General features: G+C 41.4%; 2 protein-coding genes across 2 annotated transcripts; both read right to left on the bottom strand.

Moving 5' to 3' along the window:
- Nucleotides 1-10,736: 10,736 nt before the first annotated feature.
- On the bottom strand, nucleotides 10,737-15,239 carry bloc1s5 (biogenesis of lysosomal organelles complex-1, subunit 5, muted). Its single transcript, XM_039790892.1, has 5 exons — nucleotides 14,915-15,239; nucleotides 14,392-14,474; nucleotides 12,805-12,925; nucleotides 12,001-12,059; nucleotides 10,737-11,763 (listed from the first exon to the last, which is right to left on the bottom strand). Exons 1-5 carry the CDS (start codon nucleotides 14,931-14,933, stop codon nucleotides 11,590-11,592), a joined length of 456 nt encoding a protein of 151 aa, XP_039646826.1. The 5' UTR covers nucleotides 14,934-15,239; the 3' UTR covers nucleotides 10,737-11,589.
- Nucleotides 15,240-32,991: 17,752 nt separating this feature from the next.
- On the bottom strand, nucleotides 32,992-41,859 carry eef1e1 (eukaryotic translation elongation factor 1 epsilon 1). The gene is made up of 4 exons (XM_039790535.1): nucleotides 41,723-41,859; nucleotides 40,730-40,927; nucleotides 37,527-37,622; nucleotides 32,992-34,933 (listed from the first exon to the last, which is right to left on the bottom strand). The coding sequence occupies exons 1-4, from the start codon at nucleotides 41,804-41,806 to the stop codon at nucleotides 34,790-34,792; spliced, it is 522 nt and encodes a 173-aa protein (XP_039646469.1). The 5' UTR covers nucleotides 41,807-41,859; the 3' UTR covers nucleotides 32,992-34,789.
- Between the last annotated feature and the right edge of the window lie 30,230 nt (nucleotides 41,860-72,089).

Here is a 72,089-nt window from a genome sequence, read left to right on the forward strand (position 1 = left end):
GGGAACCAATGTCATTTGCAGACAGCTTACGAGAGCCGCTGTAGCAGGCACCTGCGCTGGGAAAAGAGGGCTCTCCCACATGATTGGAACAATCCCAGAAATAAACCTTAAGGGATAGAAATCGGAAAGCCCCTTGTCTTTTCATCCGGATGGCTAATAGAGAGAAAGAAGGAAGAAAGAGAGAAGAAAAAGAGAAATAACGAGAATCTGGGAAAGAAAATGCCAAATAGTAATAGTAATAGTTATAGGGGTGGGACTGAGAGAGAAATTGGATAAATGAAGGAAGAGGGATATAAGAAATGATTATGGTGGTTGTGGATTACCATGACAACTCCTGATGTATCCCAAGTGTTTTTATGTTCTACATGCTCTCTGCTGGATCCAGGCGGATGACTAAAGCTGTGCCAAGTCTCCTTAGGTATCAACAGAATTGGAATGACCATCATTTTCCACAAGGCTTGTACTTTCAGGGTCAGCTGCCTTCCCACTGCTTGAAACTCAACCGCTGTAAACAGGTTGGATATTGACAGGTGCGACTGAAAAAAAAAAACATGCTCCGGCTTCAAACATCATGAAATTGAATCTTGACTATTGGCAAAGGCGCAGAATTTCATACAGGAGGTATTTATCTGAAAACAGCAGCAACGCCAGAGCCTGCAAGTGGCGTTCAATGGTTATGTTATATAGGATATAGCATACTAACTAAACTTACAATATTTGCTCGATATTGTGAGCATGTTAGCATGCTGACATTAAGGAATGATAAAAAAAGAATGGGATGGGTGCTGAATCAAAACAATAGCATAAAAATAATAATTAGGCCTGCACACCAACGCTCTTCCTTAGACTTCTGCATGCTGATGTCAGCATTTAGCTTTGCCTAAATACAACCTCACAGACTTAAGCCGTGGTAATTTCCTTAGGTTTTCTGGCAGAGAATGATCCTTCTGCAGGCTCACCAGAAAACTTCGTACAACTTTTACTTCCTCTATATCATCAGCTTGGATCGTCTGCTCGGTGCAAAGTGTGAATGAACATTTTTGGCAAAAAGAGTGTGATTGAAGAAGTTCCTTTTCTTCAATGTGCGGTAGAGTTTCATTTCCTGTGTAAAATGCAAACATATTGACATTCTGATCTTGTTTACATACCTCTTATGGTGATCACCATGGAGTTGTAAGCAGCGCTGCCATGAGACTCAGGCTATCACTTGCCATTTATTGTCTTCTCTATCTTTTCAAGTGTAAAATTAATTGCACAGCACTGCAATTTGGGGAACATTGAGGTGAGACACAACAGGTGGTGATAGGGCCCACCTGGACTTGGACTCTGCCTCTCACAGATTCTTCTTGGTCCAGAGCCTTCTCTGTAAAAGCCCCATTTCCTGCTGGTAAAGCCATCATACTGGCCAGATTGTGAGGGGGTTGAGGTGGGACAGAGAGAGGGAGAAGACAGTAGAGAACAAGAGTATAAGAGTATGAGAGAAGAGGAGAAAATGGGCCCAGACTCATAGACATCCTGGTGTTTCCAGATTGCAGGCCAGCCACTTCTGACTATCACCATGTCCACTGGTGCCTCAGTGGGAGTGGGAAGTTTTAAGCTCAGCTGAATATAGTACAGCTTGCAAATGAGTCATTGTATACAGTAGAGCCTTTGAAAACTATACGTTATATTTTTGATATCTTTAATGTTCTAATTAACCATTATTCAAAGAAACAATGGATGGATGTTAAGCGTGTTTGAGATGTTTTAAAAGGGTCTATTGATCTATCGCCCTTAGCATTATCAAACGCAATATGCTGCACTGATTTATATCGTGGTAAAAATAATAACAGAGACCTACTTGAAGCCCACACATTGGAGAGCATTCACTCTGCTAAAGTGCCCTTGAGCAACCATTGAAATGCTACCAGCTCCATGGGAGCTGCTTTGGGAGCCGGGCCCAGCCTCTGAAATAGAAAACAGAATTGCCTTACAAAGATCAGTAGAGGATGACATACTGTGTTTTGGTCCAAGAAATGAATATGCTAGGTTGCTCTTACATGTGCGGTGCATCCATATCATTTTCCGACCTACAAATCAAGCGGCTGCCATGAAGGCTTGAAGCTACAAGGAAAGTAGTGCTCTAAAGTGATATTTCAGCAGACAGTATTTCATATGAGGCGAGCCGGAAATGTCATCAATAACCAATGAGGCTTCACTTTGCCTGAGCAAAAGCCGTATATAAAGACTGTCCATGGTTTATTCTTTCGGTAAATACTACAAGACACGTTAAGAGTGCCCCAGTACCTGCCTTCATTACGTCAAGGTTTGTTTTTATTTTCCCCTGCTTTTTGAAGAAAAAAAAAGAAATTACAGATGCTGTCACCCACTTACTGGTACTGCCGCTCGCTCTCATGGAAAATGTAAAAGGGGCCCAACCTCATTGAGGTCAGGCTGACATTGCCAGTGAGAGGTGGCCAAGTCACAAAACAGATGTTTACTGTTTTCCTAAGGATGATTTGTTCTCTGCTTCATATTGACTCGGGTCCAACCACAACCCAGGTCCCTTTAACAGAGCGCTGCATTCGAGTGGGCAGACAGGGGCACAATGCTTGAACCAGGTGTTTATGTTTTACTGTAAAAGTCTTTTATTGTACGCATGCTTCATCAGTCCTTAGGTACTTTAGGTGAGGTTATGATTCCAACAGGTGTCTGGATTTATCCACTCTCAAGCAGATGTGCAATAAAATGATCGGCTGGATCACACATAGGAAAGTTGTGGCTGTGTGTGTGTGTACTCTCCTGGATGTGTCTCCCTGTGTAGGCAGTGAGTAAGAACCAATTTTAGGAAGCCTCTGAGTGTTTCTGTGTGTGTGTGTGTGTGTGTGTCAGAGCAGCCTGCACCTCTGAGCGTCCACAGAGGAAGTCATGGACCCGGTAAAGGTCTCTCCACAGAAGCCATTAAGCAGTGCGTCTGCTGGAATAATGTGTTTGACTTGGCTGTGGGGCAGCAGCAGGTGCTGGGAGGACCGCCTGGAGCTGCTGCTCACTGCCTGCTTTGAACTGCAGGCCAGGGACCAGTCTTCCCTTCTCTGTGTCTTTCTCTCCTATCCCATCTTTCACTTTCTTCTTCCTTATCTTTGTTCCTCTCTTTCCTCTTATCTCTCGGTTTTTCTTTTACTGTTGTCATTACTTATTTGCTTTATCTGTTGCGCCTTTACCTGGACTTTTTTTCTTCTCCCCATATCATAGCTGTCAAAAAAAGCTTAGTTGTACTCCAGCACGTCTGCTAGACTCCAATGACACTACAGAGCAACGAGTACAAGTTTAAATTTATGCATTCAATGGATCATTAAAAGAGAGGTAGTAAAGGCTTGGAAAGTGTATAGTAGGTGCAAATCTTGTCTTTCCTCACCTCTAAAAGGGATTTTATGACATTTTGGGAAATTGCTTATTGGCTTTCTTGCTGACAGTTAGATGAGAAGATCAATACTACTCTCATGTCTGTGTGTTAAATATGAAGCTAAAGCCAGCAGCCATTTAGCTTAGCTTAGCATAAAGACTGGAAGCAGGGGGACACAGCTAGCCTGGCCCTGTCTGGAAGTAACAAAATCCACCTACCAGCACCTCTAAAGCTCACTAACTGCTAAGCTAACCTGCTGCTGGCAGTAGCTTCATATTTAGAGTAGAGACATGAGAGTGGTATCAACTTTCTCATCTCTTTTTTTGTTGTTGCAAGAAACAAGTGTATTTCCCAAAATTCAAACTATAAATGTCTGTTCTGTAAAAGGGGCACACTTGTTTTACAGGACCTTCCTTCACCTGTTTCTCCTGGTTTCTTTCTACCTAAGTTGGTGCAAAACCCAGGCTGTTTTAAAAGATCTGGTTAAATACATGATTCTGCTGAATGACACACACAACCATGTTAAAATCTAACAAGATGTATTGACACCCTGTGCTTAACATGGGCATGCAGTAGGTGAGTCATAATTTAAGCTCTGGACTCCCTTCCTCTGTTTCTTTCTCCCTCAGCCTCAAGGTAAAGCCATTATGCTTGAAACGAAGCAGCAGCAGTAGCAAAAGCAGCAGCCCACTTGGGTTCAGAGAGACAGGGGAGGGAAACGATGAAAAGTAAAGCCCAGGGCCGTCCCAGGGCCCTGAAAGAGAGTTGCCTTTATTATAGGAGCCCACTCCTATGCATTCCTCTGCCAAGAGCCCGGGCCTCCCTGAAGAAGGCGGGGATCAGAGGCAGACTCACATTCAGATGGGGGTTCATGGGCTATTGCCGCTAGAAACACACACAGAAACAAAAACCACATCTACACAGAGGCACAAACAAGTGTGCACCTTGTTCCTCCATCTCCCGTCTGCCTCATTGTTTTATCAGTCAGGATGGGTTTTTAGCTATGATCCACAGCAGGGAATCTCTATTTCCTGAATGGGTAACACACACAGACAATGATTGATTTATTGGGTTTAAGGGGCTGAGGTAGGTGGATATGAGATGCTCCTTGGAGAGCTCATCATGAGATCATTCATTGAGAGCAAAGGGCTCACTCTGAGAACAACTAGAGAAATACCTCTGTCTTGGGTCCAACTGACGAATGGTACACGGGACAAAAGTATTTATTTAAGGAGTGTTATGCTTAGTTAGCTATGTGAAATGTTCCCTACTTTGGGAGCTTGTCTTTTTCTTCTATTACACTTTAGCCTCCCAAAAATGTTCAGGGATAATCCTGTTTTTTTAAGATGCCTATCATTTATCATGAGCTGGGAGGCATCCAAAAAGCCTCCGTCTTTACTGAAAGAAAGAAGAATCCTACAGTCACTGTTATTTACAGCCGATTCACTTGTTTCTTTTGTGTATTTTATATGAACAATCATTTTACAATCTATGATGTGTGTAATTAGTTCTTAAAAATCTCGAAATGATGAAAGGGACACATTTTGTATTGGGAAATGTATTAGATAGATTATTTCTTGGCATTGACCTTTCTATTTTTCTATAGGTTAAAGTGACAGAGAGTAAATTAGGGCTGATCAGTAAGAAATTGTGGCTGCAAACATCTGGACCGAATCTGGAAACCACCTGTTCACTGAGAATGGTGTCCGATTTCATTGACTATTTGAACTTTTCCAGCTATATCACTTTTATTTTATAGTATTCCTAATGTTGAAGAAACTGAAAAAAATAATCCTTTGGAAAAGCCCTGTGGGTATGGCTGACGTTCTCACAAAGTCACATTCAGGGGCGTACGCTGAACACTGAACTCATGAACAACATACTTGCATAGTTTCATTTTAAATTTTCAAAGATTTTCACTTTACATAACAACATAACATCTCTGTTACTTATTTTACCAACCTTTATATTTCTTACCTTTCTCCTCTCTGTTTCATGACTTATAGGTCAATACTCAAACAATGAGTATAAATAAAGCAAATTGTTTTCTCATGAACAGTAGATTTGAAATCATACCTCTTATTTCACAACAGGAACATTTAAATGGAGGAATATGTAAATATAGAGTCCAATGAGCTGGCAGGAAGTTCAGTAAAGTAAGTAAATTGACTAAAGTGAAATCTCTTGAGCTTGTACTGGCTGGATATCCAGTGAGCTAATTTTTTAAAGCGGCTATAATAAAGACGCTTGTGTGTGGAAGGCGTCACTCTTAGTGACAAATTTACAAATGTAGTTCTCATAGTGACATTTCCAGCCACAACCTATAGCCTACCATGTTCCAATAAAGGAAGCTGCAGTTTCAGGACCGCAGCATGCAAGCCTCAACACATCTGTTAGCAGCTTACGAAAATTCCGCCGGATTTAACTGATTTAGGCCGGATATCTATTGCGTTGGGTTAGCCTTTGTGTTGGCATTTAAACTCTGGTCAATTTATGAGGACTACGGTTAACCTTTTCTCAGATCTCTGCAGGGTAAATCCAGACAGCTAGCTAGACTATCTGTCCAATCTGAGTTTCCTGTTGCACGACTAAAAACAACTTTTGAACGTACATGTTCCACCAAAACAAGTTCCTCCCTGAGGCTATTTTGCAGCGGCACCGCTGCTTTTCCCGGTGCGTAGCACCACCCAAGACGATTGTGATTGGTTTAAAGAAATGCCATAAGACTAGAGCACGTTTTTCTCCCATCTTGGAATGCTGTGTGAACTAGCCAGACCCTCCTCCGCGGCGCCTCGTGGAGGAAGGGTTAGGTTGAAAGACAGAGTTTGGGATATGGTTATGGTAACTACATTTAAGCATCCATCCAAAGAAACAGGGTCCTATGAATGCGGTCATGAAACTGTAGCTTCCTCTATTGCAGGAAGATGCTACTCGCCATTACAGGCAGCCATTTTCAAGGAAAAAAGCTCTAAAAAGCCCACTGCATGCTTCCTGCACAGCACCAAAGTTAGCGGCTAGCTTGTGAACATACAGTAGTTCATAGCTGCTAAAGAGCCACATATATCCCTAAGGAGTTGGTGGAGACCAAAAACAGAGAGAGTTAATATTGACTCCAAACGAATGTTAACATTATGTCATATCTGCTGGATGAGTTAATAGTAAACTATGTTTCCTAACAAGTTCGCTATCAACTGAAAAATGTGATATATGTCAGTATTGAGTTTACAGCTTGTTTCTGCTGCCCACAAGTGGCAAAAAAAAAAAATCAGTTCCTGCTGGTTTAATACAGTTTGGGCAAGTTCAACTTTTTTCATATGAGCAAACTTTCTTACTACTATTTGGATGCTGTAAGAATTTCTGTTCAATAGTTTTAGGGTAACATTGAAATGGCAACAGTCAAAGAGAGATAGCATCAGGAAAATACCTGCCTGGTACAGAAAACAGGGAAAATCAAAGCAGTTGAGAAGGTATGTGGTTGGCAGAGAAGCTAGACATTCCTCTACGGTTCAGGAATCTAGACGACAACAAGCTTTGTTGCAGCTGGTGGCCACTGGCCGATGACGGGCCGTTTTCCGCGTCCTCTCTGGCCATTGTTTGCCCTGTGATTGACTGAGGAAGGTGTTTGTTGTTGCTGGACTCTTATCTGTGTTTCTTGGAGCTGGCAGGAGCACTGAGCTGTTGTATTAGCGAGGCTGTCTGATGAAACTGAACAGACGCAAAACATCACAAAAAGTTCAGCTAATTAGACCTTTGGCTCTTTATTGCACAGAAGACGGCAACGGAGTGTGTGTCTTTCAAAGAGAGATAATCTGATCAAGAAATCTGGTTAAGATGCCATGCTTCTGCTCGCTGTACAGAATAAAAACTGACATGTCACAGTGTCAGCTGTCACCAGAGAGCATATCAGTGCTTGTTAAGCTGGCATTTATAGTGAAAGGTGGGACGTTTAATTTTCATTCCTTTTCTTTCCAGTGATTGCTTTTATGTGCCACCCAGTGCTCATTTTCTAAGATGCCAGAGTCTGAGACTATCCAGCTTGCCTTGCAACGTTCCCTCAGAGAAATATCAATTTCTTAATTTGTTTTACTGCAGCTTTGAGAGCTCTCCCTCTCTTATTTAGAGATCCACTGGGTGAACGTTTGCTATTGCCAAAGAATTCATATTGCCACCTGCATTGCCATTCGCCCAGGACCCATCACCGACTCCCTGGGGTGGTTTTATGCCGGGTTATTAACTTGGAAGCGCGGTGCTTTTGTTCATTGGCATTTTCATTTTGGACCCCTTAGTAATTGAGTAACAGGGGCCCATCATGTAGCACAAAAGAAAGAGTGAGCATGCAGAGAGGCTGAAAATTCTCATAAGCAGGGGTGATGAATACCTACTCCCTTTCTATTGTTCCAACACAAAACAGTGAAATTGTGTTTCTGTTAGACCTGCTTTTTCTCATCAGTCGACTGAAATGAAAAGGCGAACACGCCAAAAAGAAAATGTTTAGTAACGCCAGGTTTGCTGTCAGCTTCATAGCAAACTGTAGCACTCCTCTGAGATCATGTGTATTTTATTTGTTTCTTCAAGGAAATTTAACCTCCACTGGTATTTTATTAGTTTTCAAACAGTCCAGCAGTAGAGCGAATAAATAGTTACATATCAAGCCATAACACGAGCTGCGTTTGACCAAAGCTCATAAAAGTGTACATTTTAACCTGATAAAGAAGCCAGAGACAAGAATCCACACATTTGCAAATTTGATAACCCAAATGGCCTTTGTCAGGATGTATACAAGACTGTGAACAAAGCTCACACTATAGAAACATGGACACATTATCATCACACAGTACAGTGTCCTGCAATCACAATTAGCTGTATGTTACATGCGCTACAGAACAACCAGACACAAGAACAGCTTCTTCCCACAGGCTGTCACTATGATGAACCCTTAGGTGTTTGGTGTTTTAAGCCCCCAACATCGTCTTCCAGGCAGTGCTGCCTGGTGATTAGTGTCAAGTGTAGTTTTATTGACATGTTGAGATTTGGTCACAGTTACAAGCAGATGTTGGGAACATTTAGTGCTGAGTAGCGCTGTAGGCTGATTAAACTGAATTTGTTCTGTCATTCGAGCCAAGCTTCAACAGTTCTGTCGGCTCCAAATTCAGCATTGACTAAAATCAGATCCTGGGGTCTTCATTATATTATCATCCTTGTGATACATTTCATTCCTTTCCAGTGAATGTGGAAAGCTCTTTTCAGACAGAGCATCAGATTGCATTAACCAACACACCCCTTATCTCTGTCCGTTGCCCAAAAGAGCTCCAGCTGGGTGCTGCTGTTTCCTTCACCATTTGTGTTGGCACGGGGAACGGCAGCTCCATGGCCCGAGAGCACTGCTCTCCCTTCAAAACAGGAAGAGCACGCTGCTCTCTGATGCACACTGGAGACAAAAAACAAACCAACAAGGGTCCAGAGACATGAGGCAGCAGGCTGAGGAGGATGATAAGGGGAGATTTTAGACCCGTGCCCAACCCTTTTCTGCACACGGAGTCGCCTTACTGGTCGGTGTAGAGGAAAGGTTTCTGTGCCAGCAGCCTGAGTACATGGGACGCGTAACAGTTTCCTATTAACGTTTGACGAATATCTATCCAGATAAACCAGATGCTCTCTAAAGATCTCAGATAGCTCTAATGTTAATAAATCTAATGTCAATCTACAGTTTGAATTTTCCTGTTTTATACCACTAATTAGGGCACTCTTTGAGCAATTTTGTTGATCAACACCAGTCACTCAACAATGACTTGACCATGTGCTAAGATTTCTGGCTTTATTTTACTTTTCAGCCTGCACTTTAACTTAGAACCCAAATTCCTATGAATGTCGAAACCTGTTGTTATTGCAATCCCTCAGCCTCAAACAGATGTTGATCTAAATCCCAGATTGCTTAATGTCAATTTAGTTTGGCAAAGCACGTTATTATTATTATTGACAGCAATGGTCTTAGTGCTTTGGAGATTGACCTGGGAGCTCTCCCACACTGCCTGGTAATTAGGGAGGTCTTTTCTGGTTTGGAACCAGCAAAGAGCAGGCCTGGCATTAACCAGAGATATGGTCAAACTAATGTCCAGATCTACAAGCGCACCTGTTGTTGAGTGTTTAATCCTAGAAGAACCACTTTTGTGTATTCCCTGAACTAAAATCAGTTCACAAAGTTATCCAAACTGTGGCTGATTTCTTTTCTAATCTGACATTACACAGCAATGCCAAAAGTCATTCTAACACATGAATCCTGTACTTATCAGACCCCAACAAGTACTTGGTTTAAGCTTATGACTCTACTCATGAAAAGCTAACACTCATATGACTTTAACGGTGACCTTTCGTGTACTCTGACTGTTTTTCTTTCTTTCCAACGAAACCAAAAAATAAACAAGGGCAGATGAAAAGGCGCCTTGCTGGCAGAGGTGGGCCACGTTTCCGTATTGTCGCTCCTCGTTAGCTGATGATGGGCTGTCTCCAGATTGGACAGCTGCAGTCACCGAGGCGGAGGAAAGGCATGCACACACATGCAGACGTACATCTGCTGGCATGTCAGTGCCCTCTCTGATCTCTGACGCCAGCCATCGCTGACTCTGTCTCACACACACACACACACACACACACACACACACACACACACACACACACACACACACACACACACACACACACACACACACACACACACACACAGCAACTGGAGGGTGGTTGTGCATGAGAGCGGGGGGGCAGGTCATAGCTAGCCAAATGGAAAAAAAGCTGCAGCTTCCGTGAAAGGGGATACATACAGTAACTGAGTTCAGCTGTGTTGTCACAGTGGAAGGGCTCCACTGCTGGCTTGTTTTTTTTTATTCTTATTTTTCTTACAGAAACTCTGTTTTACTTTGGCTGATGGATGAGGTGAAGTCTAAACTTGCTTCTTTAGATGAGACATTTGACAGCTGAGGTGTCTGGGCAGTTTAAAGGAGTGTGTGGCAGGGATGTGAAGGGGGGGTATCTAAAATATTTGTTCTATTACATTGTCTGAGATGAACTCTGTTCTCAGCCATGCCAGGAATGTGCCCAGCGTGCCCACCCATCCATTAACCTGTCCGACAGTCTACCATTGTCTGGAGCAAAAACAAAACCCTTCATTAAAAGTGCTGCGTGTCTAACATCAACCTCCGCTTCAGGGTCAAGACCCACACAGACTTTTATATATTACAACTTTTATATATTATTGTGTTTGCTGTATAACTGGGATAGAACCGTATAAGGTGAGTATTTCCACTGTTGTAAATGCCTTAGTGTGCAATTAATATGATAAATACAAAATAGAAATGAACACTTTGCGTTTATCTTTTTTTATGTACATATGACCAGACAGAAATTCAAACCAGAAAAACAAAATGTGATTCATGTTTTTTTCTGTTTAAACAGCAATGAAAATATTGGATTTGTAACTCATTTAAATCAGATTTGAGGTGGCAAAGCAAACAAAAAACAGCTGCTGCTGATCATTCCAATTGGTTTCAGCAAAGGCCTTTTATAATGAAAGTTACTTCACAGACAGTTGGTTTACACAAAGTTAATGTCAGAGGTCAAATGTTCCAAACACTGGATAGCTGATGAGGGATGATTTGTTCTGGAAACTGTTTAGTTTGAGCTTGTTTCTGCAACACTTGAGCTGTGCTTTAAACACACCTGCTCAGAAGGGCTCCTTTAACATTTAATGATCTGGCTTTCAGGGCTTAGAATATCTCGCCTTGGTGCTAAACTCCAGGTTCCTTTCAACTTGAGGCAGATGCAAATTTATCATCAGCACCCTTCAGGCAGGCATCCATTAAAAATCTTGAAATGTTGAAAACTTCACGGCCAAGGAACAATCACATGATTGCTTGTTTAGAAATGACATGTTCCAGACCTTTTAGGTGCCGTGAAAATTCCATTCGCTAAAGACAGAAACTTTGTGAGTTTGATGGCCCGTGAAATGCCTCGTTGTTAATCGTACTTTTAGATTCACGATTTGGAAAATGTTGAGTATTGTGCAGGCGCAAAACCTCTACGTTTTATGCCAACGGCCGAGTTCATCAATCAAAGGCGATAGCTTCGTGCAGCAGAACTGACGTCTATGTCCATAACAAACACAAGCATGTATTAAGAGAGGTTTGTTCACTCCCACCCTCGCAAACATCAACTGATTAGAGGAGTGAAAACCTGGTCAAGTCCTTCTTCTTTTCACTGTACTTGGTGCTGAGTTTTCCTACAGCCTTGGCGTGCTCTTCATTCACTTCCTCCTTTAATCTCTGCTGTTCTTTTAGAAACTCTGCCCAATCATCTTTCAAACGCTCCATGTTCACCTGCAGCTGCATGCTCTGGAAGGACACAAGAAGATGAGAAATTATGACGTTTGTCTCAATTCTATTTCTTGTACTACTTCTACCTTTTGCATTTATACACAACACTATAGATGCTTATCATGAATCATGTGGTGTCTGGACACTGGCATTCAGACTACAGGTGCTGTATATACACTGAGTAGACACAATATCTTTTTTTAGGCTATGATAATGTGTCCACCTGCTAGAAGTCCTTTGCCTTGTAGTTTTTACCTGCTGTGCCTCTAGCTCCCTCTGCTGGACTCTCTCTGCCATGTGATTAGCAGCCTCCACTGTGGGAGACAAAACATATTCTTAATATTAATATTCAAAACACAACATTAATATAAAACAACTTTCTTGTGTCATCAGACCATCAAAGGAATTCAAAATATAGTACAGTTATTTAACCCTTGTGTGGGGTTCATATTTGTGTTACATAGCCAATGTTCCCAGGTCTGGTGGACCCACCACATTATTAGGCTTTTAAATCAATACAGCCATAACAGTTTATGTAAAACTACTTAACATATGTTTACTTTAGCTCAATTACCAATGATATATACATCATGTATGGTTCATATTTGCCATTTACCACTGTGAGATCACATTTATGATCATTTTCATTTTTTCATCACATGTACCATGTGTAGTCATTGAAAATAAGTTATTTTTAGGTTCTTCACAGAAAATGAGTTTGAGTTAGAAGAAATAATAGCATAATTTTTTCTTTCTTGTTGAATGTCTTTTATGTTCGTTTATATATATATATATATATATATATACTGTGTATATATATATAAATATACATCTGCATTACCAATAGACATGACAATCAACACATTGTTTTCATAATGGCAGACTTATGAGACAAAACTGTAAACTGACCAACAAAATAAAATATTGCATTATATTACTTTATTTCTAAAGACATGGCAACAAATCCTAGTCTAATTAGATGTCAGGTGAAGCATGTAATGACACAATCTTGGCACAATTTACAAAGTCTCAAGTGTGAATCTGAAAGAGGAGACTTACACCGTTTAACAACATCAGACAGCATGCCCTCTAAATCTGTTGGCAGGATTTGCTCATTTGTTTCCGAAACCATTTTATTGAGGTTCTCCAGCAGTCTGCTCTCCCTGTGTCCACGTTTTTCCTAAACAGCAGCAGAGGAAAGCTCAGTGTTGTCACACATACAACATAGTACACTGAAAACATAAGGTTCTTAAAGTGCTCATATTATACTAATTTTCAGGTTCATAGTTGTATTTACTGTAGAGGTTATACAATAATAAGTTTATGTGGTTTAATCTAAAAAAACAAAACATTTTTGTTGTACTACACATTGCTGCAGCTCCTCTTTTCACCTTGTGTGTTGAGCTCTCTGTTTTAACTACCGCGTGAGGCATCTGACTTCTGTTCCTTCTTTGTTGGGAGTCGCACAAGCTAGGTAAGGACTACTAGCCAGTCAGAAGCAGAGTATGAGGGAGCGTGCCACACTAGCAGCTAGGCGAGCATTATAACGTGTGTTACAAAGTGATGCGCGTTTGTCACAGAAGTAAAGGCTGGACTACAATAGAGCTGTTTGCAGCAGTTTGTGAACAGTGTTTTCTGTTGGAGATGGTAAGTCCCTTTGGGGTGGACTTTGGGCTTTTTCACTTTGTAAACATGCACAAAAAGATATAACACAATAAAGGAAAGGGGAAAAGCTAAAAAGCATAATATGAGCACTTTAAGTCATTCAGTCTTGAACTGGGTCTTAACATATATCTTTCATTAAAATGAGTGAGACAAATTACACTCACAGCATAAACTTTTTAATAACAGAAAAATCCTGTATCTTTAAATATGTTATATGGCTAATAAATATTTCTGAACAAGCCAATCTGCACTAAAAACCTTCTTCGTAATTGAGGTTTATTGGCGGTTGGCAAACAACGATTTGGTGCATTACCTTCACCAACTAGTATGGAGTGTAGATCAGGATATCTAATATGTACAATATGCATAAAATTCAAAATAAATAAACAACAATAATACAAATAACCACTAAAAACATCAGACAGATTTTCTCACTTATGAGAAAAACAAAATTCAGTGCTTAATGAAACTGATCATAGTAAAAATAATAATAACACACTGTATTGAAATTTGCAGTTCATTTATTGAGGTACATGGTTAAAAAATAATGACAAATTACACTAATGTGTCATATTGATGTGTGCACATCTACTGTGTTCCGTGCCCACCTGCAATTTGTCTCTTTTTTTTTTTAAATAAATAAAAATGTAATAAAATGTTTCTGTATGTATTCATAGCAGGCGTTCTGATGCGGGTCTTACAGTATTTAATGTTCATAGTTCTTCTAATACTGGCAAGAGTGATAGCACATCAATTGGTGTGGCCTGCGACTGAAGTACAGTTTAGTCAGTGACAGGAGTGTTGAAGGACAAACAAATGTAAATAAAAAGGTAAAAAGTCCAAATAGCTTTCATCAGTGGCACTGAACCCACAAGACAAACACCAAGGCACCGTGTTACGTCATCATGACAACTGTAAGTAATTCGGGAATTTTAAAAATGGTCTTTAGTCTAATAAATAACACATTTGTCATGCGGGTACCTCAAACTCTCTCACGAAGTAGCGGACCTCTGCATTGATGACTGGTCTGTGGTCTAACAGTCGGGACTGGATATCACCCACATCTGCAGCACCAAACAGCTCAAATTAAATTCAGTTAAAACAATGAGAACACGCAGGATACATTTGAACAACATTATGAAAGTTAGTATTATGTTTTAAAACCATTATCCAAGCACACCTTAATAATCTGTGCATGCCTTTAATGTTGTGTTAGATAGCCTGTATGCTATAAAAGGTAGGCTATCATTGTATCATTATTAACCTAATTACAACCTTATTCCTTCTTTTGAAAGCTTGAGAAACTATAGTGTTTTAAAGAAAATCAAAAGAAACATTACGTCTATCACACTGTTGCTGACACTAAATGATACTTTGAATAGCCTCTTATCTATCTGTAGGCCTACCTTATAAGCTAATTAGATAATAAAAGGTAAACAGCGAGGAAAACACGCTAACATGCCGACAATGAGAAGGATTTTTTTCTGCTGTGGATTTCACTCACCTTTAGCAATTTTGTCCATTCTTACAAACTCTGCTGGCACCTTAATTTTAGTAGTTAAATCAAAGTTGTCTCCTTTGGAGCAGCTAGCTCAACCAGCTAGCTAGTTACTAACTAAGTGCTAGCTAATCACTTGCTAAATGTTCCAAATGCTTAGCTAACTGGCAACTAATTGTGAAAGCGAAAGCGCTACCTAGCTGACCTAAACTATCAGTCATTAACATAGCCTATATTTTAATGACATAGTAATAAAGACCACCTACAATATGCCAAAAACTGCAATGGTATTTTGCTAATTGCAGTCATGTGAATGGAAGTCAGCTGACTGCAATGTAAATATTTACTACTACTTCCGGGTACGAGGCCATGGACTGAACCAAACGGCTGAGAGAGGGGTGTCACATTCACTTTAGTAAGATGTCCTCTCGTGGTTTGAGCTTCTTCTTTTTTTACCAGTCCACTTAAAATACTTCCTCATGCAGTCTTTATTTAAGGTAAGCTACAGTGACGAGCTTTTAATTCTGGAAGTTTTAAATGCCTGCAAGCTTGTGTGTGTGTGTGTGTGTGTGTGTGTGTGTGTGTGTGTGTGTGTGTGTGTGTGTGTGTGTGTGTGTGTGTGTGTGCGTGTGTGTGCGTGTGTGTGTGCGTGTGTGTGTGTGTGTGTGTGTGTGTTTGTGTGTGTGTGTGTGTTTGTGTGTGTGTGTGTGTTTGTGTGTGAGAGAGACACCAAATGAGAGACAGTAGTGTAGACTGAGGTTTTGCCTGACTGAGGACAGCAGATGTCAGTCTTGCTCTGTGGTGGAGCAGAGTGACATCAAAACCTAGTTTTAAAAGCAATTTCCACATAAAAATTCTCTACACAAAATGCACTGAATTGACCAATAATATAGGAATTTTTCTTTTTTAAATACAGACTCAACATTTTTCCTGACTTTGTGACTTAAAAATAAATCCTGTTCCACAGTCTGCTTGCACTCTTTCCCCTGGTTCATTTAAATCATAGTAGACTACCACTTTGTAATAAATAAATACATTGCAACCAATGGCTTTATTTATGAGAACTCATTCCTACTTCTGCATTATACTTCAATAATAATCCATTAATAAGAATAACTTAGAGGTTGCCATTATGTAAAAGCAAGTGTCCTGCTGGTGGAGGAGGATACACCAGCTTCTACAATAATTCCTTTATTATTCCCAAACGGACTAATAGCTGTGATGGATTTGTAGTATTCTACACTATTATAATAGGATTATAGTATCTAATATTCATACAGCGTCCACAGTTGGTTACTCATTGTTGCGTATTTAGTATTTAATATTGAGTATATGAGATGTGCAGTGCACACAGGAGACAATAATATAATCCTATTATAATAGTGTAGAATACTATGAATCCATCACAGCTATTAGTTCCTTTGGAATAACAAAGGAAATGTTGTATGTAGTGATACTAACTACAGTATAATAAATATAACATAAATTATTATCATTCACCATGGTGAATGATAATAATTTATAATATAATCCTACCTAAGACATTAGCAAACACATATTTGTATGCGTATGGAGAAGGCCCCATTTGCTGAGTATCTATGTTGGGATGGATACATTAATTTGTATTTTTTTAGGTATACAACATTTGCATTAATAAAGATGTCACTATGGTGAAATTTGCTAGAATAAGATATAAGACGTAAGTACATTTACAGAAGGCACGTTTCTTTGAAAACACCAGAGTCACCACAAGATGGCACCAAATGTCTCACATTAGTTTTGACAATCCAGGGCTGGCAAAGCCCCAATGACAGAATTATCTTGGATTAGCAAATGCTTTTATTACACTTCATGCAATGCAAATATATTGGCATAAATGTATTAATAAACACAGCACTTGTGGCAAGAGCAGAGTGCATGCAGATATTCAGTCAGAGTGAGAAGAGGCATTGTTTGGGGCACACGTTGCATATTAGTTGTCAAAAGTTTGTTTGCGAGCCCTAAATTCATTAGGACTGTCATGCTCAGTTTAGAGAAAATCATTAAGGCACCACTTAATTCCCCCACTGTCCACATTGTTTAGTTAAACACTTATTACATGCACCATTAGTTTTGATTTGGGCCTATTAAGGAGATTAAATGATTGATCAACAGCCGAGGGATAAAAACAAGCCCCTCACTGCAGCCTCATTTTTGTCATGTGCTTTGTTTATTCATGATTCTGCAGGGTGAAATCAAAAACATTTAGATCAACCCTGAATGGTAGAGAGGCTGGTTAAATGCAGCGTTCTTTACCATATTTAGATGGATTATAATAGAGTTACATACATCTATTGTGTGGTTTACACTAATAAACAATATGAAGAGATATTAAAGATATACTTACTGGATATATTATATTTTGTAGATTAATAAAAAGGTGTGTACTAAAGTGTGTAATAGCAATTTATTAACTCAAACTTTTGACCTTTTCAAATAACAAAATCATTTAAAAAAGAATAATTGTTTGTAGACCAGTAATAACAGACTAAAAATAGATGGAAGTCTTTAATAAATTGATGTTCCATCATTAGCAAAATGATTTGGATTTGGAATCACAAAAACAAGTTCTGAAATATAATTCTGGACTCGAGAAAATTGAAATTTAAATCATCTATCACATGTATTATTTTGAAATGTAATAAAAATTGAAATGTAGTTGAATTAGATTTTGCACACTTAGCTTGGGTTTGGAAATAATGCTTTACATATGAGTTATCAGACAAAGAAGTTTAAACATCCACTACTCTGAAACTTTCCACAGCATTAAAGAATTTGGAGGGCAAAGCCAACATCAACATAACGAGGAAATGTGCGTCCTTCTGTAACATTATCTGCGAGCGTTGTGATCCTCGGCTGCAGTTTGCATGCGAGCGCTCGTTGCATGAGAGCAGATCATGTGTTTCTCTGTATTTCTGTCCCACAGGTCTATTAAGTGAATTCGGCTTTTTATTTGACACCCCTGCGCAGAACACATAGGCTTTCTGGGACACTGTCCAAAAAGTGTCACTAAAAAAGAAAAACAATGTTCACAGTTATAAAAAAGAATTGAAAGTTACGCATGGTAAATACGCCATTGTTTAATCCAATAGTATATTTTCAGTAGCTGTCTACTGATGAGATAAGAATCCTTTTAATGCAGTTTAAAGCTTTTTATAATTCATAAAAAGCTTTCAGTTAATTGCTGTTGAGCACCAATTTAAATCAGCAAGTTCATTATTGAGAATTACAATATTTACATTACCTATTTCTTTCTAATTGACCTATTTCATTTATTGTCAAGTAATTTCAGTCATTTTATTAGTCATATAAATGCTTTTGCTAAGTTCAGACTTTTATGCTTTGCAAATATGAGTTCAGTTTATACTGTTTAATTGCTTGATGTTTGGTTGAAAGAACAACAAATTTATTAATCATGAATTGATTATTGCAGTAAAATATATATATTTTTCTAATCACATATCACATATATCATATCTAATCATAAACTGTAAGTATAGATTTTTTTGTTAAGCACATATATAGATTGCTTTGTTAAGCACCGAAACACGTATTGTGTACCACAGTACATGCTATACCAGATGTATCTATTGCTCTTATCATGTAAGATTCAACATTTCTTCCTCATCTTTTTGTTACACTTCTTCATACGTGATCTGTACACAGCATGCAGGACCAAAGCAGCAGTCTTTCACCCCCTGTGCATACATGCTCGCCAGTATCCAGATGATCTCCTGCAGCACTTCCACAAACGGTGCTCCAACAGTGCAGTGGGAGGTCTGTGATTGTGGATTACCAAACATGCCCACTGGCCCTGTGAGCTTGCCCCGGTGACGCTCTTGCCTCTGTGTCTCTCTCTTCCCCGGCCCGACCACATCGCCCCTGTAACGACGGTGCTCTCATTACCCACTGGGTATAATTATTCTGCATTTTGCTGCACTCCATTCTCTCTCTCTCTCTCTCACTCATCTTTTCTCTGCCTTTCTCTCTCTCTCTCTAGCTTGGCTGGGTCTTGACACCGAGGTCCAGGCGGAGGGCCGCGGGGCCGCTGCTTTGTGTTCACAACACGCTGAACGCCACTCACTGCACCGTGGCTCTGAACAGGTGGGGGGTGGTGATGGGAAAGGGGGAACGGGAAGGGAAGGAGGGGGGTGTTACTCACTTGATGCCAAGGCCTCTGGGCCTGAGGGAAGGTGGGGGTGGAGGCCTGGTATAGAGTACCTGCTGCCCAGCCACCCACCTACTTTTTTTTTTTTTTTTTTTTTTTTTTTTCATCTGCTTTTTTTTTTTTTTTTTTTTTTTTTTTTTTTTTTTTTTTTTTTTTTTTTTTTTTTTTTTTCTCTCTCTCTCCATATCCAGTTTCTTATTTTATCTTATTTACTCTCTCTCTCTCTCTCTCTCTCTCTCTCTCTCTCTCTCTCTCCCTTAGTCCCTGGGCTGCGAGCAGGTCGTTTGTCCCGGCGCCACCACGTTCTTGTCCCTCCGCCTGCTGGAGGCGGGATGCTTCGGAGCTGTCCACCATGGAGAAGAGGTGGAGGGGGTGAGAGCAGAAAATAGAATAAAAGGTAGTCAGTAAAAACATGAAGAATGGAGTGCAGCAGGGAGGTAAAGACCCAAATAAACACTGAAGGCCCTTATGCAGTGGCACTTTACAAGTCACTGTGTAGCATGACACTATCCCGCTGTCACTCTGTCCCAAGGCCTGATGGGAAGACACAGTGGCGGTACATGGCTCACAGCCTGAAAATCAACATATGTGCTCATCATCCTGCACTTTTCAGGGAAGGGAAGATATTTCTCTTTCACAGCAAAACAGGACAAAACCTTGTCAGGCTCATTTCGCAATGATGGTGAACTGCCGCTTTTCCCTTGGAGCTTCAGATCGACACTGAGGCATTCAGGGAGGACTGGAAGTGTGTGTGTGTGTAGGGGGAGACCAGTGTGTCGGGTACGATTAGCGTTTGCGGCGGGCCCCTGCCGCCGTTTCGGGGCTCGTCCCGGAGATTAACGGGAACCGCGCTGTCATTTCTCCCATGGGGGTCTGTCCCCCTGTACTCTCCCGTCCGAGCATGGCGAGGGATTGTCTCTTTCCCCAAGAGGCAGTGTCGAAGTCGACTGAGGGCAACAGGCTGGGGGAGGCTACAAACCTGTTGAGGCAGAGCGTCCCGCAAAGTGCCCACAATCAAAGTGACAGATGTGGGGATGGAGGGAGTGCAAGAATGAGGATATCTCTCCATTTGTGGTTGGCAAAATCGCTTATCTTGGCTGTAGCATTTCAAACACACACACACACACACACACACACACGCATGCACACACACGCACACACACACACACACACATGCACGCACGCATGCACGCACGCGCACACGCATGCAGGTAGGCACGCACGCACACATGCACGCAGGCACACACACGTGCAGGTAGGCACGCACGCACACACACACATGCACTGAAATAACACATACACATGCATGCACACACACTGGAACTTGAGCAGAGGAGAAGTTGAGAATGAGGTGGAGGGGAAGCGTCGACTGAGCTCAACTTGATGGTTTTTGAAGTTTTTCTTCAGTTTGTATGTGAGTGTGTTTGGTGATATTCAACGTGGGACAGAGCAGAGGAGAAAGGGGTAGGAAAAAATGGGGGTTTGCCCTGGGGTCACACACACATGCACGCAAACCCAAACACACACACACACACACACACACGCACACACACACACACACACACACACACACACACACACACACACACACACACACACACACACACTTCTCGGGCTGCTGTGGCATGTTTGGAGCAGTGCCTCGTCAGATTAGGGCCATGCTGGCTGTGTTTGATGGCCAACCTGGACAGACAAGGCCTGCCAGGCACAAACTGCTCAGGCACATGATGTCAGGGCGGACACACACACACACACACACACACACACACACACACACACACACACACACACACACACATATGCACATACACAAAAATTATCCCGCGCCAGACCAAAGAGACAGATGACACCCAGCATGAAGCTAAAGCCAAATCTGTAAGCATCCGCTGCGATCCAGCTGGCTAGCCCTAGGGTACCTGTCTCTGCGAAGTGGAATCAGCGTCACCCCCGTGAGCTGTCAAATTAGCTCACAGGGCTGGAAATGCTGAAGAGATTTGGCCCCTCGTTGTGGAAGAGCAAAAAGAGGGGGGGAAGGGAGGGTGGTGTTAAAATTTTTTTATTAATTCATCCTCCTGTTGGGAAAAATGATTAAAGTCCCAACAACATAAATCAGGAAAGGTGGACTTATTAGTGTGAACCTGTAAGCTTATTAAGGCACACACAGAACACATGTATACATACACACACACACACACAAACACACACACACACACACACACACACACACACACACACACACACACACACACACACACACACACACACACACACTCAGTTCCAACACTAACAAACACACACATGCACGCGCATACATGCTGATACTAGAAGATGCACATGTTCAGTCACAGAAAAGCAGTTATTGCATGCATGCGCACGTGCCTCATGACACACACACACACACACACACACACGCACACACACACACACACACACACACACACACACACACACACACACACACACACACACACACACACACACACACACACACACACACACACACACACACACACACACACACACACACACACACACACACACAGTGCCAGGGGCAAGTTTTCAATTACTGCCAGTGCTAAGCAGTCACCTGGGAGAGATGTACCATGTTTGAGTGGAAAGGCATTTCCACCAAGATTTTTTCCTTTTTTTTCTTTACCTCTTTTTGTCCCAGTTGTGAGACAGCTGTGAATGTCAGGCACATGATCAAAAATGACACTAAACAAAACATTAAATGTTTCCTTAGTGAACATTTACATCACAGGAAATGATCAAGGAAAGCCTGTCTGAGACGTGAGATTTGAAACAACTGTTGAATGTGTGAAAATGTGCATGATTGAAAGCCCTGAGGATTAAGTTGTCAATCTAGTCAAAATTAGATTACGTAGTTGCTGTGCTGAAAAACTGAAAACACAGTTCATTTACTTTTTAAGTATTGCAGCAACATGAAAGGAGACACCACATACTAAATGAACTTAAATACATAAAATATACATGAATAAAAACTACTTTTCTGTTACAGCTGTTTTTTGTTGCATCAATCTCAAAGGAGGAATGAAACAACATAAATTTGGCATTATAAAATGTTGAAAGACCCTCCCATGCCTTAGGAAATAATTAGACTGCACTGCCTTTAGCAAAAACAAAACAATATATATATACCCCCATTTAAAAAAATAATGATCTTTATTTAATTCCATGCCCTCAATTAAGGATTTTTTACAGACCCTAATTGTAATCTTTAAAAAAAAAAAGAAAAGAAAATTCACAATTTACTTTAACACAAGCACAGCTGAACATACAAAATGTAAAATGTATGTAGAGGCAGACCTACAGCTTAAAGCATATGGAAAATAAATGTTCCAATAATATTATTAACCATTTGCTTTGGTTTTAAATTCAGCTTATCTTTCATTTTCCCACTATAATTAGTACCAGTTATGTCGTACGAGTTAGTACGAGTTATGTCTTGAAAATTATTAGAAAATTACTCATATTTACCAAGATTACTCCAAAAATAATAGCCCATTATGATTTTCATTGTATCTTATTATGTAAGTATGCACCACTGCGGACCTGTTATGTCCATAGCTCATGGTAAAAAAGAGTTTTTTTATTCTTTTAAGTTTCTGACTCTTTTTTCCAAGACAGTGCACTGCCTGCAAATTAAGCAGGAGAAAGAACTGCTCACTTATTCTAACAAATAAATAGATAAACGATGGCTGCCAAGTTCTAGCCAGGGTAAAGTCCTTCTGGGCCCAAAGTGTCCCTGCCATGCTGGCACCCTAATAGCCACAGCAGGTTTTCTGCGTGTAAGGTGACATGGACAATAGTGAGGAGGTAGGGACTGCCAACAACAACAACACTGGTCCCCGGTGTGTGTGACAACACATTGACCCCTTTGGAGAGCCTGTCCTGCCCTGAGACAGACCAGTGTATGTGTGTGTGTGTTTGTGTGTGTGTTTGTGCGTTAGGGTGTAAGATAGAACCTGACAGGAGTTTAGCGCTGATGACCACCATGGCGAGAACTGGCAGCAGTCCTCCTTGAGGGAGATACTGTCACTCTTCTGTGTTTGTATGAGTGTGTGTGTGTGACTGTTCTTACTTGCAGAGCTTCTTAAGGCTTGAAAAGTGACATTCTTGTTTCTCAGTATGTCTTTTGAAAAATAATGTTTTCTTTGTGTCCACTTGAGTATAGTTCAAGCAGAGTTCTTTTAGTGGTCATTACAGCTTGAATATGTTAAATATTACAGAAATATGAAAGCAGCTAGCATGAGGTGGAGCATGGGATAAAGACCATTACGTAGCGTTTTACGTTATTACAAAAGGGCTAACTAGGATATGACATACTGTATATAGATGATGATATACAGCATGACATCTATAGTATCTCCATGACAACTGAGCAAACTCCATCCACTAAAGGGTTGGCTGTGGCTCAGAGGTAGAGCGGGTTGGCCCTCAACTACAAGATTGGTGGTTGGATCCCAGGCTCCTCAGGCCTTCTCCAGCTAAGTGCTCCCCAGATGCTGTATGTGGCTGTCCACTGCTCCTAATGGATTAAATGATGGGATTGAATTTCACTACATTGTGCACAATAATAACAGTTGTTATTATGATAACCTTGTTATTATTGTGACGAATAATACAATTTCAACAACAACAAAAAAGTTCTAAAAAAACTATCAGATGCGGTTGAAAAGCCGTGGAGAAAACTAGTAAATTGACCCTGAGTGAAGACTGGCTCTAGGGATGGCAATGGCCGTCGGTCATCAGTCCACCAATGTGGTCCAGACTGAAATATCTTAACAATTATTGGATAGATTTCCATGAAACATGCACGATCCCCAGAGGATAAAGCCTACTGACTTTTCTCTAGACTAACCATGAGGTTCATAATTTTGCCTTTTTAGTAATGTTAATCAGTTGGTCCACCACTTTGGTCCAGACTAACATATCTCAAGAAATGTTAAATGGATTGACATTGGTACTGAGATATCCCTGCTGCTATCAATGCAGGAGTGCCACTGGACATCCGTCGTGCATGTCAGTGTACAGCGTGGGATCAATGTTTCCTTTAGTTAGAAAGCAGAGTTAGATCACAGTTAGAGTAAAACTTGAATGGTGGACAGTGCCAATGCTGTCTGACTTCATCATTTTAGTACATCAAATATCTACATTCATATGATCTGGTTGTATTTTTCATTGCGTATTAACAACCACATGTTGAAACAGCTTCACAAATGCCACATTAGACACTGCCGTCTTTGAACGTGCCGAAAGTTATGGATTGCAGCTTTAAGCTACTTCTGCATTGCTTTCTCTTCTCTTCTCTTCTCTTCTCTTCTTCTTTCTCTTCTCTTCTCTTCTCTTCTCTTCTCTTCTCTTCTCTTCTCTTCTCTTCTCTTCTATCTGCTGATGTTTGTCCCTGGAGGAGCTCTCTTAATGTCTTTGACTAAACTTCAGCCAGTCTTGGCAGTGACGGTGCCCCATAGGAACATAGTTGAGAGGAGACCAATATGATTGTAATGGAGGGTTTGAGGGCAGGGTCTATCACACTGTGTCACCTATAAAAAGCACAAGCGCCAACTGGCAGGGTGCATAACACTCCTGGCTACAGAGATAAAAAGAAAAAGTCATATAAGCTACTCAACAGTTCCATAGAGCTGCTGTAGAGAGAGGGGACAGTTTCCTGTTGTGTCACACTCACCACTGAAGCATTGATGACGGCGGTGTCACATTAGCTGTAGATGGGAGTTTTCTTTTTAAATAAAAGCCTTGTGGAAAAAGTGACATTATCTTATTTTAGTGCCATAATGAAGAATTATTAGTTATTAGTTTTGAAGGGTGCAAGGAATTTTATGAAATCCTCTCCTCTGATGAATGCAGTGCCTTTATTTACAGTGACTAAAACATTTCAGTCATACATGATTGATTTTGTTCAGATTAAACTGCATCACCAACATATCTAATTTGCATTGCTGACATTGTAACAGACAGATCATTGAGAGCGGAAAAAGTTTCCTGTTATGTAAAAATGATTCAATTTACTCTTCAAAATAGTATTATTATTTCCACAGCGACAACATTACAATGGACCCTGATATAATTAGCCCTAACAAACAAGTAGGTACTTGATAATCATATAATTAGCATTGCAATGGCAGAACAGTGTGAAATAACATTAGGACAAATAACACACCATATTAACATCATGTCATCATGTCACTTGGTCAGTGTCATAACTTTTTACTTTACTAGTTCTTCTATCTATGCATCAGTGTACATTAACTGCATGTATGTTTGTGAGGCATCATCACATGCTCCTGTCCCTGAGGTTAATAGATGAATGAAGGCTGTAAAGAGGAGCATGACAGCTGTAAAAGTCACAAGGGGAGTCCGCCACCGCCGTTAAGAAGGCAAAGTTTCCCTCCCTCTGGGTATGACCTGAGTGTGTGTGGACATATATATCTCTGTGAGGAAGTATAATGGTCATATTGTGTGTAAAAAAATAGCCATATATGTATGCATTTGTGTGTGTTTCTTCGTTCTGTTTGCATGTGTGAAGCTGATCATGAAGCTAAATGCCACACACTGGAGTCTATTGTAGATCCTATCAGAACTCTATCAGCACCCGGCATAATCAACAGCGTCTTTCATTGCTGACTCACCCTCCCACCTTCACCCCTGAGGCAGGCAGTGTTTGTGTGTGTGTGTGTGTGTGTGTGTGTGTGACACCGTGTGTTTGTATCGTCAAGATTTCACTTCAAAGACTTGTGGTTTTGGATGGGTCAAAGCTAATGAAATGCTGAGGCATCATTGAGATGAAGTTATAGTTCATCGTGTGTGTGTGTGTGTGTGTGTGTGTGCGTAAACCTCAGCAGAACAACATTAGAGGATCAGGAGGTACAGAGATGACTTTGTGTTTTCCTCTCTTAAATGTCGATTTCACACCACCGTCGTTTGCGGTTGCTTTTCATAGAGGCCAATGATCAGCTGTGTGTCATGTGCTATTAAATATAGCCTGAATAAGGAGTGTTTTTTGGTCTTCCCTCAAGATCAAATGGTATTAACTGCACCAAAACACACTGTGTACAAATCAGCGACTGTCCCTCTGGGTCAATAACTTTAAGCAGGAGTTAACAATTTTTAGGGCATAAATTCTCTTTATGACATTTAAAATTAATCAGTAATGCTTATCTATCCAACTACGGTTGGAACTATCTTCTTTTGGAATGCAACTGGCACTTGGATTTGAGGGTGTGAATTGAGGCCCTTGGCCCTACACTTTGACAACAAGGCCCACTGGCTATTGTACTGTACAGAAAGGCTGTAATTAATTTCATGGGACCCAGCCAGTGAAAATAAAAGTGGCCCTCAACAGTGGCCAATCTGAAAATTGGAGAATTAGCTTGTCTAACCTTTTAGCAATCTGTCTTCTGCTTATCCATGCATGCTCAAAACCCTCAATCTACCCTAAAGCTGAAGGTTTTTGACATGCAATACATTTGAACTGAATATATACTGTATATATATATTTTTAACAAAGATAATGAATCAATAGTGGTTTATGTTGCCGTGCCTGCTGGCGTTCTTCATGAGGGGTTGATTGTATTTTGGATTACTACACCTTAAATGAACTTTGATAAACAGGAAACCCAGAGATCCCATGTATTTCAGAGCTGAATATAAAGGAAAAGTTATTTTATTCTGCAGCACAACTTGGTCACACTTCGCTCTACGGTACACACAATTGTGAGTTGTTACTGAGGAACGAGTGAATGAAAGGGCAATGTACAGATGTTTGTTTGGATTTTACATTCACTGATCCAAAAACAAAAATCTCCTGTCAATGGGCACAACAGTACAGTCTAACCACACCAGGAGAGATGGCCAGAGAAAAGGCAAGACGTTGCCGTTCCGCAAGGCCAGCAGAAAGAGTATTTCTAATAGTGTTAAGTCACAATTAAAAAATCTTGGGTAGATTAAGCTTTATGTTGAATTAACTTGAATTCCATCATTGCTTCAGCCTTGAGGAGCCTTGAGCTGATTTAGAAATGAAGTGGGTGAAATCATGGAGGGAGGACTGACTGAAGCTCTGCATATTTTCAAACTAATCATTATCTAATCTAATGTATTCAAAGTTAATGCTATGAAACCTTGTTTATGTTCTATTACATTGTCATCAGCCCCTTGTTTTTTAATCATTAGGGAAATGAGACACATTACAAAAAGAAAGTGCTCTGAATTTAACTCCAGGTTTTAATAAATTTGTCATCACAAATTAAAACCAAACTGTTATAATAAAAAAAGATCTGGGATCAAAAAATTCATCGCCCTGGTGACGTATGCAGATGAGGTAGAGGAATATGCAAATAGGGAGAGTGTTGCTGTTTTTTCCCATGGAGGTCAAATTACAGTAAATGGCTGAGGGCAGTGCTCTCTACTCTCTGCCCACCCAGCAGTCCCCCCCCCGCCCTCCAAATATCCTCTATGCTTATTTCAAATGCCATCCTCCCTGTGCTGCACTCTCCATTTTTTTTTTCAAAATACACCCCCCTGTCACAGGGTTTCAGCTGCAATTACTTTTAGTATCACTTCTCAGTGAGAAGTCAACTTCCCTGGAGGCTTCCTATCAGAACCTATTACAGCAGGGGGCCAGGCTGAAGTTAAGTGGCATGACCTGTGGGTTGGATGGAGCAGGAGAGGGGGATAAATGTATGGCTAATTTGTGGAACATTTGAATAAAGGGATGAGGATTGTGACAGGGCCACACAATGTGACGGCACGGCAAATGAGAAGTCACTTGAAGGCCAAGTGTAGCATGGCATAGAATCATTTTAATAGGATAGTAAAACATTTTTAAAATTTTGCGTTTGTGTGTGACTCAGAAGAATATTTTCCACATTTTCTAACTATTGCTACAGGCCCGTTTTCTGAACTCATGCTGCTGAGCGGGTCGACCCTCTCCCTCGCTTTTTTGCCTCCTTCCCCTTTAATTCACCTCTTACCCCCAGGCCAAAACCATAACCACATGAATGGGTGCATGACCACACACACACACACACACACACACACACACACACACACACACACACACACACACACACACACGCAGACAGAAAAATGTGAAGGAGCTGCAGCTGAGGTAGATCAGCAGAAGGGGTGAGGAGCGATCGAGGCGGCTAATTCAACAGTTATCTGTGTGTGTGTGTGTGTGTGTGAGAGAGAGAGAGAGAAAGAGAGACTTAAGGTGCAATCTTGTGCAATCTCCTTGCCCCAGGTCACACATATGTACTTTAGCACCAACGTGCCGAATCAGCCACCCATCTCTGATTGATGAGCTGAGTGGTTGCATTTCGTAAAACTCTGGTCTCGCTGCACACCTGGGATCCTTATGCAATCCAAGGTGAGGCTGTGTCTTGCAAGAGATAGAGACAGAGTGAATAAAAACAACATAAGAAATTCTGTTGGCATAAATGCATACATATGGTGAAGTGGTATTTGCAGATTCACAATAGTGATATAAAACCCTTGGAGCCACAATTTGAGGTAAGCAATCAAACAGATATCCGATTCAGTTGTTAAAATAAGGATGTACTTTAACACATGGTGTTGAAAGAGAAGATCAGCATGTATCCATAGTACTGTGAGATAGGCATTCACTAGCCCTCTAATCAAAAAGTTAAACAACTTTAGTCAACTTTGGTCGTCATTTCTACGTATTATGATATGAGCAAGTATATAGATTTGCTAATGGAAGTCAGACATTGCGAGAAATGAGACGTCAGACAGTTCAGACAGGTTGTAAACAAGTCATTGCTTCAGCCAAATGATCTACACCACTTTAAAATGTACAGTGAACACACACAGTGTGCATTCACCACGTAGGTAAGTACCGTAACAAACATACGTATTTTAACCCAAACCACGATCTTTTCCTGAACCTAACCAAATAATTTTGTTGCCTTAACAGGCTCTGCACTGCAGAGCGGATTGCTTGTGTTGCTGGACATTTGTAGTAAATTGCATTGAAAAATAGTGCACAACTTTTTGTAAGATATACGAACAGTTGTATGAGGATACGTTGAACAACTAAGGTCAGTATGGTAGGTCTAAATGGAACCAGGAAGCTGTAAAAGCTGAATTTACATTTGACTCGAGGGCTTACTGGATGTCCTACAGCGAATGTTTTGACTAATAGTTCAAGCGGCAGTGGGAAGATCCACCTCGTGTCATTACTAAATATGGGACAATTCCCTGCTGTTGCCATATTTAAATCAGTTCAATTAATTGTAGCTAGCTGTGTGTAACTGAAAGGAGAAAATAAAGAAATAAGGCTTTTTTTTTAAACATACATCATGCTATTTTCACTCTCAACAATATCTGTTAGCATCATGCTAGGGTCCCCACATTGTGTCTTCGTGGCTACTGAACCCCTGTGTGTAGTTAATTTTTTTTGTCTATGCCTTTCCAGATTCCAGCAACTAACTTGGTGAGTACAACGTTATCACAAATGATATAAACAATGACCAAAACTAATACAGTAGAAGGTATTTTGCACTGGAGATGGCAAATAGTTATGATTGTGTTTTTTTGACACATGAACACAAAATGTGAATTGTACCTTCCTACTTCTTGAGAGGTTAAGCCACATTTCTCTCCTTCATGTCTACAGGAACAACTTTACTAGAACATAGTTGTGGAAAACACATGCCTCCGCCCCTCCCTACTTGTGTCCGTCATAGCTGCATCCATTGCTCATACACTCATGTAATTGCAATAGACAATCAGATGCCATCTTTATAGGCACATGGTACAACTGTCACTATGTGTAAGGCCGGGATAAAGCGCGGCCGATAAGTCCTGTCAAAAGAGCTTAAGACATGCTAACGCTCCCCTCACCACCACGCGGCGCCGATTGTTCCACTGAATCAGTCAGCGAGAGATGGGGAGTCCTCTTCTTAGCAGATGTCGCGACCGATGCTCTTCCCTCTCCCTGATGTTGTTAATAAGAATTAATGAAGAGTGGTGGCGGGTGCATGGCTGTTTGTTGTTGTGTGGGTGGAGCGGCAGCTGTCTTTCTAATATGGTTAGTAAACCCAAGGTGACAAAGGTGTTGGGAGATGATGAGGAGGTGACATGGGTAAAAGCTGATCGCTTGACTTGTTTCCCTCATGAAGTGAAAGCAGTGCTTGAGGATGGTTCCAGCAGCTTTTGCAGCATGCTTTTTTTGGTGAAACTCAGGTCTTGTTATCCTGTTATGATCCCAATGAATCGCAGGGTCCACCTCGCCTCCAAAACCCTTAACACTATTGTGTAGGCTTACTGGAAGCTAGAATCTTTCCAAAGTATTTGATGGCATTTTTATGCCTTTATTTGAAAGTTGATGGTGAAAGGAGACACTGGGAACAGAAGATCATGACACGCAACAAGGGTCCTTGGCTGAACTAAAATTTGATGTTGCAGGTTGGATCCCCCATTCCCCATGCACTGTGCGATAACGCCGATCTTGCAAGTTGATTGCATGTCACAGTAAGCGAGACTGGTTTGATAAAATCTTGGTTGCAATCTGTGTCAGACTGTACGACATCAATTTCAAGGCATGCCAGATGCAGTGTGATGAATTGCTGTCAATCAATGCTGTGTAGTATATTCTACATAATTTCATGCCATATTTTGATTGCTTGAAATTTTTGACGCTGTCTTTAGGTAGGCTGTTTTTGGTCTCCAAAACTCTAAATCTTCCGTCAGCATGTGTGTCTAGAACCACCGTTTCAGATTGACAGCCAAAGATTTCATTGCATCTCTCTCACATTTTATGACTATCACCTTTTCCATGCTCTGTCAATTTGACAAATGGGGCCCCCTATATACATATGATTTGGTATAGTCCTGCAGTCCACCTCTTATAGAAGGAAATTGTTTTTTAATAACAGTCTCTTGGGCAAAACTATCATGGTCAGTTAGATATATCTCCCTTAGTGCTAACATATTAAATGAATATGTAAGTGTGTCTTGTTGTTGTGTAGCTGGACCAGGTGTGGGGTTGACTTACTAATACAGGCCAGAAATAGGGCCACCTAGAGTCATGACCTCTGGTAGTGATGTAATATCCTGTCCATTAGGTCATGTATAAAATTATTAATTTTCTATTATAAGGCTTGTGCTTATTCCTGGGCCTTCTTGTATGGTTTGCCTAGATGGGCCTCTGTAGTCAATGCATCGCTGTATATTACTATTGTCATGTTAAACTTGTTGGTGACAAAAATTTGTCTGGGAAAGCCCCAAATCGCAGTGTTTAGTGACCTTTAAAGCAACAACAACTTTAAAGTTCTGCAGAATAAGGGGCTCTTTGTGAAGTCTGTATTGTAGGAGTCAATAATGAAGACTGTGTGGACACTTTAAATATCAACTTTTTCCGTTTTGTTGAACCTGCAATTTGGTTTCGTTTTCACAGCTTTTTTTCACCTCTGCCCCTTCATGCTCTGAGAGAGAGAGAGAGAGAGAGAGAGAGAGAGAGAGAGAGAGGCCACAGCTTCACGGTGAGAGATGAAGTCATCAGTAGATACCTTATTGAACTTTGACCTCTCCCTCAACGGCAATGGGGAGAGGTCAAAGGTCAACAAGGCTGCCGGGGGCAGTTGGTAATCTGGGTGGGTGTTGAGCGTGTCGATCCAGGGCTTCCCCTGCTGAGTGTTGCTCCTCTCGCCTTCAGAAGTTGGTGGGAAGGTGGCCTTTAATTGGTGCCTCTGTCCTGGTTACCCCGCTGTGGCCTCATCAGTACGTCTGGCTCTGACTTCACCCAGGTTCGATCAGCGGGGAGCCCGACTGTGAGACCGTACCACACTAGCTATTTGAGATTCTGCCAACAGTCAGCACACAGAGCCATACAAGAAAAGAGTAGTTTCAAAATGACTAACTAATCATCTTTGTATATTTAGGTGTGGATGAGTTTTGAATCATTGCTGGAAAATAAAGTTAAAAAGTCAAGCCAGAAGCTGATGAACCCCCCCCCCACAAAAAAACAACAACAACCCCAAAAGGTAGCGTTTTTTGGCACGGGCGAAGCGGGCAGCACTTTTTCATGACACATGGGGGGGCGGCACATTTCTTTAAACCAATCCCAATCGCAGCCCAAGGCAACGGATATCCGGCCTGAATGAGTGAAATCCGGCAGAATTTCCTTCGGCAACGGAGCAATCGCGGAAGCGGAATGTCAAAGATACAGAATCTCCAGTTTATTTGAGTGCACGTCAATTTACCATCACCTTGATCACTTTACTTTCTATATTTTGAGTTTTGTAAATTATATTTTGGTCTTCTGTAATTCTAATCTTTTTGAAGGACATTTTGGCTGTGCCTAAAAAGGGCGTGGCAATTTGATCGAAACGTGACACAAAGTACAAAGTATTCCTGATTTAATGGAAATGTCAAAATCAACAGCATTCAAAAGAAATGCCAAAGTTAACAAATTAATGCGAAAGTAATTTAAAGCATGTTTTATTGTGTTAAGCTGTATTTAATTGACAATGGATTTATTGAGAGAATGTTTCAATGGAAACGATAAGGGATGTATCTTTTCATTATAGATCACTGATATCCATAACAATAAAGGCATTTTCAATCCTACATGGTCTGGAACCATGGTATCACCACAAACACGAGGATAAAAGCTTCTTTAATGCTAGACCACATCATAAAGTAGTCACAAGGCTTGCTCAAATGACTGCAAGCTGTTTTTATCCTTCATATCTTTACAACACTTGCTGCCAACACACAGCCAGCTGTCTCAGTGGAACTCCATTGAACTCGTCTTCTGGCTGGATTACGCAGAATTAATTCTTGGAGAATACAAAAAGTACACACTTAAAGATCGTGCACAGAAGTCAGGGGTCATGAGGTGTGCATCCCTCTGATTTATTGGCAAAGGATGAACAGCATGGTAACATCAGATTATGAAAACCACTGAAGCTATAAGCAACAGACACAAAGATATGGCGAGTCTGTTTGGATGCAGGAAATGAGAAATGTGGCTGAAAACATTTTAATAGGACAGTAAAGAACAACAGAAACTTTGATGCAAACACAAAAGCATCCAGTCTTCTAAGATTTATCCAGACTAGAACAGTCAATGTTTGTTAAAATACTTTAGCGTATTTTTTAATAGTTCTATACATAAGCAAAAGCAATGATCACTTGAATTTAGCTCAATAACATGTATTTTTCTGTTGTTCTTTGTCTACTTATCATTACCTTCATGATGTTAATTACAGGGTCTGCCGACACGACGACGACATGGCCTGTTAACGGTGCCAATAGCACACCTCCAGCCAGCAGCAGTAAGGCTTTCCGAGGCACGGATCATTGTTCACGTCACAAAAAGATCCCTCGGCCTCTGGGTGCTCTTTTTCCTTTTTCCTCTCTATGGCCTCCCTCCCTCCCTCCCTCCCTTCGTCCTTCTCTCGCCAGTAGCCCCGTGGGAGAGCGAGGGTTGAAATGACACACAGTGGCTGACTGTCGCCCAGGGGTCTGGGTTCTGGCCTTGGCTGGCTGGCTGGCTCTGTGTGGCAGCTGGTGAGCCCGCTGCCCTCTCTCTGGCCTGCAGCATCAACAGTGGTGGTAGTGGGACTGATTGGAGCCTCACTCTGATCTCTGACTCTGGGGCTGACGCTCAACTGCTCACTGCTGCCCACACGACTGGTGGTGAGGAAGTGGGACAGAGAGCGGATGTAATCACACACACACACACACACACACACTGTCCAGTGAAATGGCTTAGAGTTGCATGTAAAAAAACATAAAATCCTAAGAAAACAGTCCTGATAGGGATGCGAGCTGAGAGAGACGACTATGTTCTTTAGGGCAGAGAGCTGGCAGAATGACTGTGGTCATTATGGGGTTATGATGCTGAACCAGCAACCACATTTATTTGGACAAACTGTTGCAGGAAATGCATTGATATGGCCTGAAGGACGCTGTTTGTCCTGAGGACATAATACCAGTTAAGTAAAATCTTTGAAGTCTTTTAAAACCTCTCCAAAAAAAAATTAAACCATTAAACCACAATTTATAAACAGAAACACCTTTTTAACAAGCTAGCAGCACTTCACCGCAAACAGTACAGCTTTCCCTTTGAAAACAACCATACAAACGAAGACTTCCAAAAGTCCTACAAAAGAATTTGCAACAAAAAACATAAAAGACCAACGTGAGTGTCTCACATCTTTGCTCCATAGTTACTGAATAAGGGTTAAGACACCAAACTTGTTTTAGTGTGAGCAGGACTAAATGATTGAGAAGTTAAAGAATATGAACCGAACTTGAATTTATTAGTAAGCAATCCCTTAATGGCGTTTCAGTTCCTCATACACTAAAGCTGTTAGGCTTTAGTTGTTTTGTTATTAATTTCCATGGTTAAACATATATATTTAAAAAAAATCCAAAGAGCAAACAGGGTTTAGGTATGTGACCAGGACAAAACATTAAGGCAGGAATCATGATCCGATAAAAGGAGATCTTGGATAGAAGTGACTATGTGGAAACCTCCTCAAATTGTGATAATGAAGCAATACGCTCTTGGATTTTAGGAGATAATTTGCCTAGGTCTAGTCCAACAGACAGACGAGCTTGTGATGAGTCAGGCTGGGATGGGAGGGGGGTGTGGGGGTCGCGTCTCAGTGGTGTTTGCTGGTGTAAAGTCTGTTCCTGGGCACAACTACGGGAGGGAGGTGGTGTCGGATGCCGGGGTAGTGCTGAATGTGGTCGAACCATCGCGTCACGTTCACATACTGCTCCTTGTCCTGGATGGCCAAGTCCACCTGGGTGAGAGGGGAGAGGTTCGTCTGATTATAGAAAGAAAAACTTCAGCCACAATATGTGAAAGCTGGTGAGGTTGACAGCGCTAAATCCGTCTTATACAGTATATGCTATTGGCCGTGAAAGACAGAGGGCATCGTTCTTTAATATTTTATGTAATTAAACAAATGTCCTGTGTTACCAGATTAGTTTTAATGCATTTTATATTATTGGAGATGATCCGTTTCTGTCTGTAATTTTGTGCAAAAAAAAAAAAAATAAGCAAGTGAAAAGAATGAAGTTGCAAACGATTCATGTGATTTAGAGCTGTGGTTCCCGACCTGTGGGTCGATACAAGTCTGGTCACAAGATGACTTAAAAGGATAACAGAAATGTTTCTGTTCCTTTACACAAAATTATGTTTAATTTGTTCAGGTTTTCTTAAATCTTATTTATTGTCAAATAGTGGATACTTTCACTTCTTCATGGCCTCTAAAAAAAAAAAAAAAAAAAAAAAGAATTGAAATAAATCAACCCGGGAAGGAAAAATCCCTAAATCAAACTGATCACAACTCATGTCCACACAGAAACCATAACCTGCTAGTCACAAGTTAACAAGGTTTCATTTTGTAGGGTCACAAGCCGAAAACATAGGAAAGGAAAATATTTTCTTGAAATGTATACATTTACGGTACGGAAGGCTTATAGGTAGGCTTATTACCACTGTTTGACAAGTCTGTGTCCCTGGTATTTCACAATGAAGGTGGCAAACCTAAACATAAAAAGGATTATACCAGAATTCATCAGGACGTCCTTGGAACAAAATCTTATTAGAAGTGTGCCTTTTCATTATCTCATTAACTGGAATGTGGAAATTCGCCACACAGACAACAGTCCAGCCTAAAACCATTCTAGCATCAGTCAGGTTTAATGTTTGTGTCATGTTGTTTCCCATGAATTGAGCATCAGGACAGGCTGTGGTTAAGGGTTGGGCTAGCTGACCCCTTGTCCCCGAGGTTAAAAAGCACACTGATTGCAAACCAAAGTGACGCTCTTCTGCCTGGTGGCGGGGGGGCAACCTTCCATCTCCGCCACAACCACTGACATCTCTCAACATGTGATCTCTCCCTCCCTCCATCTCATTCCGTCTTCCCCATTTCTGAACTCACTTTCTTTGTCAAACTGGAAGGCACAACAAACTTACTTGTCCCTGGTCTGAGGCTAAAGACATCACTTTGTGCCACATCACTTTATTCCTCTGAAGAGAAGTGAGAATGTGTTTATAACCCGTGTGTTCATTGCCAACTTGTCCTTGATGCCCTTTGGCCATATGACTGGTCTAATTGTGTGTTATGCACTGTGACAAATTGCTTATTAAAGTTGTGGTTTGACTGAAGTGAGCGCTGATAGGGAGGGAAAAGGATAGATGAAGGGATGGATGGATGGAGTCTCTGGAAAATGGTGGTGAGAATGGTACCGAGACAAAACAAATCAATCACATTTACCCCTGAATGTGCAATCCCACACAACTTTGGAAAACTAGGCAAAACATTACGTCCAAGTTTTTTTTTTTGTTTTTTTTCAAATGTTTAGTTTACTTCATGTTTTACTTTCAGTCATCATCAGTAACAAAACGCTTTAAATGTGATCTAGTATTGCACGTACGTGAGTAACAGTTTATCTGAAAACTCAAAAATAATAAATGTTTTTGAAGTCACAAGTTCTGAAACAGCAGCCCTGACCCAAAGCTAACCTAAATCAAATCCATATTTCTTTTCACCAACTTGCATCGTTTGAAACTCAGTATATGTTTTGGCGACACTACCACATTACAGTTTAAATGATAATGAGCCCTCGGAAATCAGAACGGTGTGACACTTAAAGGTAGTCTGGGGAGTCTGCTCTGTATTTTCTACTGCACAAGAGGCGTGATCAACGGGCATAGTTCAAATGACTCTGTACGCAACTGGATAGTCCTCCAACCAATCAGACTAATCCCAACATGGCATCATGACTTTGCGTAAACATACACGCCACTTTCCTAAAGCCAAATGGCGTGTTATCTGTACGCATTTTGAGCTATCCACGTGTATGTCTACACTGTATACAGTGGATGTAAACATACACACCAAGAATGTGCCGTACTATCGCGAGAACAACGTCACGTGCGTTTAAAAAAAGAAAAAAAAAAAAAAAAAGGTTGGGTTTAGGAAAAGAACATTGGGAAAGGACCCCGGCTCTCCTGGGTGAAATTCCTGTGTTTTACCCATCCGCGGACTTATGTCCTTTCATACTACTCGCTACGGCGAAAAATCACACGTAATGTAGGTCAATGGCGGCCGAACGGCGTTGATAAACACGCTAAAAAGCGATTATGCAAACAAAAAGCTGCTTGCCTTCGCTTCTCTATCATCATCGTGTTAAACCCGCCAATAGCGCGCCAGGTGGATAAGCCAGTTTGTGATTGGTTCCCGCAGATTTTGTAACGGAAGCAGGATAGATAAACGTACAGGTTTCCAGCCTGAGCTGCAGGGAGAAATCAAATCGCCGGCAGATCGGGCTGGGTTTACCCAGTCTAACTTACAAGGAGCAGAAGTGAGAGAAAAGGTAACTTACTATGAGTGGATGGATTCCATAGTACATGAAAGGGTCAGCTAAGGTGAACTGGTTGCCAGCCATGTAGACCTTGTCTTGCAGGTAGAGGTTGAGGTCCTGCAAGAATCAGTTTCACAACATAACCAGCTATGCAAATGAGGTCATTCATTTATGCATCATGGTACGTATTTCTATGTAAAGCTGCTTGTCTTGACGTGACAGATGAATACATTAGGGAGGAAAATTTACACAAATCGCTAATGAAGCCTCCTTTCAGAGAGGCGGTGTTGTTGTTGGTCATGACTTATACTAAACAACTCAACTAGTTGTGGATTTATCGTACAGACGGACGCTTTTGTGCTTTGCTGAAAAAGAAAGTGAAACAAAAGAGATAGTGAAGTGATTATGCAGCTCTGTAAAGTAAGACTTCCGTCCATTTTTTATTTGTTTTTACAACACTGATGGACACTACAGACCTGAGGGGGGTATGACAGCAGGTTCGTTAACCTATATATCTGTGGGTGCGTGAGCTACATGAGTCCGGATCCTAGCTTGCGTGTGTGTGTGTGTCTGTGTGCTGTGCTATGTGGGTAGGAATAATATGTAACCTGAGGGGGTTTAGCATCTCTCCCCATGACTGGCGACTTAGCACAGATGCTGTACAAAACAGGCTATTTGTTTAATTCGCTACCAAATGACTACAACTCTCTAATGAACAAATCTAATGAAGCCGTCCTAAACTTGGGCATCATGATGTGCGTTTCTCAGTCCAAGACTATGTGTGCAAAGTCGTGCATGGAAGTGCTGGTCCCAGGGGAAGGGACCATCTTTAGCACTTGTACATTGTGCGAGGGGAACCCTCCACGCACACAGAGCATCTTGGGGGCAAATGGAGTTATTGTGCGGCAACAGTGGGTGATGTCAAACAAGGCATGAAGACTGCAGACTTCCTCCCCTTCCACAATCAGATCCTTGCTTTTCTTAGCCTACAGCCATGGAGCTGAAGCCCAGTCGAGCATCAGAGGAGAGACAGCTCTCCTGCCAGCCCCACCCAACACATGGAGCTCCAAACCTGGGTTCTTCTCTACCTGCCCCCGCCTAAACTGTGCACTCTCTTCACCGGTACATTCAGATAAACAGAATTTAGACAGAGTACCATTGTATAACAAAAGAGTTAGGGGCAAACACTTACATTTAAAACAATATGAAAACTGTGCAAGATTTCTTCTATTTTTTGCCCTTTGGGCAGGTCATGTACAGGCTAGAAATGCACAGCGGGTCATTTTTCATTAAACAAAAATGGAACTAAGAAATAACTAAGAATACCACACAAGATATATTTATACTATTGTAATTCATTGTATGTCTTTGGGCCAATTTCTTTCGGATACTTTTGTATAGCCACACACACACACACACACACACACACACACACACACACACACACACACACACACACACACACACACACACACACACACACACACACACACACACACACACACACACACGATCCAGATACAGTGACCTCACAGTACGTTTACTGTCCCCACACAACCTTTTACTGGCCCTCTGCCTTCAGACAACCATTACTGTTGAGCCTAGCTCAGAACTCTCAACATTGCAAAGTCTGAATACCATAAAATGTTAAAAGAAAAAACCCATATAGGGCTGCATGATATGAGTAAAATATCTAATTGTGATTATTTTGACTGATATTGCAATTGTGATATGATTCACAATATTGGAGGGAATGATCATTTTTGCATTAATCTAATATTCATTGAAAACTATATTAAAATGATTACGGTGTGATTTGTACCAAACAAGGCTGGGGCATCTCTGCAGCACCACAATACTTAATTCAAATAGGTCTGACACATATTTTGCCTTTTAACAAATTATGCTCCCCCCCTCCCCCCGTGATTTGGATGTTGCACTAGTCCATATTGCGATCTCGATAAAATTGCGATTCATTGTACAGACCTAATCTCATATGAAATTAATGATGTTTTCTATCTTTCACATTAATGGTGCATAGATTTCTGTCAAAAACAGAGAGCAATCATAATTTATAGATCAGGAAGCCTGTAATGCAGTACATGGAGTTCAAGATGGTGGTGGTCTACGTTGACTAAAGACAAAGTGGGAACTGAGATGTATCTAGATGTAACTGGCTGGATGCTTGAGCATTTGGTTTATTAAAACCAATAAAAAAAGTTGACTTCTGTGGCAGCAGGAAGTACTGGCCTAATTGATTTAAGGTGGAGTGACAGACTTTTCCCAATATTCAGCTATCTTTAGGTTCAAGGCCAAATTGGCCTTGTGTGTTTATTATCACATTACATGAGGGACAAGATGTTCACTTCAGAAACAGGTCTCAGCTTGAAAGACTATGAGTTTCTTATTTGCATCCTGGGGTGAGAAAGTTGACAAGAAGTCTTGCAGTCGACAGTTTTTATCTCCGGGTAATTTAATGGGAGATGACTAGTGTGCTTGAGAGAAGAGTGTTAAGGACGGAGCTAAAGCAGCAGGACAGGACAGGAGGCCACCGGGCTCCAAAACTGAGCTGCTCAGGGCGACTTCCTTCTGTAAGTGGCACCATTAAAATATTTAAGAGGCCTGTCCAGATAACATGCTGCCGCATAGCATGACTCCTCAGCCATGCCACAACAGTGTGTCTCGCTGAGACATGCGCGCTCGCACGCACACACACACACACGCCCACACACCCGCACACACACGATAGTGCCAAGAGGCACCTAGCATCCAGCAGACCAGTGGCTGCCGATCCATTTCACGCTGACTGGCGTTAGGCACATTAAAAGCATTTTTACTCTGCTGTGTGGGGCCATGTCACTGAAGGGCCATACATCAGTCTGTGTTCCTGTCACTTGTGCTTTAACAAGACAAACACACGCAGTGGCCTAGCTGATGGATAGAGAGGGGGAATGTGAGAGAAAATTAGATGTTATGGCACCTTAAAGGTAGGGAATCATTTTTTTAAATATCCCCCCCCCCCAAAAAAAATAAAAAATAAATAAAAAATATTAAACACAGAATCAGCACTTACAAGCTGGAAGCAAAAGCTTGATTCAAAGCTTGGAATCTACCAATAAAATGTAGGACAGTCATAAATTGAGATGCACTTGAGTCTACAGATGGAACACAACAGCAATTTTTAAGAACAAGAAAATAATTTTCTTGAATATCAGCTTCTCTACCTTCAGGATGGTCTTGATGTCTTCCTTTGTGCAGCCGTCCAGCTTGGTGACTCGGTACTCCAGCCACTGCTGCACCACAGCCCTGCTCTCTGCACACTCTCCCAGCAGGTTTGGGCGCTTGGCCTCTTTCACCAGGTGACAGGCGATAGTCACCAGCCCTACCAGTGGAGGACCATTATTATTCTGTAGCACAGGTATCTGCATGGAGACATGAGACAGGGAGAGAGCAGTGAGATGGAGAGAGTGAAAAAAAAGTGATTTTTGTTGATTTTATTCAAGTTTACAACAATGAGGCAACCAGACATCACACGTCCCTGGATTTGCTTTACAACTCCTTAAAAAACATGTTTGTTCAGTTCCAGAGACAGCAAAAATGCACTCATGATAACTTTACACATTCATGAATAAAACTGTTTGACTCTGAGGGAGTGTAATATGCCTGTGATTATCAACATTTCACTTAATAAAACAGATTTATTAAAGGAGATTTGAGCATGTAGGTTAATATCCAGAGTGCTCAATTTGGGGATACAAGAATATTTGTTTTCAAAATTTTTCATAAAGATCGGGCTATGTTAGCCATCAGGACATAAGACTTGAAGATACATTTGGTGTTGTGTCATTCTCCTCCCCCTTTCAGTCATCAATACTGAAGGTTCAGTTCATTGGACGGGCATGCGCAAAGCATATGGTTCTATTTCCATTGTGCTGAGTTGTGGAAATAAGACAGCTGGCATTAAAAGGTTGTTGTTGCTAGATTTGAGTATCAGCCTAACCCATGAAAAAGATCACTGACTATCAACTGATAACACAAGGTAGATCTGCCACGACAACTCAGATTTTAACCTATATTTTCAACACACGTGACTAGCTTGTTAGCAATATCTAGCTAGCTACTGTGTGCTGATTACAATAGCGTATAGGCTTCCTATAAAATGAAATTGCGGTTTAAAGCCAAAAGTGGACGCCACAAAAAATTTACGCTCATGTCACCTTTTTATCCGCCTGTGTACTGTACTTGTTCGGCTTTTTCAATCCTAAGTATTTCTCCAGCGACGATAGCTCCCGTAACGCCATGTTTCTGATTCTGACTGTCACAGGAGCAAAGCAGTGTGCGTTTGACCTGATTGGGTAAAAGACTCAACTCCTGCCCACAACAGCTTGACTGACTGTAGAGTTAACCAATAACAAACACAGCACGAGAGTCTGTCATTACATTGCATCAGTGAATGACCATCGTCTGAATAAAATAAAATAAAATAAAATAAAATAAAATAAAATAAAATAAAATAAAATAAAATAAAATAAAATAAAATAAAATAAAATAAAAAAAATAAACATAACATTTGAAACTTTGAATGATTCAATTAAAATACCATATTACTTTTGACACTTATTCTTTTTTTCCCATTTGTTTGATCGGCTATATCAGTCATTTCACAATGAGAATAGGGACCACAAAGCCTATGCGAGGTTTTGGTTTCAGTTCACATTTTTAAAAAAGTAAATTATTTATAGGCCACATTGGAGATAATTTTCACACACAGCTACAATATTATAAAAGTTTTCATTTCAAAGATTGTTATGGTTATCAGATAAATGCTAATCATAGATTATCATAAAGTGCCTATGAGTAAAAACAAACAAACCATGCTTCTGTAGGTGTTCCACTATCTAAACTGATGTGATTTGTTAGTATGCTTGACCTAATTACTTATTTAATCTGGGTTCATTTAAAGCAAACACACCATATCAGCAGTTTTCAATATATTGTTATTGCTAATGAGCATATATATACCGGCAGCATTCCATAGGTGGGCTCAACTCTGTAATCCAAACCTCCCCAGCAGTGTGGGGTTAACTGATAAAAAATGAGTGTTATGCAATGCTGCCAGTTCATGGTAACATGCCTGTTTTTTTTTTTTACAGAACTTTTCCACGAGGATTTGTGGTTAAATGGAATCAACATGACAGTGGAAGGTCTGGAGTTTCAGTCTGAAGTCCTGCAGCAAAGTGTTTTTGTCTGTCTGTCTCTGCAGTGTGTCCTGGCTGTGACATTGTGTGTGTCGTGTCTGTTTGGATTTGCACTGTGCCTCTACGATTTCTCCATAATGAAATGTCACCTGTCAGTCAAAACTGGGTTTATTAAGTATATACTGTCCAAGTGTGTGTGTGACTATGTACTTGTGTGTGTATGTGTGACACCATAGAGACTGACAGCTGGGCTGAGGTGTCACACTACAAGCTTTCTTTTCAGCCCCAGCGGTCCCACTTTGTAACAGCTCACCTGGATGACAAGGCTCGAGGAGATGTCAGCGACTGCAGCAATACAAGTCAAATTCATATTATTGCTCTGGATTTTTATTGACGTTATTCAGACTGAAATAATATATACAAGACATGTAGAGTAAGGGAGATGGAGGCTGGCGAGTCCAAACTTAAGCCCACTGTGGCTTACATGTGTTTTTTTTCTACAGTGACATGTCTTCCATGAAAAAGGCCCATGGGGCCAACAGCAATGTCCATTAATATTAATATATACTCATGGTATTTTTTTTATATGTCCGTATTTGCCCCCTTTTTTTTCACAAGAAGGAATAAAAGGTGAATACAATGTCCATATTCCACATGGAATTCAAGCATATAAGACGGCCACAGAAAATATGTGTCTCTCCATCTTTTATCTTAATGTCATCATCACATGGCCAGTATTTATGTCTAAAAAATATGAATTCCTATTGCTGAGTTACACTATATACTTAGTAGTCCTATGGTTTTCCAGATTACACTTCCAGTGCTCTAATGCTTAGAATCAACTTTCTATTGGGTCAATTGTGAATATCTTGCTCACTGAATATGATAATAATAAGATAACAATGAATACCTGGCCCATAATCTCGCAGCGCAGTTTATTATTGACAATCTAGGGCCACTTGATTCTCATGTGGGCAGCAGTTGTGCTTCATGTGAACTACTTCCATTGATGTTTATCGCCTTGCACATACCCATGTATCCACATCTTACCCTTGCACCGTGTGTACCTAATATAAAAGAACAGATGATATTTTTAAACCCAATTTGTTGAGAAAAAGCTGTCCCGGAAAACAAATTAATTATAAGAATGAGTACACAGACTATCACAAATGATTAGATGCCATGGTACAAGGTAAGGCTAATTCTCTGTTTTCTTTTTTTCATCTAACCTTCCATTTTTGCTGTTTGTTTATAGGCTCCAGCACGTCATACACTTAGTAGGGCTTCTGTAAATGAATGCCTGCAGCATTAAAGTGCGTCTCCTTTAACTAAATGCCTCCAAGCTGCCACATCCTGTCTGTACTCAGGCGGGCTGAGGACAACGATCCCCAGTGCCCAGGACTAACTGTAGCCTGTGGGAGTTTTCTCATGCCGATTGTGATACACAATCTGGGGTCACATTAGTAAGGAAATCTACAGTGGGGGTCACCGATAGTGCCGTGGGGCTTCCCAAGCCAGGCATAGCCATAAACACAGCCTCAGTCCTGTTAGATATATGCCCCTCTGCATAGTCTGTAGCTTACAATATGCTGTTACACTGATTTGTCTAGCTGGGATGCAGGGCCACAGCCCCGCCTGTCTCCTCTATTACCTTTCATGACCTGGGAAAGCTTTCTGACTGAATACTGTATTTTAACCACACAGATGCTCGCAGAAGGAGAGGGGAGGGATTGGTTGTGAGTAGTCGACATGAACGCTGTCAGCACGGATTGGTGAAATTGCATATTGGTGCTAGGTCGGATCCCCAGCGCGGAGTGAACATGGGGACGGGCGCCAGGCGGCGGGGTGACAGTTTGGGAGAAGGATGCGAGTTGTGAGATGAAGACAGACAGATGTATGGGGGTCGGAGTGCTACCCCTACCTTCCACTCCTGTCAGGTTTTATTTTGGATTTGATCTCATCCATAGCTTAGCATAGCATGGTTGACTTTTTAAAAAAACTACCATGAAAATAGATTTTGGTAAGTGGGTAATAGTTTATATAGTACAGTATGTGGGCTTTAAGTTTAAATAATCATTTTTGTAATAGCTGTAAAATACAAATTCTTGAGAGGTTTGCTTTCATCACATAATGCTCCTTTGATTTGAATATGACCACAACAAAAAAAGTCAACCAAATCATCAACATAACTTCTGGTGTGAGTATGTTTTAGTTTGTTTTCATGCTCAATATATTCTTTGGTTTAGACAATGTCAGAAAATTGTGAAAAGAAATGCTTGTCACCGTTTCCCAATAGCCCAATGATGTTCTTTTCTTCTTTCCAAAAAAAGTCCCAAACCCAAATATATTAGTTTACTATCACATGCAACAGAGAAAAGCAGCAAATCCTCACATTGGATTATGAAAATACAATACATTTCCTTTCAATCAGATGACTTCTTTCAGCTTTAGTTTTAATGTTCCGGTTTGGAAACTTAATCTGAGAACAAAACCTAAACCTCATCTCCGTGACATGTTTCTCATTCACTTCCAAGCCAAACCCACTATACAGTAAGTCACTTTCAGCCAGCGTAGTATATAACTAGTGGTAGTCCACACAGTGTGTCTTTTGGCTCCGGAGCTGCTGGCTCTTGTATCGGAGGAGAGTCAGAGGATGCCAGAAATGTCGCACCTCTAGGCGGGGCCTTTGGGCCTTCGTGACGACAACAGTGATGGGATTATAGGAACCACCCTGCTGAAACAGGCACCCAAAGGCTAAAAACAACAAGCTGGTCCCCCCACTCCATCACACACAAACATACACACACATGCAAATGAGTGTATGTTCAAATATGTTTACAAGGGGGATGGAAGGGCTGGATGAGCCAGTGACAGGAGTGGAGTGATGACATTTTTGTGGCATTTCATGTCTTTCCTTTAACATTTGTGACACGAGATTAGCATTGGAAGGCATGCTCATAAGTGTGTGTGTGTTTGTGTGTGTAGAACGAGGGCGGTTGAGTCTCCGACTGATCAGGAGAGCCCCCTCGAGACAAACGAACAAGTGATAAAGGCAGTTTCTCCATTTCCTCCTCCTCTGCTTACATGCCAACCCACAAGGCTGTGGGACATGCTGGGGGACACAGTACCAGCTCACAGTAACAACAAACCCTGTCCCTGCCTCCCATCCAGCAGCAGTCACTTAGGACTATTAATTACCGCTCTGAATTTCCTCCTCCTTACCCGTAGCCATCCGTGTCCCCCTCAGACAAACAACCTCGGTGGGAGGATCTTGATTATTATAGCTTCTGAAAAGTCAGGTTGTCTTTTATTGAAGTTGCCCACTGGCCATGCAGGTTTCTCTCTATCCCTCTCTCTCTGTCTGTCTCACTCTGGCTCGGTGTCTCTCGTCCATGATTCAGACAAAACCTTGGAGGAAACTGTTATGCTATGGCCGGGAGGTTGATGAAGGGGGGCTCTCACGTTGTTGGAGGTTTGAACTCACGCAACTCATGAGAGGTTATTAAAGCATGCACACAAACACATACATACACAAGCGCTGGCTATAAGATGGAGCTTCTGTGTGCAGCTTCAGAATACTTTAGCTGTTTTGTCCTTCACCAGCAGGGAGCACTGTGGGTCTTTCAAAAATCACCAAGTCCAGCTCTCTTCCCAGTCCAGCTGCATCTAAACCAGGACTGCCTTGTAAAAGTGAACTTAAAAAAAAAAAAATCTGAAATAAGAAAGTGACTATTAAAAATAAATGGGATCATGTGAAACTTATAGGGGTACTGAAACCACTGAAACTGTATCTTGAAAAATAATGAAACCAATATGTTGAGCTTATCATTGAGACAATGGAGTACTTTTACTGTCTTTAAGGATCAGTTTAAAAAAAAATATAATTCTACATTGGAAATTACTTTTAAGACTTAAATCTAGGCTATGTGTTGACATGTTCCACACATGACCTCATATCTAGGCTGTGCGATTAGAATAGTTTGGTAACATCATCTTCCGCAAAATCAGATGAGGAGCAGATTCACTTGTGAGTGGCTTCCATTGGCCTGTTTTGTAAAATTGCTGTGGTCCGGGGCACATTAAGTACTTTATTTGTTGTTGTTGCAGTTTTCAGAAGGTTAAAATGAAACTCCGTCTTTTTGATCGCAAAATATGAAATGTTTAAAAATCACAGGCGTATGAGAAGGCATTTGGGAAACCTCTACCCAGGTCCTAATCCTCCCGCTCATCCGTCTTCATGTCTTTAACCCATTAGTTTGATTCACTACCTCTGGAGCGGGAAAGTGAAAGCTCAGGCCGGCACTTGTCTCTCCTATGACTGTGTCCACTATATCCCTTTCACGTGGCACTTTATGGCCTGCTGGAGAGGGGTGGAAGGGGCATGTGTGTGTGTGTGTGTGTGTGTGTGTGGACTGAGAAAGAAGACAGAGAGTGTGGAAGTGGGGGAGATATAGGGAGATTCAGAGGGTTATTTGTCCCTCTTCCCCTCTCTGAGAGCTAGGAATCATGGTCTGCATGACAGGTTGCCAGCCCCCGTCGGGGGTGATCTATATGAGACCCTCTTTATTGGCAATTTCAACCCAGGGACAGATGAGACTGCAGCCAGCCAGCCGGACAGCCAGACTATGATGAAAGCGCCCAAGACTCACCTGTGACTCTCGCACTGAAGGCTAGAGAAATAATGCATCAGAGGTTATATGTGGAGCTATGTGTGCTGTGTAGATGTATGAGCCATGTGTGAGTGTGTGTGTGTGTGTGTGTGTGTGTGTGTGTGTGTGTGTGTGTGTGTGTGTGTGTGTGTGTGTGTGTGTGTGTGTGTGCGGTAGAAATAATGTATGGCTGCTGTCATGCCCAGAGGTCTATTTTTAGTATGGAGAAAGTCACTGAGCTGTGTTGCAGGCAGATTTCGATTGAGATGGTTTGGGTACTTTACATATTGTTGGAATGTAGGGTAAATAATTCAACTCCGAGCAACAGTCAAGAATCTGTCCGTGACTTATTGCTTTTGGCTTTCTCGGAGTAACATGGCTGTTGAACATGCGTATTCAATAATAACAAATAGCATACTGCACTGCATGTAAACCATATAAACTCTTTCCGTGCTGTATGAGCTGAATATTGTTCTGCCTGAGCGCTGAACATTAAAAAGCATTCTAAAACCTGGATGTAACACTGATTGTAATAAAACATTTCATCCACCATAAGTACTAAAACATAACTTACAGATTCCGATTGAAATGAAACTCCATTCTCCCACAGACTTTTCTTAACATCCTGCACTGGGTAACACTGATATCACATTCAGCCCTTCTCTCCCAAGTCTGCGAAACGCATTTCCCATTTTTCAAAGTCTTGAATCGCACAAGGCAAATCACTGGGAACTAGCATGACAACATTCAAGCTCTGAGCAGACAATATATCCCGAGGCCATTCCTCCATCCAACGCGCTGCTGAATGAAAGACAGAAGCTTGCAAAGTGACGAACACCATGAAATAGCCCTGTAATGAACAATTGCTCTCATATGAGGAGGCCTGTTCAGTCAGGACCAGCCATTAGACCGGTCTCTCTCTGTTCACTACTAATCGATTAGTACAGTCTGCAAAGCATTGATCAGCGGTTCGCTTTTAAGTGTCGGGATGGTGGATGGAGGTTTAGAATATACAGATTTAAGGGTATTGAACAGGTGCTAACTAAAATGCTAACTAATATTATTTATTTGTGGTTCTAAATAAAATAAAGCAGAAGAGTGTGACAATATAATAGGAGTTATCAAGCCTTATTATTTTGAGAAAAGTGAGAATTAGGATTGTGGTTTGAATAGTATATGCACACTTTCCCTTCTTGCTTGTAGTGTCTGTATAGGCTACATCTTTTTAAGGTTGAACTACCTTAACCCTAATGTTCTGTTCAAAATCTTACTGAACATTGTTTTATCACCTGGATGCTCCATTACTTTTTCTAATTGCTTATTAAAATGCTTTTGACTACCTCTCCAAAATCCTAAATATGTCTATTGGAATTTCTGTTATTGGAGTTTTATAACAGCTTTGAGATGTAGGTCAGACTTCTCTGGCATCTAACTGACCCCAAACATCACTAAAATCACTGAGATAACATACTGTAAATTCCTTTGTCTATAAATGACTTTTTGGCAGACAAAATTAGTATATATTCGTTCATGCATAGCCCATATAACGTGCAATATTTCCACATTTGGTGTAATAACAAAGCTTTAGGGTAATTTCTACGTTTTGCCACTTTCATCAAATGGGGTTACCACTTAAATACTTTTCTACATATAAGATTTCAATGAGGTCAGATGAAAATAATATATGTATTTAAAGGAAAATATTGTAAACGATTCCTCTTATTTGTGTACACACAGCAGTGCGAAGGACCCCAAACAATGACGAAGTAAAGTAAAATTCAACAAAACACAAGGACATGCTTTCATGCATTTTCATATTCATATAGTCTGTAAATCATTTGATATACAACTGTGCTCCAGCTGTTTAAACACAATATTTTAGGTCAAAGGGGTAAAAGTAAAAATCTAAGTTTACCAGAAAGTTTCATGGTGATGCAGATGATTTTAAATTTAGCTATTTTAACGAACTTGTAAATTCTTATGGGTTGATTGCTTGGCATACTGTACATGTGTTGGAGATATACTGTATTTGCAAATGTTTTGCCCTTGTGGTGAGTATTGCTACTGGACAGATTTATTCCAATATGCAGTCAATTATGATATCACTTCCATTTTGCAGTAATAACAGAAATGCCTATAGTATATAATTTCAGTTGACTGTATGTAGGTAATAAGAAAGATACGCAACATATTATTATGTGTGTAGGTGCCTATGAGTGTCTGCTTCAATGCACAAATAGTATGTATACCACACGTTACCTATGTGTGATTGGTTATCTGCACAGAACAAGTCAATGCATGCATGTAAACTATATGTCGATATATAATTCTGTGTGCTTGGCTCCTGCATTGTGTTGTAAACTCTGCAGTGGCTGTCAGCGCTTCTCAGTGTTTGTCATTCTGTCTATCTGTGTTTGTCTGTCTGTGTTTTTCGTCCTGTCCCGGCCTCCACGTACACTCAGCCTCTAATTAACTTAATAAAGTGTAGCAATTTTGACATTTAGGGGCCTAATTTGCTCCACAGTTACAGATCGGCTGACCAGCGTTGCAGATAACGCGGACTGACAGGATCAGAGTAAAGTCTGTTTATCTGGGGAAATAAAGGGTAAAAACAGGCCTGGCTTGGTGATAGGTACTTTCCTGTACGGTGTGTGTATGTGTGTGTGGGTGAAGAGAGAACTTTTGTGCTTGCATGTTTGTGTGTGTGTGTGTGTGTGTGTGTGTGAACTTTGTGCCCTTCTGTGTGTGAGTGAGAGTAAGTGAGAGACAGGCCCAGTTATTACTTAAATGGCTTATGATGTAGGCTGATACGGAGCGTACGCATGTTTAGGCTTATCAACATTGTGCATCTAAAAATTGTCTATCTACAAATGTTGCACTTGTTGTGACCTTTGCCTCAGGTTTCTCTCGGCTTGCTGGTGGCGCTTCACATGCGTTGTGTTCTGTCTTTGCAAATCTCCCTCTTAATAAAGCTATCAGATTTCCCAATAAACAGAGAAACAGAGACGCACACACACACAGCAGTGCTCTCTTTGCAGATACAGCCAAAGACAATCTTCCCATCTACCTGGGGGGACCTGCTAGTGCCAGCGCTCGCTGCTATACACATCCTCCATCAAAACATCACTGACAGAGAAGTCAAGTCGCTCTCTCTCTCTCCCCTCCTGCCGCCTCCGACCCGTAACCCATTTATCTCGAGATAACTTTGTCAGATGTCAACCAAACTCTCCGGTGGGAGCCGAGCCCAAAGCCTATTACGGGGGAATCAGCAGGCCGAGGCTGGTCATTGCTAAACGGATTCTCCCTCCAAGCTCCCCCTGCCTTGACTGCATTATTGGGGCTACTGATCCTACACCCGCTCAAGTCAGCCAATCATAGGAAACGGTGATTGTGTTGCTGAAATCCCTCACCGTTCGAAACTGCGTTGGTTTATTGATTACATATACAGAGATTGGTTATCAGAGAGCAGATGTAATGCTTGTAAAAATTTGAGTATAACCACATTCACTGTTGCTGACCTCTGGTGTCACTCACTCACTCACTGTTCTTCCTTCCTGCCTTCCCTCTGGCTGTTAGGGATGAAATGTGTGTACATACTGAATAACCAAAACACTTTATTTAAGTGGTAGCTGTGTTGGTGGCAGCAGTAGTATCAGAGAGATGGGTTTGTGTTTGAGTGTGTGGGTTGTGTGGGTGTGTTTGTGTGTGTGCGTGCACTTTTACTTTAACCCCGATGCCTTGTGACATGTCGCCCAGGCCACTCTGTGCTATTCCCGGCCAGGAGATCTTGGGTTCATGAATAATTTGCCACCGTTAATCTTGAGCGGTCTTGATTTACTCTGGGATGCCTTTGAAGCAGCAACATGCTGAGGGCTTTACAGGGACAGCTACCAAACTAAGGAGACTAACAACAGCAATAAAGGGAACTGAAGGAGAGAGAGACACGGCGAGAGGAGAATGAAGGGAATCTATTCTTCCTGGAAAATTGCTGCTCTGTTTTCTTTTTTTAAAAGATAGCTCTCCAAGGCTTTTCACACAGAGGAGTTATTTGTTATATAATGGCCAAGAGTGAAATGTTGTTTCTGACTTTGCAATAAGGTGAAGTTAGTATGACTTATTGATTTGGCATCTGACTTTAAGATACCAAAGTTCTCTTGTCTTACTCGACTCAAACATTTCCGTACACACACATGAAAACATGGTGCTGTTGACAGTATGAAAAGCTGTGTCAACGGACTTTACTACAATTAAAAACATCAGTTAAAATGGATTAAAATGGCATGACTCGACTGAGGTCTTTTACATGAAACATATACAGTATAGATAGATAGTGAGAGTGAAAGGGAGATGTCCACCCATGTCATCTCCCCTATAGCCCTCTGTGTGACACCCCAGTTTAGCAGTGTAATGACCCAGCACTAACAGCTTTCATTTAACTCTATCAGGGTCAACGTCAGCCCCTCTGAACTCATTGGCCATTGATAGACACACAGACAGGTGTACCACGATTAATAGACTATAAATAGAGGGTTCATTTATTACTTAGTTGGAGGAGGATTTAACTTAAAACCAAACATTATTAAGTGCTGCATCGATGAAAATGTTTAATTTCAATCGCAATGTAGAGTACTTTATAAGTTGGCCTACATTATTTTCCATGGGTCCACCCAGTACTTTGTTTCATTATTCCAGTTTAAAATGCACTGGTTTGTCTTGAAAAAACCACAACCTTTTCCCAGTTTAGTTGATCCTGTTCTGGGATGGGTTTTGAAGTAGGTGAATTTAGAGTAAAATATAATCAAGATAGCCACAGATTCTAGACTGTCATATTTAAAGTGAATTTGCAACTGAATGACTGGTAAAGTAAAGGAACATTTTAAGGCTGGTCTAACTGCTGGACTTTAGATGTTAACTCCTGATGGATGAATTCTGATGGCTACTTTCTACAGTCCAACTACCCTCACTTGTTAGAAAATGATGATAAACTCACACTTTGACAAATAAAGTGACCTGCTCTGGAAACGCAGTCTCCCTGCATGTGTGTTAGTGTTGACCCTGGTTAGCATGGTGTGTGTGTGTGTGTGTGTGTGTGTGTGTGGATGTTATAAGCTGTCAGGTTACAGAGTGCGGTCCCAGGTGCTCTCCTCCTTGTTTTGGGACCAAGCCCCTGAAGGCCATGATGGGGGCCTTTGTTTGTTGGGGTAGCACTGAATTATTACTACCTGGTGTTTGATTTCTGGAAACAGATAAATTACTGGTTTTCTAACTTTATTCTTGGGAGGGACGTACGCCCAACTTAGTTTGCACACTAGGGTTGTATAACCCTAGTGTGCAAACTATATATATATATATATATATATATATATATATATATGTTTTTATATGGATTAAACTATGATTTTGGTGCTTAATTAGTGGGCTTTCGAGGTGCTGCTAGATAGATTTTTTATTTATTTTACCTTTGGACAGAGCCAGGCTAGCTGTTTCCCCCTGCCTTCAGTTTTTATGTAATACATTTTTCCTGCTTCGCGTCAGATGGTTCTGGCCTCCCCGTCGTCAAGTAATTCCTGATAATGGATACATTGTCGGGCATTTACCCTTACCCTATACCATGGTCTGGGTGAATACTCAATTATGATTAGCTGCAGGGTGACCATTTAAAAGTGATATAGGACACCTACTAAGTAGTTCCAGAAAAACTATTCAAATTATTATTATTTTTCTTTTAATGTAACACATTTATTTGGAACGGTAAACAGACAGTTATACCGGAACTACTTAGTAGGTGTCCTATATCACCTTTAAATGAACACCCTGCAGCCAATCAGAAACAAATATTCACCCAGACTATGGTATAAGCTAAGTTAATGGTGTTTTACATTTAAATCCAGCAATCTGACCAGCCTTAAAATGTTGCTTTATTTACCATTTGTCATTCAGATGCAAATTCAATTTAATGTAATGTTTAGAATCTGTCGCTATCTTGATTGTATTTTACTCTAAATTCACCTGCTTCAAAACCCATCCGAGAACAGGATCAGCTAAACTGGGAAAAGGTTGTTGTTTTTATGCGGCAGGTTCATATTACCAGACAAACATGAGTGGTATTGCTCTTCTTATTTCCTTTAAGACATCTTAGCTATGGTACATAATCTTTTGTTTGAGTTTCTGTGGGATTTATAGATATTTTGTCTTTCAAGAAAGACCACAATAGAAATAACTGGTCTAAACAATATAAAACAATGCACAGTAACCAACAGAGTGTGAGAGTGTGCGGTACAGTAGGCTATATACAGTATGGCGCATTATTGATTTTGAATAACTTTAACTTTTGGGGACTCTCTAAATATTGATGGAGCCCTGAGGGGTGCAGACAGAGAAACATAGCTTAAAAACAAACACGTATGCATTTAGGGTTTCTTTCTCTGTTAATTTCCTATCTGCATTATCCACTTACAGACAGGAGAGTGGCTGAGATGTGTATCACTCCATATATAAATGAACTTCCTGGAAACACTTAACAAGGATGTCCTGTATATTAGTCCCGTCACTCATCAAATGAATGTCAAATACAGGGCAAGCTCTTTCTAATTACACACACTCTTTAAAGGTATACTGTTGACTGTGCACTGGGAATTGAACAGGAGGCACCTCTTTGAATGTTGCTAAGCTTTCTTATTTAGAAATAGCATTCCAATGGAACAAGTCATTACGGTTTGATGTCCAGGATGTTAGAAGAAGAAAGACAGGATTGTTAAGATGATTATAGCTAGTGTGTCTCCTTGGTCATTCAGGTTCATATTCTTCTAAAGCCCCCTGTTATTGCTTGTTCATTGGATTGGCCACCATGTTAGCGGCAGTCAAATATGATCCGATGCTGTAGTACATGTAACGAGCCAGGGAGTAACAAACAATAATAATGATAACCTTTATGGGTTTTAGAAGCAATAAAGCAATAACAGACCGGAAAAATCCAACATATTACCCGATACGACCTGTCTGAAGACAACCAGACTATGTGTGCAGTGGGCGTGACTAAGTACACACAAATCATCTGAGGAAAAAAAAAATGAAATGGGGATGCATTATATCGATTTCTTTTTTTGGGGCTCTTGTGTTTTGAAGGCGAGCGGTAACTGACCGAGACGGACAGCCTCATCATTACCCAGAGAGACGGAGCAGGGAGCCTCCACCTCACCTTCCCAGTCAACTGGCCCAGTCAATCCAGGGACAATGGCACTGAGCGGGGAGGTGGGTGGGATAGGATGGAGGACTCATCGCTGTTGCGGAACGGGTAGCCTGCCTGTCATCTCTGTCTCGTCCACGCTCGCCAATCTCACTAACTATACTCTCCCACAGCCCAGTCTCTCTCTCTCTCTCTCTCTCTCTCTCTCTCTCTCTCTCTCTCTCTCTCTCTCTCTCTCTCTCTCTCTCTCTCTCTCTCTCTCTCTCTCACACACTCACAGGCCGGGTTTTCTACCAGTGCTGACAACCCACATATAATTAAGGGCCATGAATGCAGCGCTACCTATGAGTGGAGATGACAGCGAGAGGCCTACCTATAGCTCCTCTCCTCCTTCTCTCTCTCATCTTCCTCTGCACCGGTTGAGCAGCAGCTCAGCGGAGCGGTGGGGAGGCTGAGGGACGGTTGCAAACCCACTGGCCCTAATTGATGATCTCTTGTTCCAGAGAGGGTGGGTCTGGGTGGGCGTGAGGAGGCGTGGGGGTGGCTGCTCTTGGATTGGGGGGTGGTTGGATATCTAGACGTCCCCCTTTTCCTCTTGGTGCATCTCCTGCTTTCTCCTCCTGGTCTGCTTCTCTGCCAAGTCTGGCACAGTCACTGCAGAGTGAGTGCCTCTCTTTCTCTCTGTCTGACTCTTTCTATCTCCATTCTTGTCTCATAAAGGGCTGGAGGAGAGAGACCTCAAGTTGCTGCACCAGAGGAAACAACAGTGTAAATGTGCTGCATCTCAATATAGAGCCTTACAAGGAGTTAGCAACTTAGCATTGCATTATTTGCTTTGGCGACTCTAGACTAGCTCATCCTGGCTACAGAGAATGAGAGACACCAGAGATCACCAGAAAAAAAAACACCACAGGAATTGACATGTAGACTGAAAGAGAAGAGACAGGCGAAGACGGAGTGTAAAAAAAGTGGGGAGCACTCCCAGCGCCATACTCCAAGAGATCACGTTTACTGTAGACGTTTGTGTATAGGCCTATGTGTCAACGCTGTAATCACAGGACAACTCACGAAGAAGCCCTCCCTGTGCCGCTCGGTCCGCCCGCACCCTGGTGTTGTTACCACGCCGACGAGCAAACGGACAGGGGGGAAGATGTGGATAGAGAGAGGAGGGGGGTCATTCGTGAGCCGTCGAGTGATTAGAGCAATTACTCGTCAAGGATCTGTCACAGCCAATCACATCTGTCCCTTTCGTCTCTTCAGAGACAGGCGAGGGGGTGACCCAGACCTGCCCACATCGGACCGACTACAGCCTTCACTGAGAGTGTGTGTGTGTGTGTGTGTGTGTGTGTGTGTGTGTGTCTGTGTGTGTGTGTGTTGCTAGTGGTATTAGATATGCCATGCCTTGACATACTCCAGGTCATTATCTCTTACTAATGATTTCACGGTGCAGTGGTGGGAGTAGTGTTGCTATGGACGCTCAGCGATTGGATTACTGTAGGTTGCTGTCTGTGCATGTGGGTGTATCGGATTATTGTGTCATTTTACATTAACAATGTCAACATGTGTGATTTTGATCTCCCATATATCACTGATCAACATCATCTTTTAAGAACATCACACAATGAGAGAACTTCTTCCTGTGTGTGATTATTGGTAGGCTAACAACTGAGGTAGTCTAATGTTAATAACTGTATTTCCTAAAGAAAAGTCACAATCACAGAATATCACATTGAAATCAACTACAGGTAACCATTCATGTCTCCGTGGTATCACTACAGGTTCACCATCAGACTATAGCTGTACTTGTTCTCTGTTCCTTTTACTCTGTTTGTTCTCTCTGTGATTCTCCTCCTTGCTCTCTCCTCCCTTCCTCTCCTGCCTGTTTGACTCTGCTAAATTCAGAGCTGTGGCACTAAACGAAGGCTTTTGGCAGCACAGCACTGTTATGGAGGACTGACTGGCCCCGTAGATCCCCTGCTGCGAGAACCCTGGCCGCACAGCTCCGAGATCGCTGCAGTTGACCCTGCCTTGTTGCTGAGCCTCTTGTGCTTGTGTGCTTGTGTGTTTACGTGTACGCTTCTGTGTTGTTGTGCCTGTGTGTCTCTCAGTCCTGCGTGACCTTCCCTGCTGCAAGTGTACAAACATGTTATTTCAGTGTTGGGTTAGAAAGCGTCTCTGAGGTCCAACCGATTCCAATGTTCCCGCTATTTATTCCTCTCACATCTATCTCGACACCTCGTCGCATGTGAGTTACACAGCAGCAAACAAGAGCAGTGCTTGTAATTATGCCAAATCCCTAAATTGACTGGCATATGCTCATGACAGGTATTTAAAGGACTTGAATGATTCTTTGAAGCAAATTGTTACACATGGAAGATGACAGTATATAAGTATGTGAAAAATCCATGGATGTTTGACATTTGGACATATTGTGTACATTTTAGTACCTTTAAACATACTGTATGTATCCCCGCAAGCAGTTATGTGTGTGTATGTACGTGTGTGTGTCCATGGCTCCTGACCTCCCCCTCTGTACCATGAATGCTCTTGCACTGATCACACAACAACTTAACGCGCAATCCTCATGCGTGTTTTAAGTGATTGTAAATTCATGGGTGTTACAGTCTTACTGTGAGCATAAATGCACAATGCGGGTGTCGAGCGTTCCGATACACCAGAATGACTAATTTCAGGTTATATATATATTTCACACCCTATGTTTTGCAAATGGGGGTGATTATGAGTGATTATCCTCAAAAATCCCTGCATGCAGCACATGTATGTCATATCTACGTGATTACATATGTGCATAAGTACAAGGATTACACTTGTGCTGTAGTAGGTCTTTGTCATTTTAAGTGTACGGGCACACTGCCATTTTGTTGCAACTCTGAACTTTCTCTTGTTTTTATGACCAAGGCATGGAAAAAGGGAGAATAGCACATGATAATATTTACATGATGTATTTAGTTACATATTTATTTTTGTATACCCGTTTGGTGTATGGACTGTGCTTTTAATTAATGCTTTTAAATGTAGTAATTTGTTCATCTGCAGATCCATGTCTGTTTGTTAAGTGGGCTAATCTTCCTTTTAGAGAAGCGACCACTAAGAATAGCAAACAGTGACAATCTGCCAGAAACTGTGACTGGCTGGGAATATGTGCTCCAGGCGTTTTCCAGCCGTATCTCAAAACCTTACATCATCTATTATTCTCCTGCTCATATTGATATGTAATTTTTTCTTTTATCCATGTACAAATTCAACACGACAGACGCAGAAGAGCAAAGAAGAACAAAAGAACTCCATTTGTAATTTCCTCTCCATCCCTCCTTGACTCCAAGCACACACACACACACACACACACACACACACACACACACACACACACACACACACACACACACACACACACACACACACACACACACACACACACACACACACACACACACACACACACACACACACACACACACACACTTCTGCAAGTGTTGTTTTTTTGTCTTTATGGTTCTCTATCTCTGGTATGATTGTTTTTGAAGTTGAAGTCAGATATATTGTTTGTGATGTCTCCATGCAGTCCGGCTGTCACCAGCCCCCTATGTCTACATTCTAGATATTATTTTTGGCTGTCCATACTCCATCTTGAGGCACAATGGAGCCTCTTTCATTTTCTGTGTCATAATGCGATAGCACAAATTTCCCTGCGAGGCATCACACTATTGGAAAAGCGAATAACATATGTTGTGTCTCGGACTCACCCTTCTTCCCCTTATCCCACTGGTGCAGATGACCAGTGAGTCTGCCAGTGCCAAGGGCTGAGGACGAAGAGGGAAGGCAGGAGGAAGAAGAGGGTGTTCTGGAAACATGCCACATAGACTATCATTCATCTCCAGAGTGAGGAGCAAAATAATATGAATGCTCCCTATCAAAACCCAGAAGATGAGCCGTAATGCATTATATTCAGAGTACCACCACCACCACCACCACCACTCTGTAATGTATTGCCTGTATGTCTTATTGATATTGGAGGAGAATAGTCTTTGCGCTGCCTTGAGGAACCTTCACAAAGCAGATTATCTTTTTCTTTGGCATGTACTCTGACTTGGTGCTGCTTTCCAGGAGGGTGTGTGTTAGTATTTTTTTTTTTTGTATCGTATCATGTCTCACTAGATGGCGTGGCCATGCTAATCTTTCACTCAACACCAAGCTTGCAGGGCACGCTGGCAGCTTTGTTCGGGAGAAAAACAAACAAACAGAGGAGGATAAATAAGTGCCAAGCTAGAAGAACTACCGCAAGCAGCATATCCTGACTGTAGGCCCACTTTAATGCGCCTGTGAGTAGTGTTTCCACATACATCTGTGAGATGGATAGGGACGCCTGTGACAGCCAGGTAACTTCAAATGGCTCGACTATCCCTTGATTGGAAGACGAGGGGCGGTCATTAAAGCGAGATAAAGAGAAAGTGAAATGGAGAGCAAGTGGAGGAGTCAGTGAGCGGGAAAAGAAGGAGAGTTGGTGAGAGTGTGAGTGGGTTCAGATGAGGCGCGAGAGATGATGAAAAGAGTAGCCACTTGGTCCTTTGAGACTTCTTTTCTTCCCTTGCTGCCAAATTAGCCCAATTAGTTAGAGTGGCCTCTGTTCAGGCTGCTGTCAAACCCCGACACCATACAGCAGTGCCAGCGGTCATTCTTTCTCATTTAAGTCAGGCTTTTGACTCTCCTCTGCCTCCTTTCCTGAGCCACCTGCACATGTCTCTGCTGAATGATTACTGTGAGTATGTGTATGTGTGTGTATGTGAAGTGAGAGACTCTGTGTTTGCATAATGTTTGTGGAAGAAAGCTTGAAAGGGAGTCGTTCCCTTCAAATCTATCCCCACCTCCCCAGCATGGTGCCTGCACGTCCTTCTTATAGCTGCAGCTCCCAAAGCTGAGGCGTGAGAAATCTTTTCATTCCTCAGGTAAAATCTACCAAGTCTCTTTAAAGCTGGCTATCGCCGTAACTCTTTTATCTTAACACATCTGAAGAGCCAAACTTTTACACAGTGTAAAGGAATATATATATATATATTAAAAAAAATAGGGTGTTGAGAAGGAGTAAAGTCTAGGAAAAATGCCTTGAGCACGGGTGTATGTATGATTTGGCAACACAATAATAAAGCCTCACCCAAAAAATAAAAAATAAACTACTTCAATTTACTGCAATTGTTTAGTCTCCCATGACAAAACACAAACAAATCTCCTGGAAAGACTAATGGACATCTTCACCCTGCAGCATCTACCATGACATCATTCCATCACCACTAACACAAATGCACAAAAGTCCCTATAAAACAGCCACCCCTTGTTTCCAAGATGAAGGAATCACTTATAACTTGATAGCCACAGTCGTCTTTCATTTCAAATCTCTGGAACTGAAGGAAGAACTGGTCTCTGATAATCACCTGCCCACGGGCCTTGGGAGAACACAGGGAGAAGAAGTGGGAGAGAGATGGAAGCAGATACAGAGAGAGAGAGAGAGAGAAAGAGAGAGAGAGAGAGAGAGGGGGCTAATTGGACGACCTCGTTGCACGAACAAACACACCTTAAGCCACATGAATGGTGGCGGCGAGACGGGGAAAGTCACTGAGTGAGCCAAAGCGCATGCATTCATCTCTTTAATTTACCTCACCAGCGTTGTATTTCACCCTGGGCCCTGTCAAGGGGAAGCCAAACACAATTCTGACCGGCTGAGGCGAAGGAGGAAGTCTGTTTACCTGTGCGAGAGTGTGTGTGTATCTAATAATTTGTCAAGACTCAGAGGGCTTGTAATGTATGACAAATACACAGAGTGCCACTTAGATGCTCCTACCTAACACGCCTGAGGATACCAGGTCTGCTTTGTCTGCAGCAGAGAGCATAGAGCTGAAAGTGGTAGAGCTGAAATGAGATGGACAACTGGCATCACCATATATCTACAATTAAACATATTATGTTTTATATTTTACTGATGTCAGATTGGCTATCCTCCAGACACATTTACATGTAATGTATCAAGTATAATGAATTTGCTTGACTTCCGTATCTGGGGTATTTCAGATCACTGCTGTCTTTGCAAAGAAACATAATATTGACTGATGTCAACACAGGACTTTGATGTAGTCTACTACCTTTTATCATTTCTATCTTTATATCTATCTACTGTAAATACAGTAACACATTCTTTTTAATAGTTTTATCACGGTAATCATTTCCCATCAGGTCTGCTGACACGGCCTGTCAAAAATCTTGTCTAAACAAGGTATCATTGTTGAAGGTTAATGATGATTCTGTTGGATTTGTGTCAAAACCTGTTTACAAAAATGATCTGATGGGAGTGGACACAAAGCTGCACCATCTTTGTTAAAAAAAAAAAAATAATAAAAAAAATATGTATAGACACCCTGAATTTCTTTAAAAAGTAAAATAATGGAGTATTCCAGTCGGTGATTGGCTGTGCTCACATCACATTAGAGATGTGGTTGGTTCTATGGATGTATGTGTGTGTGTGTTGTCTTATTCACAAGCTATGATGTGACCTGATGAGAGGAGAATGACAGCCTTGTAAAAACCTCCCACTCCTCGTATTGCAATGCTTCCTACCCACACTCAAGATGTATGAACATGCATGCCGTCGCACACAATGTGACCCCAAAACCCCTTTACACATAACACGTCACTAAAGTGACCTAATTGTTTAAGTGAGGTCTTCATTCCTTGCCTCCTCCCCAGCTCTCCTGTTTTTGAACCCTGTCTCGTTTCTTCTTCCATTGCTCCTAATTCCTCCCCGCCTCTTACTCTTCCTCTCTATAATTGCTCCTCCGCTCTATTCCCAACCCAACCCCTCCTGTCCTCCCTTTTCCCTTCTCCCAGTAGCTTCCTCCTCTTCTGTTGTCACCCTGTCGGAGTTCATTGTTCAGCCTGCTGCAACAATTGTATGGTAAGTACCAGGCAGAAGCAGCAGGGTAAATGTGTGTGTGTGTGTGTGTGTGTAACACATGGTTATCCTTGTTGGTAATCTTTGTTTCCTTCATGTACAACCATCCAAGATCATAACCCTTGACCCCAGTGCGCTGAACCCTCGATTTAGGCACCTGTTCATCTGTTTTGATTGTTTTTTATCCCATTCTTTCATCCATTTCAGCCCCAAATCCTCTTGCTCTACCTGTAGGTGATTCATATTAAATCAAATGTTCTTTACCCTTCGATAAAAACCAACTGAACCTACTGCACAGACAGAACTAAAATTCTTGACTCACAGACTGCCCACACATGCTCCTGTTCTAAAAGAATTTAGAATAAAAAATACATTTAACATGTTGGGGTTACAAAGATTTTGTGTGCTTTCCAAAACGAGAAAAACTGTTCGCTGACATTTTGTCATACTTCAAACAAATTTCCAATGTGCTGTGTTAAGTCCAGGCAATGAAACATGTTCTCTTTGGTGTGGATGTAAGCTCCCAATTATAGCAGAGAAAACAAAAATAAACTATACCAATGACAATATTGGACCGACAAGAGGAAACTTTGACACCACCGACTGTCATTATTACTGTAAACATCGGAATATTCATGCTCCCCATATCAATCTGATCTACTCCCATTTTGATTTGCTGGAGGGGATTGAGTGGACCACCTCTTATGCCCTGCTGCCACCTCTTAACCCCATCTCCGGCGTATGTCAGACTGCTCCTAGACCCGCCAGGCACTTCCAAAAGCCCACCGACTAATTAGGCCCTCCGCATGGGTCTGATAAGAAGAGCTCACCAGCGATGGAGAATCGACACAGTCCTACTGAGCGGCCAAATGAGCCGGGCACGGAGACGGATGAACAGACAGATGGCTGCTGGCTGACTGGTGTGAAGGGGCCGTGCAGGGCTGTAGAGGAGACCCAGGGGCCACGAGGGCTGGGTAAAAGGGGTCGAGACGACCGAGCTCTGGTGGTATCCAAACAAGAAGAAGAAGGGGAGAAATTGAGATGCAAATAAGAAGTAAGTTATAGAAAGATGGATGGAAGCATAGATGGAGCAACATGACATCATCTGGGGATGTTTCAGGGGACATGTTGGCATGGAAACAGGTGGCCATGGGGGTGATCTTCTCATTAAACCTTTGTTTAACCTTCATATAATGTTGTTTACTAGTTTTACCTGGGGCATCTTTGAGTACAGTGACCTCTGACTATGAACGCCTTTTTATTCCATGTTACATCTTGACATGACTAATTACAACTATTCACTGGAGAATTACATTGTCATGATCTAATGATGTAGGGTGCTTGCTTTGAAAGGTGACCTGAAATGAAGTTGTTATGTTTTGTAATTTTATTCACTGGACATGAATAAAATAACTTCATGCAATATACTGATCATTTTGTGAAATAAGTGTAACCAACAATAAAACAGATATTTTACACAGGCCAAACCTATCCCACAAAAACACACTTGCTGCATGTGTGTCTATTTGCTCTGGAGGGCAGTTTCTGTGCCTCAGCAGATTCCCTCCAACACAGATCACAATGACAGAAACATTCAAACCTGTTCCTCAGTGTAGAGGTCTTTGTCCGTCATACAGCCTCCAGATGGAAGCAGAGCGTGCATTGGCCCTGGCGTCAGTCTGTGTCTGTGTGTGTGTGTCTGTGTGTGTGTGTGTGTGTGTGACAGCTAAAGTCCACCCCGGTGACACGCTAACAGCTATCCCCCTGGCCGTGCTTTGACATACCTTCAACAATGTGAATCATAAAAAGTACAGAGGTGTGTTTGTGTGTGAGTGCTGATGTTTCATTGCATGTGTCAGATGGGCGATGTTCAGCACTTACAAGGTGGCTGAAGGCCTCAACCGTCCTGCAGTAGCCCCTGAATCTAAGAAGACAACCAATCCCTCCTCTTGACATGCCCTTGGTAGCACCGAGACACACATTCAACACGAGGGACTGAAGAAGAGATAAAGAGGTGAATGAGTGTATGTGTTTACTGTAGCTATTTCCCCAGCTTCCAGCCTTTATGCTGAGCTAGGCGTGACGACTCTAGCATTTAGCATACAGGGCAGCATACTAGGAGTGTTCTTTACAATGTCCTTTTTGAATGCCCTTGATTTCCATGTATTTTTGTACAATACAAAAAGCAATGACTGCTCTTGAAAGATGGTGACAATTGTGCGGACAGTTGCCAATTTCAGTTTTGTTATTATTATCTTTCTTATGCAGCCCTGGCAGCTCTCTTTTATTTACTAAGCTGCATTTCAGTGTTTAACTGCTAAACCATGTGTGTGTGTGTGTGTGTGTTTGTGTGTGTGTGTGTGTGCGTGTGCGTGTGTGTGTGTGTTTGTGCACGTGTGTTTGTGTGAGATGCACTTACACCTCCCCATTAGAGGCTCTCAGTGCTACACCCACCCAGACAACCCACAGTTCATGATTTCAGAAATAGAATAGGTTCAATCTCTCTCAAATTTGACTCACGGAGCAGATGCACATGGCCTTTGTTGGACGCTTTTATACACAGTCCCTACAACACAGTAAGTATAGATGGGCCCAGAAGGAATCAAACATTTCTCTTTTTCTCTCTGTCTCCTTTTCTCTCTTTTTCCTACTTCTGAGGTGAGTGACTGAAGATCTAAATCTGCTTGTGAATGATCCGAGTTCAGCTGCTCAGCAGTCTGTCTGAATATACTTACAACAGAAGGAAGATGCTCACGGAAATTTTTTTCAGGTGCTGTAGTTTGATAAATGAGTTGTATTAATAAAGAATCATGCTGTAGATGTATGAACCTTTGAATGTTTAGATTTGAATATCTCACGCTTATTATTTACATACATGAATCCACACTTTTACCTGTGTGTATAGGTGCACTCGTCATGTAGGTGTGCTGTATGTGTGTGTGTGTGGTCAATGTGTGTGCTTTTTGTGCGTACGCTCCATTCCAGCTCTCCCAGGAGACCTGCTGGTCCAGGCCGTTTAAATTGGAGCTGCTGAAAGGCCCTTGGCACAGATGTCACCAGGCCTGAGCCTTTTCCAGGCTTATCAGATCATGTTCCACATTTTGGACGCTTGTTTTTTCGTCTTCCTACATTCCCACCCCTTTCCATCCAACAGGCTCTACCTGTCTCGGCACCAAAGCAGCTGCCAGGTATCCATCTCACAATCATTTTAAGTCCGGCCAGCATTCATTCGCTGCCTGGACTGCAGTCTCTTGCAATTTGTGTCTCTCAAAGGCAGCTTGATTTCTAAATAGTGGACCTGATGCCAGCTATTCTTTCATATTGAGGCTAAAGGAGATCTCTGGTTCCAGCTAATAGCCTAGCCTCTGTATATAAAGGGCCTTTGTGGCCACCTGAGTGTACAAGTTTTCTTTAAAATCCCCCAAAATACAATGTAATGGATCCCGACTAAACTTTTGATTCTAATCAAGCGGATTTATACCAAAACCGCAGGCTGCTGAATTGGAAAGGCATGACAACACTCAAGTTAGTTGTTAAAAGTAATATGGAAGAATACAAAAATAATAAAGGAGAAGAGGCTGCTCCAATTTGAGGCACAGCCTTGAATGAATAAAGTTCCTTAGTGGGAGATTCAGAGTGTGACAGTCATATAGCCTGAATATATTAAGATTTATTCATTACAAATAAGGTCAACATTTCAATTTCTCTGCTTTTCTCAGACTTGATGGTTATAAAGTGTTAGACGTTTGACCTGTGGCATGCTACTGCATAAAAACATAAATCTAAACCTCGTCCATTTCTGACAATGGGTAAGTGCTGCACATTTCATATAAATAAATACATACACACCCCAGTAAGTGCTTATAAAGATGTAAAAATGCGACAACAAAAAAACATTGCACATTAAGTACACAGTTGTTTGGAAATTTTCCCCTTGCCGCATATGAAAAATGAGGCCTGTGCACGAATTTACAATTCAGATGGGTTTCCTTAGGGATGCCCATTTAAGATGCATTGGTATAATATATTTGTTGTCTTTACCGCTCACCACTGCCATTGAACATCATTAGGTAATGCGCACTCACTGGTGAAGGGAGAGCTTGTGTTTATCATCATTTGCCTGGCAAGGAGTCGTTAGCTGGGGCCTTGGGTCGACTCTGTTGTGAACCGGGCGCAGTGTATCACCACCACTACCACCACTGTGTTTCAGCCTGCTCTGTGGCTCCTATAATCATCTATCATATCAGTTTTACATACTAAAGACCAAGGAAGAAGAATACCATTAGCAGCATGTTAAGAGGGGTGTGTGTGTGTGTGTGTGTGTGTGTGTGTGTGGTGAAGTGGGTTTAAATGGTGGACAAAATGTCCATATGCTCGTGTGTATACATCTGCCTGACAAACATGAATACTAGAAGATCATTTATAAGTCTTTTGGAAACTGCAGACTGATAAATAAACAGAGGAAGTCTTTGCGGCCATGTTGGTTCAGGAAGCGACAAGTCCACACTGAGTGGATCCTTCCTGCCTGCTGTGAAGGATTATGAGAGTCATTTTCTAGGGTCTTGAGAAGTCTATAGAGGGGTCTGTATAGAACTTAACAATCCCTGTTTAAAATCCATTATACATCTCCCTGTGGGGTGCACAGAAAAACCATCCATCATGTTTTGGGGGGATGAGGGAAATGAGGAATGGCCATAACAATATCCTTGAATATTTTTTTTTTCCTGTTTACAGGATTTTTTGGGTATTATTTATGTTTTATTTCAGATGTCTGTCAGTTTTTTGTTTATTCTAATTCATATACTTTAAAACGAGGAGTAGAATTAATTGCTGTGCCTATTGGTTTTCTTGAAAGTGTCTATATTTACTTCATCTGTAACCTTCTTCACTGATGCATCATGTCTATCATATTCCTAGTTTTGATAGATACACATTTGTATTGCTATGTGTTATATCAGTAAAAAATGGAGTGACAGATAAGAGCAAATACAAATGAATGGGTTTTGTATTCATAAGGGAAATAATGTATATATTTGTGTTCATATAGAGAAACTTCTTTTTTGCTTATGTTGGATTATAATGATTGAGGTTAGCAAGCTACCTACAAGGCTAGAGTCTAACACTGGCCTGGAGCAAACAAGAGAAAAAAGGCTCTTTTTACCAATTTGTTTTTTAAACGGGCAAGCTGGAAATACTTTCTGACTCTGGATAATGGGGAGACTCATTTGACATGGCACTGCATGTTCAATGAGATTTCTTTCCCCCCTCTACTCCACTTTTTACACCACTTGTGTTGATAATTGAATTAGACGTTTAAGACTATTATGATACTGCAATTAGAGATTATTTAATTCCCTTTAATCAGAGGGCTCTTTAATTTAAGCAGCCCACTGTCATTATGATCCAAACAGAGAGAGAATGCCATTAGTGGGGCCCGCATCTCTTAATCCATAATATTTTTGGTCGCCACTAATTGCACCATAAATTGCATTTCTATCCCCTTTATATGATGTGTTCCACATTATTTGATTGTAATAATAAATGTGTCTCTTAAGCTTATTTTATCTGAATATAATTAGATGGGGTGTAAAACAGAAAAAGAGGCACATTTTTACCCTGATATATGAAATGAGTTGATTATTACTATCTGGGGAGCAGACCTTAAAGGACTTGTTTGAAATTTTGAAAGAATACACTTTGCTTTTTTTAGCTGAGATTAAGAGGAGTGAGCATATTCTCATGGCTTAGCGTTGCGTTTGCGTCTGATTCAAGTATTAAAGTTGCCATTAGCATATCCAGCACACTCTTTCTTCCTCCCCGTCTTCCTCCCTTTCTTCCCTCCCTCTCTCCCATCCCTGGCTCAACATGCAGCTTCTCCAACAGTGGGTAATGTGAATGGACTCAGTCTCCTGGGTGTCGTGGCCCCATCTCTAGCCTCGCAGGCAAATCTGCGGCAGCCGCTCAGATGGGAGCAGCAGCACACACAGAGTCTACAGCAGTCTGTAGGGGCAAAGAACAGACCGATGTGAAAAGATGATGATGGGTTTCGTCTTGGACTTGGAGGATTGTATCGCCCGCCGCATGCAGAGCACAGCGCAGGCTGCCCGGGCCAAGGCAGAGCGTTCTTGACAGTGCTTTGTTTTGAATCCACAAGGACTTGACATATGCCTCAAATCGTTTGCTCTCACCACGCTGCAGATCCATGCTCCGCCATGATCGGAGACAGGGCCCTGCTGTCTGATGCTTAGCTTAGGGTGTGTGTTTGTGTGTCACCACACACATGTGTGTGTCTGTGCCAAGAAGATGTGCATTCCATGTATGTGTGTGTGTGTTGGCGTGTTTGCAGTGCATGTGTGCGTGATGGGGAGCATAAACAGCAACATCCGACTTCACTGCCTATCTGTCTTTGTTCAGTTTCCCTTCACGGGCCAGACTCTGCTCTCTAAAGTGAAACACAGTAAACATCCACTTGACAAATAAAAACATCCAAATCAAAAAATCCTTGACCTTTTTCAGTCTTACTGTTCCCCTTTAGAGCATTAGAGTCTTTTCCAATTCATTTCACCACAAGTTCTTACGTATGAAGCAGACAGTTTATCCCCTGAGTCGATTTCCTAACGTACACAGGGTCTGTTCCAATAATGTAGCAATGCTGCAAAGATACTCATTGATTTTCAGCTTATTTCCTTCCTATATATGATCTTTCTTAAATTGTCCTTGTCGGCCTCTAAATGGGAAATGTTATCCCAACCATGACTTTGCCATTGAATTATTATTTTTTTTAAATATCTTTGAGTGGCGCAGTTGCTCCCTCTCCTATTTTCACATATCATATGTACTTAGATAATCATTTATTCTTCTGTCCCATTCATAAATTTGCAAAAACCTAATGTTCTTTTTGTTTGTGTATGTGTATCTAGGGAGATGCGTTTGCGTTCGGTGTATGTATGTCTGAGCATGTTTATGAAAAAGACATAATACACACTACAATCCTGTGTGTATGTGAATATGTGTTGCATCAAGAACCAAGAGACTTTCGGATGCAGCCTGTATGAAATGGGTCAGTTCTCAGAGCTTCTGATCGCTGGAGCATGGCCGCAGCATTTCATGCTACATTACTCTGGTTTTAAGACCTAATCTGCCTCTATTAATGTTTTATGCTTAATTTCATGGAGGTGAGAACTGGCTGATGCTGCTTGGGCACCAGAACTATTACCTGGTGGCAGTGGGGGGCATGGGTGAGCTTTGCTGTTCTGCAGAGACATCACACTGCAATACATGGGTGATACGATAACATTTTCACAATTTTTTGAATATGTGATGTTTAAGTCACATACGTATGTATCTTGTTTAGTCTGCTAGGATGGCAAACTGATGAAAGGATGAGATGAAGAGGTAAAGTGGAAGGTTACAGTGACAAAAGAAAGGACATGACTACATTACTTTAACAAAGCTGGGGATCCAAGGGAAAAAAGAAAATGTGGGTGACACAAAAGGTAAAATCAAAGCTCAGGTTGGTCGTAATTGATGGCAAAATTGCAAGTTTCATTCTTTTTCATATTGCCTGAAACTGTTGCATGACCTAGACATTTCAGGTTAAATTCTTGGCTTGTTTGGTTTTGTAGCATCAATTTGACAGTTCCATAAACACACCACGGTTAAAAAACAAGTATACTCAGCAAGAAGAACAGAACAGCGACACAAATGACAAAACAAATCCTAGATATTTCTTTGGAAGTTCCTTTGAAGGTTCTTAAAGTAAAGTAATCACTTAAATAAAACGGATTTAACCTGCATGCCGTGAAGTTGAAGTTGCTGCTGTCACTGTGTACCAAGGTGGCGTGCCGCAGCGTTGCATAATAAATTACTTGCTTTGCCCTGGAGCAAAGTGCTAATCAAGGCTGTCCCCTAACTCCAATCTAATTGTCCACATCCAGCTGATCAGGCATGGGAGGCCTTTTTACCGAGCACTTACTGAGATCATTGATTTGAGAAATGATCCAGTGGACTGTACTAACTCAGATATGATTGGGTGGGCATTTAATAGCATTCGGGGGATGGTCTTGTCGATGTCTGCTGCAGCGCTAATTGTAGCTAATTTACTGTGAAGCTTATCCCAAGCTGCAGTTGTTGGGGGAGCACCCAGAATGGTTTTTATGCTCGCTATTTATCGATGTAAGTAGGAGAGAGAGCAGAGGAAAGAGGGGGAAGATCTAGATTAGTGAGTTTACAAGGAAAGGTCCATGTTTATGGAAAATGTGGGATGTCAATTTCTAGCTATATTTAAAGTAATGCAAAAAAAAAAAAGAAATACACATTAGGTCCTAACTCCCATCTTAGTACTTCTGCAAAAAAAGATGCAAGAAATACTACAATCAGACAGAGATAATTATTTCAATGAAGTACATACAATAAAGGATTTGTTGTAAAATACAATCTCAAAGAATTAAGATAAAAGCAACTATTGTCCAACATTCATTCAGTCATAGCTCAAGGACCCCCTCGAAAACGAGATGCTTCATCTCGAGGGGTTATCCTCCTAACAATACATTTCAAATTAAATATTGTGTGGCATGGTTGATCACGATATGTAATGGCAAATTTTATTTTTATCATTATTGTCTTAATGAGTGTTTAATAATTCCATAAGATTTATTAGTTTTGTTCATGTGTAGCTTCAAAATGCTTCAAGTGAAATAGCTGGCAACTTTGAACTTTCAGCCTAGTAGAGTTTTTTAAGGAACTCCAGCTTCTCATTTGTTTTGACTTTTAGCAGATAAAGTGAAGAAAGCCATAGAACCGTCTGAACCGTGTCTCCTTCTGTCTCTTGAGATAAACTGTTGTTTAGGCTAATGAAAAGAACAGGAGCAGAGGGGAAGGTGATCAACTATGGCCATGCTAAAAGATACATTTAGAGGGGTGGCTTAACGGAGGTTTTCACTATATGATGTTTGGATGTTTAGACTTTAGGTTAGAAGACCCTTTCAGATGTGCCATGGTACTTGTGAAACTGTTTTCTCTGCATTTGCAAATGTAAATAAATACTCAAAGACCAAACTTTGGTTTAATTCTCAAACCGTCTTCATTCGTTTCGTTTAATACACAACCCTGCTGCTTCAAGAAAAACTTCCACAACACATATATGGCTACACTGCACACATAATTAGTGTTCTTATGTTTTCCAAAAATCCATGCATTCATCAATGCAAGGCACATAAAAAGGAAGCACACACCACAATTAGTGCAGTCATAGGTGATGTTCGGTGTTGTCAAGTATACAGCATAATTCATTCAAATGTTACACAAACATCCTGCAAATGGCCTTCTTGTTGGATACTTATTAATCTTATCCCTGCCCATGCCATCAGCTTTAAGGCTGTCTAATGACTCGTAACGAAGGCAGTGCTCTGTTCTTAATGTGGGCCTACTGGGATCACCCCCCATACTCGAACACCAGGCTGTCCACTCATCAGTTCCTAAGGACAACCTTTCCGTCGTCTTTTAAAACGTGTTAGTTATGCTACAATTATTTTTCTTTGTCTGTTTCGCTTCTCATGTAGTCATCTATGGCGATCCCTATGCAGTAAAACTGCAAAATATAGAAGCTGTGAATGAAACTGTTTAATGCACTAGTTTTAGTTGTTTGCTAGAACTAAACCAACATTCCACATCAGCACCCATCTGTGCCATTATCTCATCGTTTAACTTTGTCTCCAACACCTCTTTCTTCTCACTTCCATCCATCCAAAAAAAGTCTTATTATTGCTCCAGTCGCTCTCCAGGCGAACTCGTCACCTCTATGTTACCTCTGGGTTTGCCCCCTCTCCAGGCCCCAGCTCTTTTCCAGGCCGCATTATTCCATTTAAACTTCAATCCTATTTACAGCCTATCCTTTCCCCTCGCCCGCCCGGGGCTATCAAACTATTCATCCAGCGGACTTCATGTCACCCGGCCCTGTCATAAAAGCCTCTTTTGGGATATGTGTGCCGGAGACGTGTGTGTTTTTGCGCGTGTGATTTAGATGAAAGGTGTGTATGTGTGTGTTTATGGTAGAGAGGGATGAGTTACTGACACACTTCACGTGTGTATAGTTCCATGCACCCATTGTGAGAATAAGGCTTTGTATGCATATGTGTATATTTGTTGTATAAGAAATGAAGAAATAAGATAGTTTGTAAGTGTATGCTCTGCCAATCTATAACTTTGCATACGGTGCCTGCTTATTAAGGTGTTTCTCTTTGACTTTACAGCAGGTGGCCTATTGTGTTCCTCCATTTTGACAGACATAAACAATGCTGACAACAAAGTTACACAAAAAAAAGCTGAACATGCTTGCATGGCAATATTTGGACACATGTCTCATAACTGCACGTGTTGTCAGATCCATGCCTGGCATAGTATCTCCAATTATCGACCTGTTTTAAAGAAAGCTACCCCGCCGTCAGCCGACTTGTTTCAGCGTTGCATCACGTAAAAGGTGGATATGAGGCAACAGATGGTGGCGGGATGTGATGAGGAGGGAATGGCGGTAGACGGGGGTAGAGAGTCCAAAGCAGATAGGTAGATAGATAGAGAAGTGTGAGGGTACAGAGG

Source organism: Perca fluviatilis, chromosome 22, assembly GCF_010015445.1.
Source record: "Perca fluviatilis chromosome 22, GENO_Pfluv_1.0, whole genome shotgun sequence".
Lineage (NCBI taxonomy): Eukaryota > Metazoa > Chordata > Actinopteri > Perciformes > Percidae > Perca > Perca fluviatilis.

Coding starts and splice junctions, on each gene's coding strand:
- bloc1s5 (XM_039790892.1), bottom strand. Junction 12,926..14,391: donor ACTTCGTGAGAGAGTTTGAG/GTACCCGCATGA, acceptor GCTGCTGTTTAG/GAAAAACGTGGACACAGGGA. Junction 12,060..12,804: donor GTCTGATGTTGTTAAACGGT/GTAAGTCTCCTC, acceptor TGTCTCCCACAG/TGGAGGCTGCTAATCACATG.
- eef1e1 (XM_039790535.1), bottom strand. CDS start 41,806: ATGGCGTTACGGGAGCTATCGTCGCTGGAGAAATACTTAGGATTGAAA. Junction 40,928..41,722: donor GTACACAGGCGGATAAAAAG/GTGACATGAGCG, acceptor GTCTCCATGCAG/ATACCTGTGCTACAGAATAA. Junction 37,623..40,729: donor ACATCAAGACCATCCTGAAG/GTAGAGAAGCTG, acceptor TGATTCTTGCAG/GACCTCAACCTCTACCTGCA.